The sequence below is a fragment of the Hyalella azteca genome, unplaced genomic scaffold (genome assembly GCF_000764305.2).
Source record: "Hyalella azteca isolate HAZT.00-mixed unplaced genomic scaffold, Hazt_2.0.2 contig14467, whole genome shotgun sequence".
NCBI classification, from domain to species: Eukaryota; Metazoa; Arthropoda; class Malacostraca; order Amphipoda; family Hyalellidae; genus Hyalella; species Hyalella azteca.
The window spans coordinates 65,387-137,475 of NW_025944349.1; the positions used below are offsets into that span (position 1 = coordinate 65,387).

Here is a 72,089-nt window from a genome sequence, read left to right on the forward strand (position 1 = left end):
ATGGTGACATTCATGCCAAATTCGTTACCTGGATTGGGTCGAATGACTAAGCTGGGTTCACACATTATCCTGCGGGCACGTGCTAGTCACGATCCAGTCCAATATTCTTTAATTAATTTCTTTAGAATTACTCACACCAGCCGTGCGAGGCAACCGCCATGCCATGCACGAGTCACCCACGATCAGGGCAAAAGATATTTTGACCGGGACGTGACTGCAGCGTTGCCAGCTGTCTTCAGGCAAATATACCAGATTGCCCGCCAAGCTAACTAAATTTTAGCAAACATACCAGGTCAAAAATATCCATACCAGACATTATCTCTACATACCGGATTTGAGTGATCTGGTATGAAAATACACCAGTTGACAACGCTGCCGGTGACCTGCATGGAGCGTGATACGAAAGGAACTGAAGAGAGGACGGCAAAACTAAAAATGTAAATGTACTTAGCAGGGACCTTGACTGGCACGTGCAGATGGGAGGGTTCAGACATGATTAAATATGTTTGGTGTAAGAAAAAGACGAGAGAATCTAACCATTTTATCAAAACCTGATCTACGTCAGGATCAAAGTAGTGTTAAAAATTAAATGTTCTTGAATGTAGGCATAAATTGAATACTCTGTCGGTCACGAATGCCAGAGCACCGAGAGATAAATTAGTTTTGAGAAAATTTCTACTGTTCAAAATCGTGGGATCACCAGCGTAGCTGTTTAACCTTTTACCATTAAGCCTAATTATGTACTCTTTGATAGTTCGCGCAATGAGGCAGATGCATTAATTATATATACCCCCAATTGACGAGTTTCTCAATAAACTGATTCTCTTCCGTGACAAGTTAGCCCCTATCATCTTGATTACATATCTATGTGTAATCAAGCTCATGTCTTTTGCATTAACTCGGTAGTGACTTGATTACTTTCAAAATCGTCAGGGAGTAATTATATACATTTTTAAAAACCCATTTAAATAAGAAATTATGTAATTGAGAAGATAACCGCAAAATGATCCTCTTCAAAACATATTACATTGAAAGCAATGTAGGAAGTGGAACTTTTTCTCGGTGAAATCATTCTACCAAGAACATCAAGTCGTCCTTGGCATACCGATTTTAGTTATGCGAAAAATTCTCATTAACATTCTTGACTTTCATGGAGCGCTTTGCAATATTTCAAATGACAATTCGTCGCATTCACTCGTTCATTTTAAATGCAATGGACGACAGATATGGTTTCCAAGTAATATAAAAATCGACCCAACGGTAATTTTATTGGAAATACAAAATAAATCGGAAGTTAGGTCATTAATAACCTAATTTTAGTGAAAAGTTATGAAGGTATGAAACAAAAATATTGTTATTACAGAAGTTGTACCTGCATTGTACGTATTATCATAATTACGATGATGTATTCATAATTACGTTGTGCGAATTATCGTTTCGTTTTACGTTCGAGCCTAAAATTTAAGATCGCTTCTGATTATAAGTTACAAATTCTGCCCATACAAAAAAACAGTAGCTAAGAATTCACGTTAAAAAGAATAGCGCAGGACTCTTGACTTCAAAGTAACAACTTCGCCTTAAGGCGTTGACAATCAACGCCGAGGCTGGAAGTAAAACGAGACACTAATGAGTTTCATGTTAATGAAAGTTAAGAGCTCATTACAGGTAGAATTAATTTGCATCACCCCTGCCGTCGCTTTGAAGACGAAAAGATTTACTTCGTAGCTCCACGGTGAGGGAAATTAATAATCGTTGACACTTCGGTGCTGTGCAAGGATCCGCGCCGATGTACAGTTGTATAAAAAATTCTGTGTCGCAGCAATTGTACCCAATCGATCTATAACTTTTTGAGTAAGTGAAGTATAGCCATTAAAGGAATTAATATATGGATAAATGGATAGAAAAAACCTTTCACGTTTATAAAAACAACGATCATGATGCAAGCCACGCGTGCTGTAGCAATCACCATATACACTACAAACAAAATGTTCATGACCTAGACTTGGATTGAACTTGTGCAATTAGGGTACAGTGATGGTTTCTTACCCGACGCTGCAGAGTGTTTGCGTGTTCAGGTTTCTTTGAAAAACAACGAAAAGTCGAAAAAATTATACCTAAACCACTAATTTGCATCTAAATAAATTTATGGAAATAATGTTTCTGGCAGCTTAACGGCCGCCACAACATCAACATCGGCGAAACATTATTACAACGTTCACGTCGTATGTGTCTAACCTATAAGCCCAGTATGTAATCAAATTGTCAGAATCTTCAACAAATTTGAAAACCAATGATAAACATTCTAAGTAAAGTAAATTGCATTAAATCAGTACTCATGTACCAGCAATATTTTTTTCATGGTGGTCGGAGATAGGCATGCGAGCCATGAGCGCTGAGAAAGTGCTGACGCCTCACATAAATTTAAAACCAATGGGCCACATTCTCAAAACTTCTGGCAATGAGAAGCCACAAAAGCTTTTCGCCGGCTCCACTCCGGCGTAAATATTTTACGGGATTAATTTGAAGAAATTACGATGCCAAACTTCATCTAATACGTGTTGGCCAGGATCTCTAGAGAACACGAAAATGGGAGTCAGAGAAAGGAACGTATTGATTCAATGAGTAGTGAGAAAGACAATTAAAGCGATCGATTTTGATGTACAAAGAATTGAGCAGATAGAGACAAAAAAGAAACATATGCCTGAAATATGTGGGATTTTGGTATGAATTAAACCTCGTAGCTTTTTTCGAGATTGTTCGAAAAATACGCCGAATGTTTTTGGTTGTTTATGATTAATTTTTCCATAAGGTTTTCTTATACCGAGCTAACCTGAGCCACCAATAAAACAGCTTGATATGTCATGAAATTACCTAAAAATTACATAGAAAAACTCATACCAAAACGATCCTTCGTGTTTTATTCTTCTCTGTAGTTTTCAGCTCGCTCGCAATCTAGCTAAAATCTCAGATTATAAATTTTGACCTTATTGTCATGCGTGCAGTTCAGTGAATCAATACATTGCCATTAAGCAAGAGGAACGGTTTAAGGAAAATGATTATCACATGCAATTTTCTTCTTCGCTGCCGATGAATAAGCTTTGGAATGCCGAGAGCTTTATTGGCCATTTATCGCTAATAAAAAATCGCATTTGGGCGATAAAATCAATAAATATGGCTAATTGTTCAGGTTGCGAGGCCCATATTGCAAACTGACCTCGTAAAATTGGCAGAGATTAGGGGAAAAGAAATTAATTACAGAATTCATGAAATCATTTTGAGCCCTAAAATTCTAGAACATTCATCCAACTGAAGATAAATTCTTTAATTAACGGTCACGACAATCTTAATCTTATCCTAACTCTTCAGATTTATTCTACAAGGGAAATGAGATAACAATGGCTTAATTTGCCCGTAAGAGACTTACGAATTATCTAATTTTGGGAGCCAATATTACCTGCCTAACAAATAAAACTATAGTGTAAAGCATGATGAATTATAGATTATGAACTAGTGATTCGAACGCGAGAGAGGCGTAAGTCCTTTTTAAATCTAAATAATCCTTTTGATTAACTTTTTTAATCAGGCGATTGTTTTTACGAGTATCTGTCATCCATACCTGATGTCCATTTCCCTGTGACAACAAAATTTAATCCATTATATAAATTAGCGTCGTTACGAGAGTATATTATACATATTGGGTTCAATCTAAATAACATTTTTGTTGTATGCTGTCACGAGGGCTATAAAGTTGCAAGCTTTTAGCGATTAATTTAACCATAAATCAGGGTTTATTGAGCCCGGCTAGTCGGTCAAGTATTGCACGTAATGAGCTGCTGTTTGCGGAACACGCATATCGCATTACGGCTCCCGTGGTGCCGTTTGAGTGCCACGAATTGATCAACTGAAGCGTGCGAGTAAAATGATGCGATAGCGGCTTTGCACTAGCTTTCGATTAGGACTATTCGAAACACGTCGGGTCGTATTAATTATCGTTTAAAACGACTGAATCAGTGATCATGAAATGCCCACTTCTTTATGTATTGAAATGGCCCTTAATATAACATTGGAATTGTCTCATTGATATTGAAATTTTAATTTGTTGATCCGTTGATATTTGTACTTCATTCGTTATTTATTATTATGATATTGACGTGAATGGATCCGAACCAAAGAACTGCTCCTTGTAAAAATAGAAGGAGGTCACCTTCAATGGTCTGTCGCACCATCACAGTTAACTACACGTTTCATTACTTCCAAAGTGCAGTGTTTGCTCTGCACGTGACATTACCCAACAAGTACTGTGCTTTGCTCTGCACGCAACATTACCCCACACGTACCGTGCTTTACTCTGCACGCAACATTACCCCACACGTACCGTGCTTTACTCTGCACGCAACATTACCCCACACGTACCGTGCTTTACTCTGCACGCAACATTACCCCACACGTACCGTGCTTTACTCTGCGCGCAACATTACTCCACGCCGCAGCAAAGTCGCCATGCAGGTTTTATTGAATGGCACAGAATATTTTGTTTCGAAGCCTCAACTTTACTCTTGCTTTGTGACGCAGATCTTGTGTGAAGATTGCTTCGACAACCTACTAAGACTTTTTGAATACTTGAATTCATGTGTATAAATGATCACTATATTAGAAGATTTCCCTCATAGAATTTCAAAAACATATTAAACATTTTGATACTTTGCATCACGATTTTTTAGAAGTTTGAGTTCTAATATAAATGTCTTCCTATTATTCATTTCTAAATATCGTCAGGGATCATTTGTTGGGAATTAAAACAGTACAGTTTGAATGAAAATATATTTATAATTTTCAATGAGCCATTCACACATATAGAAGACAATACGCTCAATTTTTACCATATCTTAATCTACTTAACTCTAAGTGGTGTAGAAGTCACGTAAGACATTGAAAGTTTACACGCAGAGAAGTTAAACTTGTCATCCGAAGACAAAGACCCAAAATCAAAAGCAAACAGAAGTTAGAACGACATAAATGATTTTTCCTGCATTCGTTTCACTCGTGTAACTTTCACATAACTTTTACTAATTTTTTCAGTAGAGTGCATGAATGAAGAACTTTATTCAGGTAAAAAAGTTATCACCATTATGGATGTATGTAATCAATTTCAGTTTAAATATCAATAAAAAATAAACTTAACAGATTTTACATATCTATTCACGATCTGAATATTCGCTATCTTGCTTCGTTGAATCATCAGCGTAGAAATTTGAGAAAATCAAAAATCAAACAAGGGACATCGAATTACATTCACCCTCCAAAACTTCATTATATAGTTTGCAAAATATAAATTTGGAAATTGTAGTATGACATCTTACAAAATTTACCATCCACATCTAAAATATTCACCAAGAATCTCTGCCATCCGAAATATATAAATGCAGTTGGGCAATAGAAGCGTGTTCAATCTAACCAGGCTGAGGTATCAAGCTTGGGATATTTATGAAACGTCTGCGGATAAAAATCTTGAAAAACAAATTTTCAAAAAGTGCGGTTACAAAAACTAGTCCAGCTGAACTCTGGAGGAGCGAGCAGTGATTCACGTCCCTGGGCTGAATCGCAGCAATTTTGTTGCCTGAAAAAAGTAATTAAGTTATAATTTCAACTCGGTATTAAATTTGTTCAGGCGACTTATATTCAATGATTCTTCTTTTCAGTTGAATATAGATGGAAAATTTTTCTTTTCCGTAACTGTAATTCTCTTTTGTGCCTAAATAGGCAAGAAAAATGATTAAAAATAGGCTAGGAAATAGACAAGGAAACTAAATAATTTGAAATAATGACCTCAGGCTGAAATAAGTTTCAATAGCCACCCATTTACGTCTTGTCGTAATTGAATTTTAAGGGAAATGGAATGAGAAATGAATTCTCATTCCATCAAGTACCGCGAACTGCATAACAGTTGAAAAACAACAGGCTTTGTTGGCCGACTACAAAAATTCCCGAGTGACCGACGGCCGTCTGGCTGGCCCATAAGATTTTAACACGTTTTTCTTAACTCTGCTTCGCGTTTGTTTGTTTGTGGATTTGTTTATTGTTAATTAACATTGACAACGAAAATTAGCCCACTTCTGATTGCTCAAGAGATCTGAAATTCGGCATGCAGGCTATTTTCGCCTAACAATTTCAGATACAATCATAAAAACTAGCAATTAGAGACCTAAATTAGCTTAATTGAGTAAAGTATATATATTTAGTATATATATAGTATGACGTGCGGGCACTGACATTAAAAGACGAGCAGGTGCTGACGCTGCGTATCATCGATACGTACGTCCGTGCGTATCCGTCATGTGCGTATCCGTTTTTAGTCCGTTGCGTAGCAACGGACTAAACAGGAGAAAATAAAATACTTAAAAAAACTATTTTAAAAACCACGTTTTTCTTCTGGACTAAAAAGTAAAAAATAAATTATGGCTCGCCCCAAAAAACGTGGGTCGGACTGTACGTTCACCATCAAATTTCCAAAATTCATGTGTTGTGTGCTTTGCGCTTTAAGCATAAATCTGCCTGACACACGTTTTTTGGGGCGAGCCATAATTTATTTTCTACTTTTTAGTCCACAAGAAAAACGTGTTTTTTTAAAAAGTTTTTTTAAGTATTTTAATTTTCCTTGATTCAATAACGATGGAGACGTCGCACTTGACCTTGTCAGCTCGTAGTGTTCGTGCTGAGGTTACGTAAAATGGATACGACTTAATGCCTTCATTGTTCCCTCGCTGACATTTCATAATGCGAGGCCCCTTTGCTTCAATTTAGGTTGGCAAAGTCAAGAACCTGCCACAATTGAAATTTGAGAAACTAAGGCCCGTTATTATTTAAATTTTTTCAAATTTCACAAATAATTTAAAACCAATATAAGGAACGTAAAATATGCACATAATTCACTTTGTCAAATAATAATAATGTACAATTTTTGCCTATCATGGAAACAAAATGACGCAAAATTGATTCTCACATATTGGCCGGAAAACATGACCATATTTCTGACCTTGAGTGATGTATACAGTGATACTGGCAGCTTCTGTGTTTTCTGCGTCGCATGTGTAGTTGCCGGAGTCTGAGGGTCGGGCGTCGGCGATGGTGAGACGCGACATGACGCGAGGCTCCGTTTCCATGTGAACGACCACGCCACCGCGCTCCTGGTCGTAGTTGATCATGCGCGAGTTGTGGTACCAGAAAATGTACTGCGGTGCTACCGTACTCTGCCAGGGCACAAGAGGGTAAAAGAAGAAGAAAACATGTACTGCGGTGCTACCGTACTCTGCCAGGGCACAAGAGGGTAAAAGAAGAAGAAAAAATGTACTGCGGTGCTACCGTACTCTGCCATGGAACGAGAGGGTAAAAGATGAAGGAAACATAGACCGCGGTGAAACTGTACTCTGCCAGTGCACAGTAGGGTAAAAGGTGAAGAAAACATGTACTGTGGTGCCACTGTACTCTGTTAAGGAACAAGAGGGTAAAAGAAGAAGAGAACATGTAATGCGGTGCTATAGTACTCTGCCAAGTAACAAGAAGTAGATTCAGAGAAAATGTCCTGCGGCGCCACTATACTTTGTCAGGACACAAGAGAATGAAAAACGAAGTAAACATATACTGCAGCTGCTTCGGGACTCTAGTAGGGCGCAAGAGGGTAAAAGATGCTGAGAAAATTGAAGATGGTGCTTCCGTACTCTTCCACAGAAAAAGAGTGTGCTGGACATTGAGAAATTTAACTGCGGTGCTACCTTACTCTACCGATGCCCATATGGGTTGAGTATTTACATATCATATTCTTAGATCTTGCCATACTCTACCAAGAGAAATTAATGTATACCGGTAATAGAGAACATCTTTTGATGCATAGCACAAGAATGTAATGACTCCAACATGTACTGAGTAGGTCCTCTACTGTACCAGGGCGCAAGGAAATACATTGTATAAAAGAAGTACACTGTATCGAAGAAGTACACTGCAAGACCAGCCCCAGAGACCTCGGCCGCGAGGACGACTTACTTGCCTATACCGAGGCTGAAGGCAGAAGAATATGGAGGCTTCGCACAGCGTGGCCTGGGTCTGCTTCTTTTCAAACACGTACTAATGCTACCAAGGTTACGTTGAACTCTATACGTTTGGTTGAAATGAAAATGTTCAAAATATTTAATCATCAATTCTTTATTTATCTATATACTGATATAATTAGTATAGGTTGGCAGAATTTCTTCTTTCAAGCAGGTTTCATTGAAGACCAGAGAATTTGTTTTATTCGCAATTTTCTTATTAGTTTTTTCAATATATCGAACAATATTTTTAGTTTGAACTGGCAAATCGAAAATCAGGTTACCGATGGACATTTTATTTCGTTAACGACGTTTCGAATGTTTCTATCATTCATTATCAAGTTAAAAGGCGCATTGAGTGATGAAATTAGCGTCGACATAAGTACAAAATCAAGTATATAAATAGGATACTACTCAAAAATCAAAATTGCTAGGAATAATTACAAAATCACAAAATAATTTAGAATCAAAGCACCGAAAATTACTCCGAAAACAGTCTCAAGGTTCTGACAAATCCAGCAGTTTGAAGGTTGATGGCTGGGGTCCTATCCTTAATGATGAGGGCCTCAGCTATGTAAACTCCAAGACAGAATTCATCTCAAAGGCCAGTCGCAGATTCCTCAGCTGTTCTTCATCTCGAACCACAACGAAGATATCATCGACATACCTGCAGTATAATTCAGGCTTGATCTGTTCATCTGAAAGCACTCGATTTTCGATTTCGCACATATAGTATTCAGCAAAAGTAGGACCAAAGGGACTGCCCATGGCTACGCCGTTGGTTTGTCGGTAAATTTTGTTGTCAGGAGCCCGGAAAGGTGATTCAGAAGTGCAGAGTCGAAGGAGATTGTTGTACGTCGTTAACGAAATAAAAATGTCCATCGGTAACCTGATTTTCGATTTGCCAGTTCAAACTAAAAATATTGTTCGATATATTGAAAAAACTAATAAGAATACTGATATAAATGTATTTGATGTATGCAAAAAATGAATCAGTAATTAAACATGAAATAATTCATACATACATGTTTTAAAATTCGTAAGTTGATCTAATGGATTTTAATCAACGAAGAGCAGCATTAGCAAACCATTTATTCGCTTGAAATATTCAATAGAGATCACGAAAAATTTAAGCTGCGACGGTGAACATTTTAAATTATTTATTTTTGCCATTCGACTACAGAATGGCAAATGGACTACAGAAGGCTGTATAGTCTTTATTTCTTTGCATAACTGTTGTTCTTTTGCCAGGCTACGGATGAGGTAATGCATTAAAAAATACACTATTGAATTTTAGAATCAATGAATTTTGATTTGTGTCACAAATTGACAATTCAGATGCCCACAACATAGTTTTAAACATGTACACAGAGAAGTATTAGACGAATGTTTTTTTGATAGTCGTTTATATTATAAGTTCTAAAATTCCACATTTTGTTCATGCGCGCTGCATTTGATCCTGCATTTGTTTGGATTGCGTTATGTATAATTGATTGTTCCATGTTGCGTTATCATGTTGTGAATTTGATTACTATGATTTAATGAAGAACGATGCTGCAGATGTCCCCGGGTACGCTTTCATATTGTACATATTCAAAAATCACACGAAAAATTTAGCTGAAACAAATTTTTCCCTGAAATCCGGTAGAAGATGTCGGAATAAACTATTTTAGAAATAAATTAAAAGATAGAGATGGCTGATTAAATTACTCACAAGTTGATTCCATTGCTACAGCCGTTCTTATGAATAAAAAAAGTCCCGCACTCGACGCAGTCTTATCCGAATAAAAAATTCTTATGCTTTTGAGCTGAAAGATCTCCAGAGGGTTATATTCTAAAGCACGGAATATTACGCTTGCCTTTTTGCTAACCACATGCCCTCAATTAGGTAAAAGGGATCCAATATGAGATTTAATCTTCTTAAATATTTGAGGCAAAAAAAAAGGAGTATCTTCAGTTTTGGCTAAAGACTGCACTTAACGGTTCAATTGTTTACAGTGTGTTTATTAAGTTATAATGATTAAGCCACATCCGTTATGAAATATTGAATGATGTGAGTATATCAAAATCTATAATAAACTGATTAAAAAATAATGAACCAATGAAGAAGGTTACCTTCTCGATGAAGCAAGTGAGGGAGATGGTAGAACCAGTGTCAACGTGGTACTCGCCATTTCCTGGTATCACAGCCTGTGGTACCACCACAGTCAGTATAGACAACTGCGATACCATGCCTGCACCTCCTGATATCTGGAAGGAATGGCAATGCACTTGTTAGTCATATGGGGATAAATTTTGAACGAGAATAAATTATTGTAAAATGTTCGTAGAAAAAACTTGATTTATTTTTTATTTTTAATTTTTTACTACTGGACAATAATAAGAAGAGCCGAGCAAAAAAAGTCGCAGAATATTTGTGCTTGATAGTATTTGAGGTTATATAGCTAAAGAACTATGAATTATATGTGCGTAGAATTCATTTGCAGCATAATAATTCTGACAACGATCATAGAAGAACTGATCGGTTGCCTGCACAACTCCACGAGACCGCTGTGGCTCGCACAACCTAGATTGGATGACCAAGAAAATTTTAAAGCCATTGCCTTCAATCCAATGTAACTCGAGTTGAAATCTGATAACGTAACAATTATTGCTAGCTTTAATCATAGATGATAGTAGTACCTACCTACCATTATATTGTCCTGATTTTCAGTAACGTAAATTTAGTATTATAGCTGCGACTATATATATAACTGATACTGGTACTTTTTATATATACATTTGATAACTTGACACTGCGTCAAGCTGCTGGAACCTGAAAATGCCTGATCGCGAGCGTGGTCACTCCGAGCTTTAGATGCTTTATGGTCTCAATTCTAGATCATATATATTGAATAATTGCAAAGATGTATGCGTCATTAAGCTCAATGAACACTGAAGGCGCTCTGGCCAATTAAAGTAATGTCAATTGTTATGATAGCTATAATTAAGGGAGGTACCTATGGTGCCTAGTTTCGAATTGCCCATTTATGAGAAGGGGAATAAGTGAAGGGAGCCGGCAGAAGTGCAGCCGGTTCGGGAGTAATTCGTTGTGACAAAAAAATTAAATAATTCCCATCCTTTTTTGGAAAAATGTCAGTTTTCGTCTTACCTTGTGTGTAAGATTTCGAATATTTCCCGTTCAAAGACTTTCTTGGAAGCCATTTGTCCGCTATATGTCTACTGAAAGTAAACTCGATGTTCTCATACAGCTTGGCTTATTTTCAAATCGATTTAAGCTTGCAAGGACATCAATACGAACGTAGGTTATAAGATTTAGGCAAATGGTGTGGCTGATGTAGTACTATATGTAGACTTATATCAAGACAATAAAATGTATTAGGTAACAAAATGTTCATTAAAATTATTTGAACGAGAATTACTACTCTCGCCACTCTTGATTTCTGCTCTCTGCAATTAACTCTGACCTATGAACAAATAAATATTTTACATATCATTTAGGCTAGCGCAACGTAAAGACTGTGTATTCGGTCACCAGGAAAATCAGGTAAAGAAGAATATACACAAAAAGTTTAACATTACCAGAGAAACAGTACTCGGTAATGTTAAGTACTCTTCAAGATTAATATTCTAACAGCCGTTGCTTTTCGGTGTTGTTAAGAATGATAAACATGGAACGATCCCGATTCGAAACAGTAATGTTTTCTGATGGTACGAAATGCTTTACCAGGGGATTTCATCGCGTTTTCATTCCAGTTACATCTATTCACGAGTTAATTTAGAACTACAAATTTGCGAGAGTGGGAGAAGAAGCTTCAGCGGTCGAAAATAGGGGAATATTGTTGCAGGATTATTTAATTGTGATAATGCGTGGTATCAATCAACCTGAACAAAAAGGACGTAATCAAATTAACAATAATACAAAATCATTCGAGCCACAGTGCCTTTTTAGATTTTAATATAACGATTATGATATTTAAAAATCACTTGTACACCTCACTGAGAGGGCTGTAAGCTCCATACGAACTTTACTTCAAAACTTGAAGTAATTATGCGTTGTCATATATGATCTCCATAGTAAATAATTAAAGGAAAATTTTCAGTCTATAGAACCGACTCCAGTCAAAACTTTTGAGAAACCAGTTGCAGAAATGTTTCGCGCTATTCGTCTGAATCTGATCTCTTTTCAAATAATGAAAATCCGAAGCCATCGCCGACGAAGGACCCATAACTGCAGGTCCAATCACGGCTGATGACGCTTATGTCATGGAACGTAGCATGACATATGCTACCCTAACACGCCACCAAGAAATCTTTTTAGCCTTTGGGGAGATATTACCAGAAATTGATTATGAGGGAGTGTTCATTTGGTTGATGGCTATGATATGAAGAGGTCCTATAAGAGAGTTAGAGAATCCCGGAGTTAAATTCCATTGCACCAACCCCTCTATGTGTCTACTGTACAATTGCGTTCCCATCTTTTATTATGAATATGGTTGTGTTCTGTAAACTAATTCAAGCAAAAATTTTGACATCGTCTAAATGCTCTCGTATCAAGCAATTGGTTATGATCGACCAACACTTCAGACGGCTGGTCAATCAGGTACTTCAAAAGTCTTCAGGCAATGCCGAAAATTAGAAACTTCGAGTGCTTATCTGTCGATATTTTCAAATCGACATTTTTTATCAGCATGAAGATTTACCAGGAGAGACTTTATTCTCATTTTCCTTAGAGTGGTTTGCTATCCGAGGCATTATTAAATATTTATTGTCAAAAATACAAAACTTTGGCCATCTATAGATCGGAACATAAAGTGTGCACCTCTTATGTTCATCTTTTTGTACCTCGATCGCACCAAGAAGACATTCGTAGGCACCACCCTAACTGCCACTCATATATACCGGTAGCATTCTGTGCCCCTGATCAAAGTTGATGCTTCAAATTGCCTCGCATTATCATCATGGGCAATAACTGAGTTCCGGCTATGTTCTTTGTTGGTATCGGTGCGATTTTTCTGTCAACATCTTAAGAATAGATGTCCGTTGTGCAAGTCTTTTGTTCAGCAGTTCATGCAGTGCATTAATGTTTAAATAGTGAAATCCACCTTACCTGCCACTCATATAGGTACCGGCGCGAATCTCCGATCAACATCCATTGAAAAAATAAGTTCAGCAGTTCCTGCAACCACTCATGTATCTATAGTGAAATCCACCTTACCTGGCACTCGTAGGTACCGGCATCATCCAGCGTGAGGTACTTGACGGCCAGCGTCCACTCGGTGCTACCCTCGGGATGGTGCACACTGAACCGACGCTCCTTCGTGTAGGACGTGAGTCCTGACGTGAGAATGTGCCAGTCACGCCTCCTTACCCATGACACCTGCAAATTAACACGCGTAAATAAGTTAGTAAGTTGATGGCAGTTAAGAAATAGTTAGTGGTATATCGTAATTAAGTAATGAATAACCTTTGTAAAATTTACGTGTGGACGGAATTATGCGAACATGATACTATCAACATTTACAATCCCTCAACTAATGACTTCTGTTTTGAATTTGAGCTGGCAATTGTATCTAGATAAATTTCACATTCATTAATTATCGTGATTGAAAATAATTAATTACTCTTCGGCATTAACGAAAATGATTTAAAATACCGAGCAATGTCAATGTTAATATATTAAGAGGCTGATATTTGATGCCAAAAATACCTGACCATTTTTCGTTTCCTAATAGTGACCAACCTAGTCCCGTTTCGATATGTTTTCGACAACCGCACATCAGATGCATCTTTGAAAACTGTGAAACTTTCCTCTGAATTGCATTTGCTACTCATGGTACGAGTAGTATTTACGTTCTTTCTCCTTGCAACGCACTTGAATTATTTTGTTTGAAGCACACGCTTCTCTCGAGGCCCGATTTGGTTAATGCTTTGGAAGGTGCGTCTCTTAAAAAAGTCGGGTTGTTTGCTCCGTCGTTATATGTTCGTTTTATTCCTGAGCCATTGTATGGTACGACTTCGTCATTAATTTAGAATCTGGCTATCTACTGAGCAACTGCAAATACGTATAATTTTAGAATATATTAGTATAATTCGAGCTATTTTAATACATAATAAATATTTACCAGCAATACGCGCGCCTTTCCACTGATTTCAACACAATTTTGCAAATATCTCCATATTCGTTCAGACATCCTGACGTACTAATATTATTCGAGACATATGAGGCATAGCCGGCGTATAGCTCGAACGCCGACTCAGACAAATCACCAGAGATGCTCGGAAGTGCGCACGCATTTCGACGTTGCATCAACCTCATCAGTCCCTCGAGGGGATATGACGATCCTTTGAAGCCACAGCGCGCGATAAAGCGGACTAAAATAAATTTGTTGCAACTGGGAATTCGATCACATTCTCACATATCATTAATATACATATATTATTACTCACTTACCGTGTGAGTATTGTCTGAATCCCGTTTGCATCTTCAGTGTGTTTTTGTCTCGAATATTCACACGGTTCTCCAATGTTGCTCTTAACCCACAAGCATATACGGTAAGTGTAGTACAATACTAACCTGTCTCTCCAGTGAATGCTGTGTGCGGCAAGGCAGGAAGACGGACGAGCCGATCTGGCCGGTAATGTTGCTTACAGAATTATTCACAACTTTTGGATAGTGGTTGAGTGGGTACAGGTCCACTATTTCAAACGCTGGCTCTTCCTTCACGCCAGCAGACTTTGCGGCTTTCAAAGTAAGGTATTGCTGGGAACTGCCTACAAAAATTGTAAAGTGGTACAGCATTTGTGCAGAAAATTTCCTATTCAAACGTCAAACCTCATTAAATTCTTCTTAGGTCAATTTACAAGCCACAAACATGAAAAAATATAAATAAATTTGCGATTGGAGATTTATCGCAAAGTCTAATTATTTTGTACTGAAAGCTGTCTATAACAACCAATCACATCATTTTCAGCGATACCACTCTGAATTCTACTATGAAAATTTTTTTATACTCTAGTAACAATATAATACAAAATTGTTCATGAAGATAGCTGGTACACAAATCGAATTACCGGAAGCATCACTTCTTTATAATAACTATAGCAATTAATTTGTTTGTTACTGGTTCTGCTGTTATTGTAGACTTGGGTCACTATTTGCTTATGTACATCAAATGAGAGATGTTGTGTCAACATCGTGTTGTGTTATATTGCTAAGAGATTGAACTCGTGACATAGAAAAGTAATATAATGCTTGATATTCTGGATGGTGTTTTTCACGAACGTGCTGGCGAGGTAGAAAAGTAATACAAACTCCAGGATAAAAGATGTCTGTGCGATAAGCATGGGATTTTTTTTAAATCCTTGCTTCATAGTCTAAAGTGAGAATTAAAGGAAATTGTAGTAACAGTGGATATAAAATTAGTAAAAGTGGCAATTAAATTATTAACAGCGACAGTTAAATTTTCAAGTGAATGTAAGTTAAAAATATCCAAATAAAACAGTAGCTTGCAAGCATGAATCCAGCTGGTTGAAATTATTCAATTAAATGACTGATGAGTGGTAGAAAAAATAATCTCTAGTGCCTCTGCACTCAACGCATGAAAAATATTGCTTCGATATTAATATCTTTGTCTCCGGATATTACTTCGAACTGATGCTTAATGCACTTCATTTGAGTGCCAGAGAGCACTGTAAAATAATCACCAAGAAAACACGCGATTCAATATTTGTATATGTTTGTTTTTATCCGTTAGTTTGTGTTCGAGTGTATGTTGAATAAATGTTTCTAGCCGAGTAATGTATTTATTGGAGCATTAGTATGACAAGCGAGCTAAACTAACAACGCCATTTCGTCCGAAGTGAACATTCAATAAATAAAATACTTAAAAAAAAACTTTTTAAAAAAACACGTTTTTCTTGTGGACTAAAAAGTAGAAAATAAATTATGGTTCGCCCCAAAAAAACGTGTGTCGGGCAGATTTATGATTAAAGCGAAAAGCACACAACACTTAAATTTTGGAAATTTGATGGTTTTACTTTTTAGTCCACAAGAAAAACGTGTTTTTTTTAAAAAGTTTTTTTTTAAGTATTTTATTTTCTACTTTTTAGTCCACAAGAAAAACGATTACGACTTGATTAAGTATGACTTGACGTACGTATCGATGATACGCAGCGTTAGCGCCTGCTCGTCTAAAACGTCAGCGCCCGCACGTCATACTATATATATGTATATATATACTATATACAGTATATACTTTACTCAATTAAACTAATTTCGGTCTCTAATTACTAGTTTTTATGATTGTATCTGAAATTGTTAGGCGAAAATAGCCTGCATGCCGAATTTCAGATCTCTAGAACAATCAAAAGTGGGCTAATTTTCGTTGTCAATGTTAACAACAAACAAACAAACAAATAAACAAACAAACGCGGAGCTAAGCTAAGAAAAACGTGTTAAAAACACATCAAATATGTCGCACTACTATAGTCACTTGTATCATAAGCTCAGCCACTGCATGAATAATTGAAAAAAATACAAAATGCACTCGGAAATGGCTTATGTTTCTGGAACAGCTTGGTCCATGAAGGCTGTAATTACGTACCAAACCCAGACTTCCAACCCAATCTGCACACACTCTTCACACAGACTGTGTACCCACTCTCCACACAATACACCGACACTATGGGCTTAATTTACCCACATTACTATCAGTCTTCATATACTCTACACGCAATTCATAGATGTGAAATGATGAAACTTACTTCTGGACGCACCGTCGCCGGATGCTGTAGAGATCACGAATAACAAAAGCAACGGCGACATCGCCTCGTCTGTAGAGAAACAAGCAAAGGAAATTATTCAAATAATTTTTAATATCCCGAAATATACTCTCCTCCTTTAATGTTCTTTATTTATGAAACATTAGCAATCTATTGAGCGCACATACCACTAAAACGTTGCTTTCACTTTCGTTACAGGTAGATACTTAAATGCTGTGAAATATATTAGTACAAAAAATAATAGTATACTATACCGAGATCTAAATTTTTTGCACATAAATTTTATTGAAAATTTGTTTATCAGATATGTTGCATGCACCTCTTCTTGCTCCATAAAAATAAGAAGAATTATCTGCTTAATGAAACCATGGTGAAATGGAACCCTGTGATTCTATAGCTTATGCCTTATTTGCTGGAGCACTTCAATGAGCGCATCGACATCGTGGCACAATGGATCATAATTCTGAATGTTTTATTTCGGTGCGCATAAACTAAATGTAGTTCTAATATGATCGGAGAATTCTGAGCCTTGCTTCCATAAGCCTCTATTGCTTGCACCAGGAATGTGGTCGTTATGTTAACGGATATCTTATGAAGATTGGGGAACAATTTTGATTAACATGGTAACACCTGACAGACTGGAAACTCGTTGAATAATTGCTTTATGTAATAGAGGAATAATTCATGAGAAAAAATTATTATATGAGAATAACTTCTGTCTGAAATAGTTACCGAATTGTTTTTGGAATCTCCCAAGCGACACGATGAAAAATGTCAGAAAAAGGTTTGTTAACAGTGAGTGGGAAATTATTACAGTTTTCCAGTGCTAGCTCGATCCCCGATCGAATAATGCTCTCGTTTACGGCAAAAGGTCCGCAAAATAAGACAAGGTTTCAGTGACACCGCACAAGTTTTTTTTTTTTTGATAGAAAAACGATATTTCTATCCTATAAACTTTATTTGTGCGACTTTTGAAGAGGCATTAAAGTAAGGTCCACTCTTAAAAAGCTGTCATTGATTGCAGTAAAGCAGTAATATTACCTTACATTTTTATGATTTATCAGTGGCAAGTGCGAGCGATAGCAACACGTCACGCAACCGATATTGATTCCTGCTCTCTTGAAGGTGGGCTACGTACCGCCTTAATTAGAACTATATAAGAAACCTGGATGTCATTAAGAAAATAATGTCAAGATATCTGCATGACCAGGAGCGTTAACAATCTGGAATGATTTAGATCGCACTGAACGCAAAATCGGTTGTTATTACTAAAAAATGTCAATGCGGGACATTGGAAAGCCAAAATTTCAAACTTAATATCATCACAATTTATTACTAGTAATAATTGTAAGAATCCCTATAAAAATTGAAACTTAATAATCGAAACAAGCAACATCATCTGTCAATATGAAACCAACAACAGTGTCGGTCGTTAAACAAAACCATATATTGTGTCGGTCCAGACGAGTCAAGCAGCAGAGTATGTTCGAATTGAACAGCAGTCATTCTAAATGAAACATGTAACAGTGTCTGTTGATGAATGAAATAGGCAACCGAGTCTTTTCAATTTTTATGAAGTTTTAATTGATACGAGGTGGTTCTTTGTTTGTTTAAAGGTACAACTAATGAGGAATGTATGATGTGAATTAGACGCCTATAGAGTTATTCAATTTTTAATGAAACACTATTTTGTAAAAAGTACCAAGTATTTTGTAAAAGTGGGCTTGGGGCAAGGCGCCCATCCTTTGTCCTCTACCACAATTGCATATTTTTCGTTTAAAAATGATAAAACAACACTTTACAGTTAAAAATAAGAAAAATGTAATAAAAAATATGACATTCATTAATATATTAACAACTCAAGAAATCATATCATTAGCTTGAAAAAAATATACTCTTGGCTTATAAAATCTATCAATGACGTGAAGAAAAATATTTCATTGACATAAAAATATATATCCTTGACTTGAAAAATATATCCTTGCGATAAAAAATTTGTCCTTGACATGAAAAAATGTATCCTTGACTAGAAAAAATATATTTAGTTGATCAGAAAAAAACTTCGTTCCAGTTTCGTCCATTATCCAGATATTATATGCAGATAATTCGTACCGAATCGTGATTTCAGCCAACACCATAGAAAATCATCAACTTTTGGCTCATTGGTGTTTACTGAAATCAACTTTTGGCAAGGCAAGAGTCAATAACTCGATAATGGGTCATAAATACGCACAACCAGAAACTAAACCTGCTGCCTTGAGGCGGCAAATAAAAAAATCATGCAATATGAAGTGTAATTTGAAATTCAAAAAGCAAGTCATAGTTTTGAAAATGTCATTGAGACAAATCTAATGATGTATAACACAAGACTTCCCCATGGGCGCTTTGCCCCGTGACACGAGTGGGCCTGTTGCTCCACTAGGAATCATTTCAATTTATAGCGAGTCAACATTTTATTTTAAAAGCGAATAGTCTAAACTTGATCTCAAAACTATACCTATAAATATCACTTTCAAAATATAATTGACAATAATTTAAAAAGCTTCATCTACAGTAATCGAAAACAGTTTTATTTAGCAGCAAAAAATATTTTATCTGGGCTAAAACAGTTATTCACTAATAACTTAATAACGCAAACACTTAGCAAATCGTAAATCCGTACATTTCATCCCAGTGAAACTGTCGACCGGCGGTAGAGAACACGGACCAATATCTGCCATACTTAGCGAGAAACCCGCTATGGTCCCATGACCCGCAGTGAGCTCGCTGCCCCATGTTACCCTACCTGTACAAATAAAATTGCCTTGAAAAATCTTGTTTCGTCTGGGAAAATTTATTTTGAATCATATTAAATCTAATAAATATCATTCAATTCAATCGAATGAAAACACATTCATCATGATTACTCCTCTATAATATCCACCTTGCGGCCACCACCAATATCTATCGCGTTGTCACCGCCAATATCTATCATTCTGTCACCACACGTATCTATCACGTTGTCATCACTACTAGAAGCTTCTGATATAATCCATCACAAAAATGTCGGAGCTCAACTCCCACTCAGATCAAGATTATTATAGAAGATTTTATTGAAAAGCGATTCTACATCGAGTTTTTTCTGACTTTCACTGCGGTGAATTGAATGTTTGAGATATTAATGAGAATCTGAGCTGATGCGTTCTATGGCGTCATATTGGCAATAGAATTTTACATGTTATAGCAAGGGAAATCGTTGCATTCATAACGTTCCATCGGATGACCCAATGTAACAGCATTCCAAGCAGAATTTGAAATTTAATGCCCAATTTTATCGTCATGTGTGACAGTCAAAATGCAACTCGAATATTGGAGGTGCTGGAAGTCCCTGTAAGATTAAAACTGCAACCATTGGAGTGACTTATCGAGCAATCTGGTGTCTGGCATCCAAGTCAGGAATATCTATTCTCAGATATAGTAGATTTAAAATATATAAAAAATACAGCATAAGTAAAATTTAAAAGCCTAAAAATCATCGTTGCGAATAAAAAGCAAGTGTAGCACGTATCTGCAGCCCTCAAAACCCACTCTCATAATTTGTAAATGATGTACAGCGATGCTGCGTGGGGCATGATTGATGTTAAGCATGGCCACCATCATAGCGGGAAAAACAGTCACGCAGGAATCGGCACAAAACTCTGCGCATGTCAATCACACGACGAGCTACAGCATTCAATGCCTGCTATAGCAGGAAGTACACAACTGTTCTGCATGCATTCCATCCAGACAGGCATCCGAAAATATCTGGTAAGGAAACTCGTATATGCGTCCCTTCAAGTCAGTTTGTCCACAAACTTCTAAATTGTCTCATATTAAATTTAAATTATATTAAAGTGTTGAGCAATTTGAATAATAATGGATTCAATGTTTGTTTGAATTTTAAATAATGTATGACACGTGCAAAATGTATGAATGAAACACGTTCAAGAAAAAATGTTACTTTTTAGCATCGATCATATCAATTTTTTTTTCTCGGATGAGCATTCAAGTATGAAGATTCAGTTTTACTTTGGATTTAGGAAAATAGGGCATGAGTCCTTTTAACAAGTGGCTATCGCTAATTATTTCCAATACAGACGAAAAAATTAGAATACATATAAGGCGCAAACGTTTCATATTGTCAGTAAAGAATTGTATGCTGTATAATGTCACTTACCTTGCGTAACAAAAATCAATGAAGTTTAATTTCACCAACTTCAGGCTCTTGGCTCTGAATAATAATCACATAACACATGCCATTATACACTATCAATAAAAAGATAAAATTTTCTGCAAAAAAGTTTTCCTGTTAGATCTGTCTGGGAAAAACACTGTAAAATAAATATTTGATCATTGTATTTTTTGCTTCTGCCAGTATGCCAATAAACCAATAGTTTTCCACTGAGCTAAGAATAAACTGGGATTTAGCTATATTCATCATATTGAATGCTAAATATAGGTTAATTAAGTATATTCGGTACAGGAAAAAGTATTTTTTAAATGATACATGTGAACATCACTTCATTTATAATCTTAAACATAAATCATTCCTTAATTTCAGTCAAAGAACTTAAATAAATGAATTATATTGAAACTTGAAAAGCCATTCCAGTCCTCTCACTGATTGCAGAAAGCTGCGCAATAACGAGAAGTGACATCTGACAGCGCCTGCAATTCCTCACTGCGGTTGAATTGCGTAAAATGGGTCTGAATAATTGAGATTTGTCGGGATTTGCCAGAAAAAACTTCTCAATGAGTCCAGGTAGATGTCCGGAACAAGTTTCCAATATCGGTTGCCAATACTTCTTGTCTGTTTGTTACCAAGACAACTCTGGATCGTGGTATTTGCCAGCTACGCATAATGAAGGAAGTTTTGCCAGCCAAATTAACTTTTGGACTGCAGAAAACGAGGGAGGACATTCGGTGGTGAATGTGATAAAACTTAACTGATATATTTATCTGAATCACGCACAGTTAAATCTGTAGTTGATGAATACGTTTCTGAATTATCAAATAAATGAACTTTGACTTGCATAAATCATGTTCATAAGTAGCTTAGGAGTTTGCATCCATATTACAGTACAATTATCTTATGCGCGATGTTACAGTTTCAAGGGGCGTCAGTAAGGCAATTTAGTATTGCCAGTGATATCCAATGATAAAAATTCATTGGAAAATTAGGATGATACATGCATTAACTATTACTTACAGTTACATGACTTTCCTGTATCATCAACTGAAGATAAACACAGACCAATTGACAAATGTCTAGTCCTGAATAAAATTTCTCACGTAGAAAAACATAAAAATTAAATTAAAACGGAATGATAACATTCTATAAGCTATTGAACCAATTTTTCAATGTCATGTCGAGAATAGTTCAGAAGAAAACCAAACTTGAGGTAAAGCCTACAGCTCGGCAGCTGTCGCAGAAAGCCTAGAGGAAGTAGCTGAGTGGGAAATATTTTTTACCGAATGAATAAAAATAGCGTGAGGCTGTGGCAGGACAGACGATGCAAGACGCACGCTATATGAGGATTTGTTGCCGCATAGATTGTGGTCGGCTGGTGGATCTGTTGCTGCAGTGACGTGGCTCGAATTATGCTACACGAGGATCTGTTGCCGCAGATACGCTGGTCGGATCGCACTTCACGAGGATCTGTTGCTGCAGTGACGGTGGTCGGCTTACGCTACATGAGGATCTGTTGCAGAGATGATGGTTGGTTATCACTGTGTGAGGATTTTTTGCCGCGGAGACGGTGTTCGTCTCGCACTGTACGTTGATCTTGAACTGCAGAGAGAAAGTCTGGGTCACGCCATTGTACGTGTAGGTTAGCCGAGTGAGTCGAATTACAAATAAATTATCGAATTTATCCCTCGCCTGAATGGGATTATCGCAGCACAGTAAAATAATATTTACAGTAGTTTCAAAAAGCAACTAAGAATTTTATTAGATCAAAAACAATGATAATAAACACAATAATCTGTCGTAAGTTCAGTTACTTTATAAATTTTATTCACTATTCAGTGAAATTATCTAAAATCCGTTAACATTTGCTGTATTAGCTGATTTGTTCTGACAATGAATGAGAAATTTTGCATGACGATTGGGATACTCGTAATTTTAGTCGCAATATGTGAGCTTCACTTTCGAATTGGCAATTAAGATTTCTAAACAGGTTTTAAATAAAAACACTCAATAAACAGATAATATTTCTGAAGTGATTTGCCGTGAGTTCGCTAATATTTAATAAAATATTATAGTTTTAGGCTGTCTATGTTCAAGTTTATGCATAATAATTTAAAGCGGGTGAAGAAGTACTGAAATTACAAATTCCGGTTATTTGATCGCTAATAAACATCGTGATCTGTTCAAATTTGCCTTTTCAAATATTATGCGAAATGAAATGCGAGCGGAATATTCACGTCCAAATTTCAAGAGGCAATCAACGTCAGAGTTTAGTTTTAGTTCATGAAGGAAACCAAGCCCACGGTAGCACTCGACGGAGCTCAAATATGCTTTTTATCTCATTATAAACACGCCAGAAACTTCTTCACAAGGTTCGTTGCATCTTCAGCCTTATTAAGCGTCTGGGATTCATTTAATTGAAGTTATTGTCAATGGCACTCAAGGGGCCACCTCGACCTCACGACGATGGCACTCAGACTGCTAATATTCCCAAATATCATCTTATGATGAATAAATTTCTCAACATTCTATTATCATATTAAAATTTTAAGGAAATCATATCGTAAGTTGTCGGCAAAAATTTAATCCCTGAAGCTACGGTAAAATTTTTATGTTTCAGTCGATTGCCAGAAATTCCTTGTATAACTCAAAAAACATTTCGACTTCATGCATATTCAGCAAACTGCTGGCCTCTAAATTTATTTTCAAAGTAACACTGCATATTGAATCAGTTGGCAATGCAACGAATGCACAACATTAACCGCACACCGGATGATACAGTGGAAATCATGTAGCTGTGATTCACAGCTAGAAATTCAGAAACTTTAGAGTTTTTTGGTTTACATAAAAAATATGGAATTGCTCGATATGTTGCGATGCGTAGTAATTGGATGAATAATTCTAACGATCTAAACACCCTCTTTATGAATAAGTTTGGGAAAGCGTAACTTTCTTTGATGTTCAGAGGCTAAAAAAGAAAGAGTTCAGTAAAAATGTCATCACTCATATTATTCACCGTTTTCATCTCCTATCGAAATTGTCATGAAAATTATTCCTAGAGCATTTAGAAACTTCAAAAGATCGCTTAAACTTTCGCTGAAATTCTATTATTAATTTTTCTTATATTATCCTAATTTATGTTAAAAAATACACAGAAAAACGAAGCTCCAAGTACACGACACTGAAGGCGGTCGATGTCACGGAGCAGCACACGTGCTTGCGGCACAGCTGCGCCTTGCACACTGAGGGTCGAGCTGATGAGAAAGCTTCGTGATGTCCACGGGGCCAAATGATATAACAATAAAATGAACTGAATTATCACGCTGGTATATATCAGTATTGAATATTTCTTCCTTATCGTATGCTATGTCGGCAGAAGGAATTAAAAATACTTGTAACATTTAATTTATTAATTTTAATTTTTAACGTAATTTTTAGTTACAATTATAAAGATTACAATGATTCTTGCCTTACAAACCAAACATGAAAAAAAATAAAAAAATAAAACAAAGCTAATTATTGCGCATGTCGAGACCTCGATATTTAGGCGCCAAAATTGGAATTCAAATTTATTGTGTGACTGGGAGAACGCTGTATTTTCCAGCAAATGAGGTTGTATATCATAGTGGGGATCAGCTCAGCGAATTTAGAGGCATTTGCAAATGTAATTAAATACCAGGTGTAAAATCCTTAGAGTTTTAAAGCAGCGATACACACAAGGTTTGTACCTGTATATCATATTCTTTATGTCATTCCAGTCAATGTCTCCAGCTGACGGCTGAAGTAGGTTGAAAAAACTAGCATATATTATTTATCGCAAAATTTCGATATTTTCTACTGTTTTGCTTACAATAATATTACTTACTAGTGAACCGTCGAATCGAAGATCCCACTCACTTTTGCTGAATTTTCAACAACAAGAAAAACAACCAGAAGCACGGATAACTGAGCAAAGAAATTGAAGAAGTTACACATATCCTCTGCGTTCAACATGCGGGTTCATTGTGGTCTCACTAAAATGAGAAGAGGTGTAACCGAAAGAAGGTATTGAGGTTCATTAGAGTGATTGTGATCACAATAGGTCACTCAAGTCATGGAGGGTCATAAAGAAACGAAGAAGAAGCCACTTTATTTGCCGTCAATGTTTGCCCAATGAAGGCAAGTCCACTGTGCCGAGCTCGAGGCAACATGAAAAACAGCAATGGAGAACCTCCCAACAGGCCGCCCTTGGTACAACGCAGCATGAAATAATGACTTTAAAATACAATCTGTCTGTTATGATTGATGAAAAAAATTCATTTCAATTGAATGAAACGAAATATATACTTAAACAACAAATAGAATCATTCCTACAATATTTTTTGCATGTTTTCTGAAGTAATTTAATGTAATATAATTATATGATACGTGTTCTATTATACATATTAAATAATGATATAATACAATACAATATAATATGATCTAATATAATATAATATAATATATTGTAATATAATATAATATTATATTATACAATATAATATGTTAAATATAATACAATACAATATAATATAATATAAAATAATATAATATATTTTAATGTAATATAATTTTATATTATACAATATAATATGATATAATACAATGTGTGTTAAATAAGATGAGAAGTATGCAGATGCTCGATACATTAATGTCAGGCCAAGCCTTCATCAAATTCATGAGTGTCATGAATATTAAACCCCACAACCCTTTGAGACACCTTCTTGGCTACGGCTCGATACCCATCACAGTAAACTGAAGCAGTTCTTCGACAGATGCTTTGACGTAAAATTACTCTTAATGACACTTAAAAATTGTTATCATTTATTCTCTTTTCGTGTAATCATGTTCCTTGTGGGGCTAATGAGATCCCTAATAGCCTCAACAATTCAATATTCATGCTAAAAACTCGCAATAGAAGGTCTTAACCTACGTAACAGTTTTTCTCCCCCTTTTTTCAGTGACCTTGTTTGATATTTACAATACAAACTAATGCGTAAACAGATTTTTTATACCCCAAGAGAATCGCAAGGAATAATTCTGAAATTCCCAGAACAATTCTGTAATACACATATGAATGATTCGTTGTAATAGTGACGACTGTCTATTTACCACGTTTTTCTTAGCTTCGCTTCGTGTCCGTCTGTCATCGCTTCGTGTCCGTCTGTCATCGCTTCGTGTCCGTCTGTCATCGCTTCGTGTCCGGCTGTCATCGCTTCGTGTCCGTCTGTCATCAAAAATTCAAACCTTAACTTAGAGCACTTCTACATGGATTTCTTCATGCTTAACTATTCAACCTACCCTCGAAAGCTCGAAAATCTATGACTTCCATACTCTCTGCTACGGTAAAATACTCTCATAGAACACGACGATATTACATGAGCTCCTTTATAAATCCGTTTTCAAAGCTCCCGCAGACGCATCGGAACAGAATTTATACGAAATTTAATGGGAGTTTCTCTAACTTTGACTTCATCGAGGGACGATAATTTACGGGATTGTATAACCCGGACATTGTTCGTAGTATTTGAGGAGTCTGGACACCGCAAGTGCCCACAAAAACTTAACACAAACTCACAAGAAGCGTTTGCGGAGGACTGGAATTTTGCATGGAAACCTCTAATGCTACGCAAATCGGCTTCAAATGATATCTTAGGAAAAACCTTCGTGTAGCAGAGGTGTTTGAAGTAATTTAAATAACTATTTTTTGAATTCAAAAGGCCCTGGGAATTAATTATTCATGAAAAACGAGTTATTTTACATGTGAAAACAAAAATTGTCAGTACATCATTGATTTTAAATTCTGATACGCACAGAATTGCTGTTTAGATTGCTTATGATCTCTTGTTCGAAAACTTATTTACTATATCTCTTGAGAAATGCCTCTCCATTGTAGGAAGGTTCTTAAACTACAGCAGTACAGCCGAATGCTTCATCACAAAAAGTGCTAACAAAAGTCGTTGTCTATAGAAGTGCGTGTTTGTAGAGCAAATAAAATGCTTGCAAGGCCTCGGTAATGAGCCCTTTTGCATCACAATCATCCAGTAATTCCAGATAATCACAGGTTGAATGTGCCATCAAAAAAGGATCGAGCTAGATTGTGTCCCTTTTCTCAACATTTCCTCAACCTTTCCCGAGTCTCCAACCTCAGCAAGACGGCATGAAGCAATGTTGTGGGTTTAGTGGCAAGCAAAGGATGAATGAAAATGATAAACGAAAACTATAAAAAATAAATAAACTTCAAATGCAATAATACAAGAATATAAAACAATAAATCGTGTGTTTCCTGTGCTCATATCTATTACACAGTGATCGTGTCTTAGTTTCGGATTCAAGATTCGAGAACTAGCAACAATTTGGAACTAGCAACAACAAAAGCAGAAAATAATGAAAAACAGACCAATAAATATTAGAGTGCTAAGATAAAAATCATGAACACCTCTAAATGCCACCACTGAATTGAACGAGAAAATTATCACAAAATGAACAAACCAAATTAATGATGAAGTAGCGCGTACCTCCGTGGCAGATCACACAGCAATGAATAGGTGCAGAAAATACACAGCGAGGTCACGTTCGAGGTAACTTAAAACCAAAAATCAGAATACCTTAATGGGATAAAACACTATTGCAGTGCATCCTCTAACAGCGTATTCAACATCTCTAAAATATTTTTCATTCTTAGAATACATATTGTCAAAAATAATTTGAAATTGATGAATATGTTAAATAATTAATTTATGCTGTTGAGCATGAATTGAATCCTCTAAATAATGCACTCGACCTCTCCAGAAAAGTTCAATATATTCAACCCTGCAGTGGTGATGGATGCGTGTGAACTTGTTAACAAATCTAGCGTCTAATTTAAAGATATTATTTCTATCCACAAAAATCACTGCTATAAGCAACCCATACATTTTCCTATTGATAGTATGCAAGAGTTCAAAATTATTGTTTGATCCAATCAAATATTTCAGACTATCAGATTAAGAGATCGAAATCAAAACTCTAACGACTGAACAATTCTTATAAAATTTTCGGCTCCTTATTAAATTAATGCAAAAGTCATCACATCGCAGAAGGTCTCACTGTTAAAAAAATGTTTCTCTAATTAAAAAAACGTGAACATTGCTAGCTCGTAATCTAAAACTTATTAAACAAACAAAATTTTTAGAGTTCTGTGAGTTTTTAGCTCCTCATCAAGACACGAACGCTCACACTTTTTTATCAGCTAGAAGATATCTGCTCAATTTTGTTCTCATATTACATCCTTTACGTATTTTAAAAGAATCTACTTTATGGGTTCATCACCAATCTATGTTAATAATTCTTAATAACTCTCATCATTCAAGTTTATTTTCTATTTATCTAAAAATAGCTTACCATTATTGCTTATCGTATATAATTAATGATAATTGTAATAAATGGTTAGAATTAATTATTAATTTTTAATTTTGTGCGCAATAACTCTGGAACTATGACAGTGGAAAGAGCATTAACGGGAGCATTACACTTCAGATTTGATTTAATTAATTATATTCACTCCTTAATCGTTAAGGTTACAGATAAATATGTAAAAGAAATTTTGAATAATAGCTAAATAGCTAAGAAAAAAGAAGTTGCAACATTATCTTTATTTGAATAAAAATAAAACTTTACAATTTTCGAGAGGAAGTTGGGCAGAAACTTTTCTCCCTGCCATTGCCATTTTTGCTCGAAAAACCTTTGCATAAAAATTCACCAAATCCGGAGCTCGAGAAGCTGCAGTAGTGTGCGATACATAAATACTTTCGAAGTAGCACGTGCTATTCTCTTTAAGTTCCTTAGAATCTTGTGAAAATCTTCCACAACGTAGGAGTCGCTAGATTTATTTGCAAATTCCCAGGCTGCCGTTTGATGCAAGTTTCAAAGATTTCTACTCTATTCAAAATGTTTATTAATTGAGGAGTATGTATAAAATATTTACCTCGGCATGCCATTTTTAACGCATTTTCTCATTTATGAAAAAATGCACTATTGTGCTCGACATGTCCGTCTGTCCGCCTATCTGTCCGTATGTCTGTCCGTCCGTGATTTCACGTTTTCGTAGACGAGAAAATGCGCTCTCTGTCACTCACTGCAGTGAGCACTGAGTTATATTTATTTTCTATTTGATGCGTTCAAATATTGAAAACTACAAATAGATATCACTCAAAAGATTTATGTACGTATCGTTTATGATACAATTAAACACCATTTGCATCAATGTATGATTATAAGCTGCGATATCTTAAATATAGCCAAAGTTTATAACCACAATAATTTTATTATAGCAGTTTAATGCTCATACAACTTGTTATCCAAGATAAACAATTTTATTTTTTTAGCGGCTGCGTACCAGTTCAGTCCTGCGCAGTCGCTGTGACCTTACTTTACCTTATGACCTTATGATGAATTCGGGACTTCCTAGTCCCTGGTAACGCTGATGCGCCGCCTTCGTCGTCCTCCGTCTCCGAGTCGTCGCTAGACAGGTCACCCCACCCTCGGGCCCCGGATGTAATGTTGGACGTGTTCCGTCTATTTGCCCTCCTTTGGGCCAGCTGATGCAACATGCTGTTGCTTGTCACTTGCTGATGGTAGTTTCTCATTACTGGACAATCCGGGATCTTTCACAGTCACTTGTCCAGTCGTCTCTTGAATGTTGCAAGGGTGAACTCCCCTCCTCTCAGCGTTTTTGGCAAGGCATTAAAGAGCCTCGGTCCTACCACGGACAGTGACCCCTCACGAAGAGTCTGTACTCTGGCTATGGCACGGTTATTAAATGGGGGAACCTCGCACCGTCTCCCTCTCCTTTCATTGTAAAGTGTCACTATTCTGGAGGTCTCACTCTCAAAGTTGGGAGCCAGTCCGGTTATCATCTTCCAAGTGTACAGTATGATATACCTTTTACTTCTCCTCTCTAGTGAGTACTGCCCCAGGTGTTTCAGCCTTCCCCAGCTAGTAGATCAGGTTCAGCTCCCTCATGCCGCTGATCCTGTACGTGAAGGTCCGCTGCACTGCCTCCAGTTTCCGCACCGCACCCGCCTTGAGTGGCGACCAAAGTTAGCAGCAATACTCAAGATTGGGGAGCACGAGGGCTCTGAAGAGTGTAATCATTGGCGCTGCTTCGCTCGTTCGAAATGTCCGCCATATCCACCCCATCCGTTGCCAGCTGCGCGCAACTATTTCCTCGATATGGGCATCGAACGTGGCTTCAGTACTCATCAACACTCCGAGATCTCGAACTAGTTGCTTGTCCTCAATTTCTGTGCCATCTGATGATAAGTAGCGCTGTGGAATCCCGATCTCTGTGTGGACTCTGTATCTCATCACTTCGAACTTGGTGCCGTTCGAACTTGGTGTGCGTCATTTCAGTCTTGCACAGTCGCTGTGTACCATTTCATGCAGTAGCACTCAGTCGCTGTTTACCATTTCAGTGTCTCTCAGTCGCTGTTTGCCATTTCAGTGTCTCTCAGTCGCTGTTTACCATTTCAGTGTTACTCAGTCGCTGTTCCATTTCAGTGTCTCTCAGTCGCTGTATAATGCTCATCGAAGAGAAACAACTTTTTCGTGATACAGTTCGAAATGGAAGAGAAACAACTTGTTCGTGATCTAGGAGTGTTGATGAATACTCAGGTCAATTTTGGTGATCACGTAACGGCAATAACCGCAAGAGGTAGGCGACAGATGGGGTGGATCTGGTGGACGTTCAGAACAAGAGAAGCGGAACCGATGATCACACTCTTTAGAGCCCTTGTAATACCAATTCTCGAATACTGCTGCCAGCTCTGGACCCCGTTCACACTCGGCGCAGTGCGGCAACTGGAAGGTGTCCAGCGAACCTTCACTTCAAGGATTAGAGGGATGGAAGAGTTGAACTACTGGGAGAGGTTGAGGCGCCTGGGTCTGGACCTACTCACTGCAGAGGAGACGGGAGAGGTATTTCATTCTGTACACATGGAAAATGATAACCGGAATGGTGCCAAACTTCGAGAACGAGACCTTCAGGATTGAGACATATCATAACGAGAGAAAGGGGAGACTGTGCAAGATCCCCCCATTACGTAACAGATCCGCAGTCAGATTTCAATCCCTGCGGGAAAGATCACTTTCCGTGGCAGGGCCAAGGCTGTTCAACGTCCTGCCAAAGGATCTAAGAGAAGGGGAGTTCACCCTGGAGACCTTCAAGAGACAACTGGACGTTTTCCGGGGCACAATCCCAGATCGACCTCCCCTGCAACACTACCAGCGGCGAGAAGCGAGCAACAGCATCGTGCATCAGGTGGCCCAAATGAGGGCGGATGGAGGATAATCAGAGGCGGCGATCCATCGTGGCCTAGGACTGCTATGTCCCAAACAAGTACCAAGATTACCAAGATTACCAAGATTACAATTTCAGTGTCTCTCAGTCGCTGTGTACAATTTCAGTGTCTCTCAGTCGCTGTGAACCATTTCAGTGTCTCTCAGTCGCTGTGTACAATTTCAGTGTCTCTCAGTCGCTGTGAACCATGTCAGTGTCTCTCAGTCGATGTTTATCATTTCAGTCCCGCACAGCGTCAGCTATCCACTGTACCCATCGCTCTATATACAAGGTAACCACAGAACTTTGTCTGTGAAAACCACTGGCATCTCAAGCAAACGATGTCTGGCGTCGCCGATGCTGCTCAGAATCAGAATTGAGATTGCGACCTCGGAAAGGAAAACGCGAGAGCAATCTCCTTTGGAAAAAAGGTAATTTGGTCACATCGGGTTTGCTGCTTCACGTAATCTCGATAATACGAAATTGTTCCGGCGGAAAAGAAATTAAGTTAGGTTTTGGTTGTGTGACGCATGATATTTACACCGAATGATGTTACAACACCTTGGATATATCTTGGTGAACGTCCACAGGATCACACAGCTTTTGGTGTATATTGAAATGGTGGCGGGAATGATGACCTATTTCAACTCAAGTATCCTGCCGTTATCATGGGAATCGATATTTCAACATATGATATGTTTAATACATGAATCAGATGGAGAAACTTCAGCCAAACCTATATACAGTATAGTGACTTGAGAAGCAAAATACGTTATTATACCGAGCTCAGCTCAATGAGACGTATAATATTTGTTGTTCTTCATCTCAGTGCGATATATTAAAAAAAATGTTAGTAAAAAATATATAAAAACTACTTTACAATTCATTTGAGATTTGGCATAATATAAATTTTCAATAAAAAATACAGAAAGAGAAGAAATGCAGGAAGACGTTATTAAAGCATATCGTCTATTCATTTAAGATAAATAGATGACTGGGCTCATTAAGCATGATGATACTAATTTTGAGATCATTATTCCACATCAGGATTTCTAAACTCATGTCATTGAAAAATCAAAATTGCTATCGACGTTATTTTCTCTATTCAAAACCCACAGGAATATAATGATTTACATAAGATGCAGCAAAATCACATTTAACTTCGTACATAACAATAAAACATTTCAATATAAGACGGTGATCCAACTCAAGTGAAAGATCTGTTTTAAAAAGAATAAGAAAATATCATACAGCTACTTTTACAGGCACAAACTGGGTTGGCCTTAGTCGGGGTTTCAGCTGTCACGATGGGCAGATTTATTGCGTCAGTCTCGACCAATTGTTGGCCGGACAAGCAAAGAAATGCGCGCTCTGCCTTTAGGGTCCCAACTGCAACAGGCGGCGGTAGGGATTACATGTGAGTGCCTGGTTTGGAGACAACTTGAATTTCTCTGGAGACCAGCCGCAGCGAAGTTTTCCCATCTAAGAAGAATACAAGTAATTTTTAATGTGCAAGTCAGTGTTGATGATGTGTAAGAAAATATTTATATTGTCTTTCCGATTTTATATGTGTTATATTTTTTGTGTTGCATATGTATGTATTTTATATGTATTTGTATTTTTATTTATTTATATTTATATTAATATTAAATGGCAGGATTTACTTGTTTACACACGTGCGATCGATGACCAGAGAATTCGTTGATTTCTATTATCAGTGAATGGAACTTTTCTTCGGATGGACGGTAGATCAAAAGGCAAGTTTTAGGAAGTAATTCTTATTTATTAACGACATTCATTTTCAAGTTAAAGAAGCATTAAACATTGAAATTTTGGTGGAAATAAGTACATAATATAAGTAACTAGGATACAACAGTAAAATTTTGGACCAAAAATTACTCGGAAAATTCAGAGTTCAGACAAATCCGGTAGTCAGAAAATAGATAGCTGGGATCCAATCTGTAGAGATGAGGAGTTCAGCTATCGCCGGTCGTTTGTTGTCGGGCCACTGCTTGATCACGATGCTGGTGAATACGTTCAGCACAATGCGAGTGACGGTCTGGTTGTAAGCTTGTCTCGCGTGGTACACCTGCCCTCCAGTCTGAAGGTAGCTAACGAGACAGCGGCTCGGTGTCTTGATTGTTAGTCCAATCTGTCCGATGTTGTCTAAAACATGAAGAAGTCTACAACCTTCTTTGAAGCAAAATTTATAGACTACACCGGCCTCTCGGAAAACTCGCGCGTTTTTGCAAGGGTCTTTCTTGCGTTTAGTTTGGAATTTGACATTGTTGTTAAGAGTGTCACATAGCCTGTTGAATTCATCGACGATTTTGAGATGAACTTGCTTGCTTTGAGACCTGCTATGGCAGAGAGCTTGTCTCTGGTGGTAGGAGAAACGGCAGTTCAATGTCGCAGTTGTCACTCCAATACCTCCAATGTAATCCACAACGTGAAGAAGTCTACAACCTTCTTTGAAGTAAAATTTATAGAATACACCGGCCTCTTGGAGAACTCTCGCTTTTTTGCTGGAGCCGTTTTTCGGTATAGTCCGGGGTTTGACTTTGTTGCCAAGGGTGTCACGGAGCCAGTCGAATTCATCGACGATCTTGAGATGATGCTGCTCGATTGTAATACTTTGAGACCTTGTCTGGTTTAGAGCTTGTCTCTGGTGGTAGGAGAAACGGCTGTCCAATGTCGTAGTTGTTACTGCAATCACCCGAATGCAATCCAAATAATGAAGAAGTCTACAACCTTCTTTGGGGCAAAATTTACAGATTACACCAGTCTCTCGCAGAACTCCCACTTCTTTGCAATGGCCATTGCTCAGTATAGTCCGGGGTTTGACGTTGTGGTCATGGGTGTCACGGAGCCAGTTCAATTCATCGATGTTCTTGAGATGAAGCTGCTCGATTGGAATATTTTGAGGTCGGTTCAGATACTTTTTACTAAACGTCGTTAATAAATAAGAATTACTTCCTAAAACTTGCCTTTTGATTTACCGTCCATCCGAAGAAAAGTTCCATTCACTGATTATATTTATATGTGTATGTATTTCTTTTTTATTTTATTAGTACTTAGGTATATCAGGTAACAGTTTCATTTAAACTCGGCCTCATAAATTTGGTTACTTCTTCGCAAAGTTGATTTCGTGGAAATAGTGTATAGCTAAATTTCAAACCTTTCCAATTTTGCGTATTTGAATAGAAAAAGTGAATCACTAATGAGCCTTCCAGTTTTGGAGCGTTTTATGTACGTACATATTTTTTTAGTTGTTAATGAATCATTGACAGTTCCATGTAAATTAAACAAGCGATCTTTTCTCGATAAATGTTTGCTTATATTAATTATGCTTATTCTTTATCGGTTAACAATAAAAACTTGATTTCACGCAAAATTATCAGCATTTCTTGTGAGTATCCCAGTAAGTTCAACAGAGTATTTAATTTGTGATGCTATATTCTACATTTAAAAATTCCTTGTCTGATGACTCGCCATAAATTACTACTTCTTGAGGTCCAAGCAAGATTCCTATCACGGAATCTGCAAGTTAAAAATAGAGTAAACCGCGCAATTATGTTTATTATCTTGACAGAAATTTCTGTGTTCCAGAACTGATTTGCAGTGGTCACCACTTATGGTGTCATAATATTCGCCTGAAAGAATTGCCTAGAAAGTTTCATCAAAGAGAGTCTTGCAAGCAGGGTTGGTAATGATTAAATCAAAATGATTAAATCATGTGATTAAATCACTTGATTTTTTCATAAAAAAAATCACTTAATCATAAAATCACTTGATTTTTTTTTTATTTTTTTATTTATTCGTTTTTTCATATATTTAAATATATTGAGTGGCAGTCTTTAATTTATATTGAGGTATTATTATTCATGGTTTAGTATAAATGTACTATGAATGACAAATTTGTATATAAACTTGTTGCCTTTATAGTGTATTAGGTTCCAATAAATTAAATTAAATAATTGAATTGAATTTTTGGTACAGAGGCATCAAGTTTGCAATACATTGTACGCAGCTAGCAGCTTAGCTAATTCTTATAAGGCTATAAGTAGTCTTTAACTATTTGACTATTTGTTATATATTGATTACAATACACAATTTGGATGTGTTAGCTAGCTTATACAGGGTGGGGCATAACTGATTGAACAGTTTTGAGGCAAAATAAAAGAGTAACGGAGGTACATAGAGAAGAAAGTTTATTTTCCTCAAGATTAGCATAACATACCATTTAAAATACTTATGTTTTGAGAACGATATCAGGAAGATGGTGTTTGTTAGCTGCATCACACTGTTGGAGACTTGGAGTCGTCCTCAGAAGGTTCCTACAGCAGGTTCAAACATATGGCAAGGTATGGCCATAACCTCTGCTACAATAATCCGTTCCCTTAGCTGTGGTAGGGTGTGAGGGTGACTTCTGAATACCTTCTCTTTTAGATGTCCCCAAAGAAAGAAATCGCAATTGCTCATATCAGGTGACCTCTCAGGCCACTGTAAATCACCCCTCAGAGTCTGGGAACATGCGTTTCAAAACATTGAGTGACATTCGGGCTGTGTGAGCTGTAGCCCCATTCTGCTGGAACCATACGTCTCCCAATGCTTCAGTTTCAACAATGTTTCCCATCATGGGCTGCAAGAAATTTTGCAACATTGCAGCATAGCGATTGGAATTCACTGTTACGGTTACTCCCTCCTCTGAGAACGACTCCAAACGTGTGTTGCTGCTAACGGCCCCCATCTTCCAGATATTTTTTCAAAACATAAGTATTCTAAATGGTATGTTATGCTAACCTCTAGGAAAATAAACTTTCTTCTTTATGCACCTCCATTACTGTTTTATTTTACCTCAAAACTGCTCAATCGGTTCTCCCCACCCTGTATATTAAGAGGTTGAGATTGTATTGACCTTTTAGGCAATTATAGAGATTTTCCACCCTAATACGAGTATTCTAATTAAAATATTTAATATCAATCTTTAAATATGTGAACTTAAAACTAGAAACAAAACAATTACAATTAAAACACTATATATAAAATATTTAAATGCAATGAATGGATATAAAATATTTGAATTGTGCACATGTTTATTTCAAACAGTATTAGATTTTTTCATTACTTAAGTCTCGTTTCAAGTCGTATGAGGTTTGTTTGGTTATCGTTCAGTTTATGTTTAGTATTGATTTATTGGTCTGAATTAAATGGGAACAGTGCAGTCAGTCACTCAGTCACTACTAGTTGGTGTGTATAGAGGGTAGAGTCTGGTAGATTTATAGGACATAAAACTAGTAGATCTATTGATAGTGCTGTGCACTGTGCTATCAGCTACAGTCACTACTAGTCGGTGTGTATAGAGGGTAGAGTCTGGTAGATTTATAGGACATAAAACTAGTAGATCTATTGATAGTGCTGTGCACTGTGCTATCAGCTACCTATCTGTTATGTGACTCTTCAATGTTTAGAAGATCTGCATTCCTGAAGTGTTTTTGTATATTGAAGCCAGTTAAATGGTCAATATTTAGCTCATTACCTTGCTCCATACAAACTTCACATAGCTAATGAATAGGCTTACAAATAATTGTTTACCCAAAAATCCCTAAGTGTTAAACACCACCTTGGCCTGCTGGCCATTATTGAAGGCAATAAGTGCCTTTTTTAGCCATCCATTATGATCCATATACTGTTATTGTTAGTAGGCTAATTGCAACATAAAAAATAACACTTCAAAAAGACAAAGAAGATGATAAAATAAAAAATCTAATAAATAAAAAAAATCATAAAAAATAAAAAAAATCACTGATTTTTGATTATTTTTTATTTTCTTAAAAAAATCAAAAAAATCACCAACCCTGCTTGCAAGCCACAATTCTTTGGTGATTTTTGTATATTATTAATCTAATCTCCATTCTAACTTCAACCTTTCAACTTATCAAAATTTTTATTGTTGTACGTACCCACGACTAACGACCGAGTCTTTTATCGTCACTAAGGACACCCCTTAAAACTGTTCGGGTATGATTTACGGCATGGCTATAAATATGTGATATCTGCAAGTATGTATCCTATATTATGTATTGTGTTTCAATATAATGATACAAGCGTCATTTGCAAATGGGTAAGAAATATTAAATAAAATAATAAACTGTGCCTGTGGGACGCTTAATTTCCACGGAGTTGACGTCACTTAAGAATGATGATAAAGATATTTCCGAGTCATAATGCGGGAGCAGCCAGCGTCTCTACTGTAAAGTTGTAGATGCTACTGAAAGTTTCCTCGTAGCTGCGACATGTGTGCGTAGATCTTGTCTAATATCTACATGACGAACTACAGGAAACAATTATTTTTTTTTTTAAATTTAACGTAACAGAAGCTATTTAGGCAGATTTATGGTAATTTCATGAACTGCGCTTCAAATCTAAACTTAAGTGACGACGAGCCAGTCAAATCGGATAAAGCTGCTTTTTTAGTAAATTTTAATATTTAATAATAACAAGATTCATCCATGTATCAGCTTTCAGGTATACAATTTTCAATGTGGACTTTGCCGTTACAGCCGTAATTAGCTAGAGTGCATTTTAATAAATTCCTCGATAATAACAAATACCAACCATCGTTTCTCATTTTACCGTGAAAAATGTTCACATGGTTTAAAGAGGTCCCTAATTTAATAAATACAAAGATAACAGAAATATCAGCAATACAATAGATGGAATTTCACTACTCAGCATTCAATTCCCTCATAATCAGTTATACTCCAGCCCATTGAACCTTCTCGCTCATGCAGAAGCGTAAACTATAAGAAGCTTCCATGCTAAGAGTTCAATGTCTCAGTGACATCCATGAGAGGTTCGCTAATTAGGCGATGTGAAGCTTCTAGAAGCTGTCATAGACGAGTCTCCAAGTGCAAAATTCTAGATATTTACGTCTTAAACTCATTTCTAATTAAATGACTCAGCTATAGCAGCTTAGAATTAATATTATTCTCAAGACTTACTCCTCCTGCAATTAGCCTGCTACTCCAACAGACTCCGGTTATCCGCTTGGTATCATTGCTACCGTGAATTCATCACCAGAATTGCAAAGGTTGCGCGCTCTGTTCTGAAATTACAAGCAATGCAGAGCTACTTATCTACTCCGCAAATTGTATATCGTGGACGGCATACGATGCGGCTGATTCTGATATTCTGCAATTTTTAAAGCGGCATATTTTTTGGATAATAAAATGACCATTGTATGTTTTCAAATTGAAAATTGCTTAAAATATATTATAAACAAAATGTTGACCCATTTTTCTTTTTAAAATGAATATTTAATATTATACCTTCTATCTAAATTAAAATTTAAATGTCACACAGAACATTCTTTTAAACCAAATTGAAGAACTTCATTTCGCATCATAATAAAAATTAAAAATCGGATTTTAAATCGTATTTTCCATGGCGTAGAACTCTAAGAAACTATTGAAATATGTGGCATACGGAGAAAAATAAACCATAACAGCAAATCAAGTAGCAGCGAGCGTAAGGCTAAACTTTACAAAAAAGTAAGAATAAATGGTTGAGCTAATATCTGAAGGCTTTTGTTACAGTGATATGAGAGCGCAAAAATTTCACAAGCCTTCATACACATTAACACGTACCGAAAAATTCGCTTCTACAATTAATTGTTGGTACAAATCAGTGTCGCTACATCGCGGATATTCGAACAACACAGTGGGGATATAAACGTGGCTATCGCCATCTGTGATCGAACAATTTATTAAATGCACGGCAAATAGAATGATTTGGGTTGCACTTTGTGTTCAAGCAACACGCACGAAATTAATGTATCGTCATTATAGAGAAGCCTATTCGGAATTGGATAAATAAAACGAATTTTATAGAGCAAACTACCCATATAAAGGTTCCATAACAATATATGCAAGCTGATAAAAATTAAACAATGACTATAAACGTTAATTAATCTTAAATATCGATCTCAGGCAAGCTAAATAAGTTGGCTTGTCACCTTCAGCCGATATCCTTCAATTTTGCTAAATTAAAAAATTCACTGAATAATTTTTATATTAAGTTCTAATGCAATATTAATTTGTATACCTTTTCTCAGTGGTATTTGTATATATGTTATCTTCAAAATTATCACTTCATGAAATTAATGATGTGATTCTTCAAGAAAATTATAATTTTTCATAATAAAATTGAACAACGTAATCTTGAAACCCGGGGTTATGAGAGCAGCGTCCTGAAGTCAAAATCAAATTAATGAAATGTTGAGTCGGTGTTGGCTTATGCATTAGCAGCCTCGAAGCAATTAAACAATGCTATTATCAAATCTATATTCTTTCCAAACGAGTCAAGTGAAAGCTAATAGAATTAAGAGTGGCTAAGATTCAATAATAAAATATTCTAGCCGTGATGCGATTGAACTACTTTAAATTAAACCATTAATTTATGAAGCGAAGAGACTGAGTGGAAAATAAATACAACAGGAATTATTAATTTCATTAGAATTTAGGCATCCGAATGAATTAATTATTAGTATTTTCTGTCCTATTTTTTCAATTTTTTTAGAATAGCAATTTCCGGTAAAGTTATTGTTAAATTCCTCTTTTTCATATGCACTTTTCTTGTTTATTTTGTTAGCCTGATGCGTGCGTGTCACCGACATTTTACTTTAGTTCAGTTTTATAAGCATCTAGAGTTTCAGTTTCGGTGTTGGCTCTAGAGTGAAAAGAAGGATATGTTTGGTACGTGGAGTTAAATTCTGAAGATCCATGTGGCCATGTATACCTTGACTTATATCGTGTTCCATGTTCAAAATAAATGATATTTTATTTCTCGGTAATACCTTATGTGCAATACTAATTTTATGTAACCATTTTTTACCTTTGTATATTGTTTTGTTCACAGAAACCAATTTTGCAGAGAAAACGGAACGAAAAATCGTGTATTAAAATCCTTCGCAAAACGAATATACGTAACAGTTATCCTACAATCGTTCAATTAAACTCAGGTGTTGACGAAATTTTAAATATGATGCTCTTTGTTTTAACAGATTAAAGGTATTTTCTTTTCGAAAATTTTTTACTCTAATACTTCGATTACAAAATACTGTTACAAATTAATTTTCCGTTGAAAAAACGCCTCCAGTAATATTATTCACGTTATTACTTAAATGAAATTGTTGATATTCCTTCTCGGGACACAGTGTTGGCGATGAACTCCAAGGTCGCGTACCTGGAGTTCGTGCGTGACCAAATACCGCCCTGGAAACGCATCAATAACTGTTCCGTTGCTCTTGCTTTCGAAAAAAATTCTTCTTACATTCATAATGTTTGAAAAATGCAGCAATGGTAAGGAAAAATGCTCACTTAAAGTCATTCGTGCAGAAGATCACCTTCTTTTACGGTGGTCGTAATCCATTGATTTTCATTTATGATGTGCGACACAACAGCTCTTTGGACGGCATGGTCATACATGCATGCAGCTCTCATGTTCATGGCAGGCTAAGGGTCTCGTTTGCTGTCACTGCAAAGCTCCGCTTGTTGACATCGCACATAAAACTCTTGCCGGACGCCATACAAAACAAATGAGGCGTATCAACGCTACATCAAGTATCGTCTGATTGCCTCACTTTGCTAATGACACCGCAGTGCCAATATGCAATTTTCTACGTGATTAAAATCATAAATATTCTTCAGACAATCTTGAATTTGGGGTTGAGATCATTTCATGAAGGTCAAGTTAGGATGAAGCATTTTCATGTCGTGAGTCGTGAGTTCCAATGGAAATATGGTCCCGGTTTCTTCTCGGTATTATTCAATAGAAATAAAAATACTACAGGGAAATTTGATTCGTTGAAGTGTGGGGGTTCTTAGAAACATGTAGTTGTTCTTCGTTAGCAGGAAATGATAATGCGAAATTATATTCTTTTGAGCCTAAATCCATTAAAAGAACAATTGCTTAAATGGCGACGTCATGGAATTATGACATTTTTTAACTCTTGCATAGTTGTCTCCATTACAGGAATTCTCGTGCGTCTATAGAACGTTCCGGTACATCAGGCATTTTAATTCATTAAGTGACACGACGAGATAATTTTCTCGTTGATCTTGTGTTCATTTGTCGTTGACAACAAACATGCCCGTCTACCGTGGACGGCGCTGGAGGAGAGACCAGAAAAATGATCCCTGCTCGTTTTTGCGACTCACGCGCAAGAAACTAATGTCAAGCAGAGGAAAAATGAGCTAACTTCTGAGCTGCCATAAAGATTATATACTTCATCTGCTCTGCCTTTGTGGACAATGAAAGTATGCATAATATGACAGCAAAAATATGCATGCATTTTCCTCGTATACAGAAGATATTGCATGGTGAGCATGCACTTATATTTCCAACAACTAGGAACAGTTTTCAAGAGAGTATATATTATTGCAATACTATTTGAAAGGCTTCTAATTATTATTACTATCATTATGACGTTTTACAGGAATCGTTTAGCGCACATTTGACAATTTTAGGCAATTTATTAACCAGTAAATTAAATAGTTTGACTTTTTCGATAATATTGGCGGCCAACAATTTCCTATTCGTTATAAAGAATTTTTTATTTTTTATTATTCGTCATTCATCCATTTATGTTAACAATAACATGCACACTAGCTTTTGAATTCGAATTCTGAATTTATTTCCGCAACGCAGTTTTGAATTTCCTGCAGTCAGCCTGAGTTTTGGTGCTTTCAGCCCAGTTGTAGTGCTGTCAGTCGCAGCAGAAGAGCCGTCAGATAAAACCCTGCTTACTGACGTTTTCTCAAGCCATGCTCAATAAGATCCTTGCTTACTGTTCATTGTAACCGCACACAAGTCTTTGCATTTTTAAATTCCAGTGTATTTTCTGCTGACTGCTTATTCCAAGAAGTACTGGCCAATTTTGTTTTTATAGTTAATAACATACAAGCTTAGTATGTTATTAATATCAGTATCAGATTGAAAAAGTATCATATGAACATCAGATTAATCTGGCAACGACAGCCGAGAAAATTCACAGCTGACTCCTTCCGCAATTACATATCTGAAACAATATCATAATAGAATTAATTCAAAGTTTAACTTGTGCTAAAATTTTGAGGCGTCGTTTTCCTTAGTTCTGAAATACCAAACATGTTGGTTCGAAACTGTTCATTGACATTGTGCAATCACCCCCATTATGACGTGGCGGTAGGTTGCAGTTATTATTTTCGATTTCTTTCTATAGGAGTACTGAACAAGGGTCCATGGATTTAGCCTAAATAGGATTTAGTTTGTGTCTATTAGTTATATAACACCTGAAATGCAGGTTGAGATTGAGCCATTTTCTGTCAGCCACCTTAATTCTGTCAACATTTGCAGGTGCGGATAATACAAATAACCAAATGCAATCTTGGAGAGGGTTTCATTTATCACCCGTAATTGCACAAAAAACATAACTCAGTACTCACTGCAATGAGTGACAGAGAGCGCATTTTCTCGTCGACGAAAACGTAAAGTCACGGACTGACAGACAGACGGACTGACATGGCGTGCACAATAGTGCATTTTTTCCATAAATGAGAAAATGCGCTAAAAATATATTTCAGTACTCACTGCAATGAGTGACTGAGAGCGCATTTTCTCGTCGACGAAAACGTAAAGTCACGGACGGACAGACGGACGGACGGACATGGCGAGCACAATAGTGCATTTTTTCCATAAATGAGAAAATGCGCTAAGAATGAGTCCTTGATATTTTATGGTACTGATAAAAAGTATATTGCTTCATGGTTGATCTCACGTGCCGACGACACTCAGACGAACCTTGTCTATGTGATGAAATTGAATTTCAGCTCATGACTTCATTTAACATCAAGTTCAGGACTTGCCTACAAACTCTTCAAATAAACTCATTTAGAGTTTTGAAAACTTTTCGAAAGGCCTGCAAACTAAAAAATTCCACAAGAAATTAGGTTACGGCAACGAGCTACGAACCGAAAAAGTTGGCTACTCAGGGTTTTTCTATTGCAAACACGCTTTTTGTTCCTTTGAAGAACAAAATGAATTCATTTTTTATTACTCGCCATAATTAACTGCCGAAGGAATGCTCATCAAGAAAAAACTCAAATTAACATAGACTAATAACGTACAACCCTTGAAATAAAGTCGCTGAGCCAAGGAATTGTCTCCATTTTTTCCCAGCACCCGCTTCATTATTCAAACACGTGAAGAGTCAAACGACGGCGTCGATAGAACGTCCAATAAAAATTCATATCGAAAAATCCCGTGCTTTAGGTTAAGCATTGTGTAATGGAGAAGTGCATTCCTCACACGGTAAAATCTAATATGTATGGGAAGTTTTACCAAAAATTTAAAAGCAAAGAAAATAGCCAGAAAATTCACCATTTCTTAAAAAGGAAAACGTTTCGGAGACCAGCTCCATCATCAGTTCATAACCTAAAACACAGGTACAAACAATTAGCAATACATCCACATTGATGCATAAATCGTCAAATGAGAAACAAACAAGAATGAAGCAAACACGGGCACAAATCTATCTATTTACAATTTCGAGGGGATATGAACTATTAGCGGCATTTAAAATAGGCTTTTGTTTAAAAATATAAAGGGACTCTAGAATTCGCAAGTCGGAAACACCGGTCGTGGAGGCTAAAATTCGAAAATCACTATCGGACACTGGCACGTTGCACTGCTCGGCATGGACGCGTACTGCTGAATGAGGGGGATGGGCAAGCAGGTTTCCTGTTCTGCTCTGCCAGCCTAGTATAAAATGCCCTATGCTCTGCCAGCCTAGTATAAAAGTTGCGAGATGTCATACCGACATACGCAGACGCGCATAGCGCACAACTATATTGATAAACTAGGGACGATCGCATAGGAACAGGAAGTGTGTCTTTATACTTGAAAAAAGAACTGATTTTAAAATTATTCACCAGCAATACATGAAGATTTACATTTGGGAGGTATTTAGAGAACAAATCTTTCAATTCTTTAGCCATAGACTCAGAAGCGGGACCAAAGTAAGGAAATGAGCAATAAACAGCATTCCTATGGTCACGTTCGGGAACAACCTGAGAATATTGCTTAGACAAAAATTTCTTAATTTGAGTATATACCAATTGCGACGGAAACCCATTAAGTGAAAACGTACTGCGTAAAAATTCGAATTCAGAGTGCATAGTATGGAAAGTTGAGCAGATACGAAAGCCTCGGTGTATTAACGTTCGAATACCATTTAATTTGAAACGAAATGAACAAATGCTGAAGAAGCTGGTGCATAAACCGGTAAACGTTGATTTTCGGTAAACAGAGGTCTGAAAACGGCCATTTGATTTTGTGACATTGCAATCAAGAAAAGATAGACTATTGTTTGATTCTAGCTCCATGGTAAACTTGATGGACTTGTGCTGGAGATTAAGATAATCAAAATAGAGGCCCACATGTGAGGGATGCTCGAAAATCAAAAAAGTGTCATCGACATACCGGTTACAGAATAGAGGCTTAAAATCAAGAGGACAATTATTGGCCAGCCATGTAGCCTCGTGAAATTGCAAAGTGAAAGTTTTATTATTATTTACAAAGAATTAAGTGCAAGAAATAATATAATCCTAGTCAGGATTCATCGTTTTGTGACGAATATGTGTAATTTCAGTTTTAGTTTTCAGCATTTCAACTATGGAATGAATTGATGAATATTTTCCTTTTTTTTTGTTGGTACTTTCTTCTGAAGAATTATCAATATACCGTCATCCCATAAATAAATTGATTAAAATCTTTGCACATTAAAATTGTTATAAATGTTCATCAACTTTACTCACACTCTACACATACTCTACACTCACTTCATTGATATGAAATGATGTAACTTACTTCTAGGCGTTCCATCGCCGGACGCTGTAGAGACCACGAATAATAAAAGCAACAGCGACATCGCCTCGTCTGCGCAGAAACAGACAAAAGAAATTATTCAAATTATTTTCATGTATCCTAAAATTTTCTCTCCTCCTTTAAAGTTCTTTACAAATGAAACAGTATTATTGAGCAAACATATCACTAAAACGTAGACTTCAGTTTCGTTACAGGTAGATGCATAAATACTGGACAATATATTACATATATAAATATATGAGTACAAAATATACTAGTATGCTATCCCGAAGCAAAAATTTCTTGCACATAAATTTTAATGAATATCTGTTTGCCAGATATTTTGGATGCAATCCTTCTTGCTCCATAAAAATAAGAAGAGTTATGTGCATAACGTAGGAAGGTAAAATGGAACGCGTGGCACAATGGATCATAATTCTGAATGTTTTATTTGGGTGCGCATAAAATAAATGTACTTCTAATATGATCGGAAAAATTCTGAGCCTTGCTTCCATTAACTTCTATTGCCTTTACCTGGAATATCGTCGTTATGTTAACGGATATGTCATGACGATGGGGAACAATTTTTATTACTATGGTAACACATGAGGATAGACTGGAAACTCATTGAATAATATCTTTATTTAATAGAGGAATAATTTTTTGCAAAAACTAAATTATTTAAGAATAACTTCCCTCTGAAATAGTTTCCGAATTGTTTCGGTATTTTCCCAAGCGACACGATGAAAAATAACAGAAAATTTTTTGTTATCAGGAAGTGGAAAATTATTACAGTCTCCCAGTGCTAAGTCAATCACCAAATAAAGCTCTCGTTTACGAAGAACGTTTCACACAACAAGAAAAGGTTTCATTGAAATTGCACGGTTTCTTTGATAGTAAAACGGTATATTTAAACTTAAACTTTCCTTGTGTGACTTTTGAACATGCTTTCAATGGAAGGTTCACTTCAAAAAATGTGTCATTGATAGCGGTATAGCAGCAATATTACCTAATATTTTTATGATTTATCAGTGGCAAGTGCGAGCGATAGCGACGCGTCACGCAACCGATATTGATTCCTGCTCTCTTGAAGGTGGGCTACGTACCACCTTAATTAGAACTATGAGAAACCTGGATGCCATTAAGAAAATAAGGTCAAGATATCTACAGGACCAGGTCGGAGGCTTAACAATCTGGAATGATTCAGATCGCACTGAACGAAAGCCTGGGTACTATTAAGAAAAAATTTTAAATCCGTACTCACTGCAGTGAGTGACAGAGAGCGCATTTTCTGGTCGACGAAATGTGAACTCACGGACGGACGGACAGACAGGCAGACGGACGTGACAGACGGACATGGCGAGCACAATAGCGCCTTTTTTTCCATAAATGAGAAAATGTGCTAAAAATGCCAATGCAGGTCATTGAAAAGCCAAAATTTCAAACTTAATATCATCAGAATCAATAGCTAGTCATATTGCAAGAATTACCATAATAATTGCAACTTTATAATCAAAACAAGCAACATAGTCAGCCCCTTTAAAACAAGCAACATCATCTGTGAATGTGAAACAAACAACGTACAGTGTCGGTCGCTAAATAAAACCATTAATGAGTAAGTCCAGTCGAGTCAAACATCAGCGTCTGTTCAAATAAAACAAAAAAAAACAATCTTTCTAATGAAACAAACAACAGTGTCTGTCGATAAATAAAATAAGCAACAGAGTCTTTTCAAATTAGCCTTACTACGTTATCTGTCAATGGATGAAACATAAAACACTTTGTGTTAAAATGAAACAAACGACAGCTAGTGCCTGTACAAATCTTGAATGTCCAAATGAAATTTCTTTTGAAAATTATGTTCCGTCTGCGAATATTTATTTTGAACCATATAAGATCATAAAAACATAATATAATTCAATCGAATGAAAACAAATTCATTATGATTATTCCACTAATATCATATATCGTCACCACCAATATCTATCACATTGTCACAGCCAATGTCTATCATGCTACTAACACTCGTATCTACCACGTTGTCGTCACCAATAGAAACTCCTGATATGATCCATCACAAGAATTTCGCAGCTCAACTCCCACTCAGCTTAAGTTTATTATAGAAGATTTTATTCAAATCGAATCTACATCAAATTTTTTCTGACTATCACTATGGTAAATTGGAAGTTTGAGATATTAATGAGAATCTGAGCTAGTGCGTCATTTGGCGTCATATTGGCAACTGAATTTTACATGTTTTAGCAGGAGCGGTCGTGGGAGTCATAAGGTTCTTTGGATCAGCCAAAGTAACTGCATCCCAAGCAACAGAATTGAAATTTTATGCTTCGTTTTTTCGACATATGTGACAATTAAAGTGTAACTTGAACATTGGAGCTGGCCAATTAAAGTCTTTACAAGATTGCAACTGCAACCGATAATCGATGCGCAAACTTGCAAATAAGGGCTAAAATATATACTATAAAAAATTTAATGCGTTCGAGTGATTTATCGACCAATCTAGCATCTGGGCGTCAAGTCAGGTATATTAATTCTTCGATATAATAGATTAAAAAATATAAAAAATACGGAATAGGTTAAATTTTAACTGGTAAAATAATATTATTCGTCGTTGCGCCTAAAAAGCATATGCAGCGCGTTTCTGCAGTCCTCACAATCCACACTCGATCATAATTTGCATATGTTGAGCAGCGATGCTGCGTGGGGCATGATTGATGTTAAGCATGGCCACCATCATAGCGGGAAAAACAGTCACGCAGGAATCGGCACAAAACTTAGCGTATGTCAGTCACTCGTCGACGAGCTACATCATTCAATCTCTGCTTATAACAGGAATTGCCCGACTGTACTGCATGCATTCCATCTAGACAGACATACGAAAATAGCTGGTAAGGAAACCCGTGTATGCGTTCTTTCAAGTCCATTTGACCAAACACTTCTAGATATTCTCTTTATTAATTTAAATGCCTCTAAACTATTCAGATAAAATGCCCAGATTTTAATGTTAATGAATCCAAATATCGTCAGAATTTTGAAATCATGCATGGCACGTGTCATATGAATGATTAAAACACGTTCAGGCAAAAATGTTAGTTTAGTATCGATCATATTAACTTTTTTCTCGGTTGATTCATTCAATACTTGAATTAATCACGAGCTTTCTTACATGAAGACTCGGTTTTGCTTTGGAAATAGAAAAATTAGGGCATGAGTCTTTTTAATAAGTGTCTTGCGCTAATTATCTCAAATGAGGACGAAAAAATTAGAATTAATATAAGTCGTCAACGTTTCATATTGTCAAATAAGAATTGTATGCTGAATCAAGCCATGTCAAGCACTTACCTTGGGTAATAAAAAGCAATGAAGCTTAATTTTGTGCCGTCACTGACTTAAGGCTCTTGTCTCTATTTTATATTCGCATCATACATTCAATTGTACACTATTCGTTAAAAATTAAATTTTCTGCCAAAAAGTTTTCCTGTTCGATGTGTTTTGGGAAAACGCAGTATAATATATTTTTTACCATTGAACTAAATTTTTGCTTATGCCAGTTTGCCAATAAACCAATGTTTTTCAACTGGGCTAGGAAGAAACATGCATTTAGCTACATTAGTTATATTACTGTAAATGCTGAATATAGGTTAATCATATATATGGAGTAAAAAGTATCGTATAAGTATAAAAAGTATATATTCAGGAAAAAGTATCTTTTAATGATGCTTTTGAAAAATACTTTATTTATAACCTAAACCCATAAATCATTCCTTAATTTCACTCGGAGATCATCTATTAATAAATTGAATTGAAACTTCTAGTGCCATTCCTCTCATTGATTGCAGAAAGTTGCGCAATAACGAGAAGTGACATCTGACAGCGCCTGCAATTCCTCACTGCGGTTGAGTTGCGTAAAATGGGTCTGAATAATTGAGATCTGAAGGGCTTTGCCAGAAAAAACTTCTCAATGAGTCCAGGTAGATGTCCGGAACAAGTTTCCAATATCGGTTGCCAATACTTCTTGTCTGTTTGTTACCAAGACAACTCTGGATCGCGGTATTTGCCAGCTACGCATAATGAAGGAAGTTTTACCTGCTAAATTAACTTTTGAACTGTAGAAAACTAGTGGGGACTTTCGCTGCTAAATGTGATAAAACCAGCTTGGTATATTTATCTGTATCATGCACTATTAAAACTGATGTTAATGAATACGTTTCTGAATTTCCAATTAATAAACTTTGACTTAAATAAATCATGTTCATAAGTAGCTTAGAAGTATGGAACTAAGTTGAAATTAAATAATCTTATGTGCGATGTTACAGCTACAATCGACATCAGTAAGGCAATAAGTATTACCGGTGAAATCGAGAGATGTATATTCATTAGAAAATTAGGACGATACATTCATCAGCTCCTACTAACAGCTACATGTCTTTCCTGCATCATCAACTGAACATAAGAACAGACCAGTTGACAGATGTCAAGTCCTGAAATAAATTTCTCACACAGGTAAACATAAAAATTAGGTTAAAAGGGAATGATAACATTCTATATCCTATTGAATCAATTTCCTAATGTGTTGTCGATAATGGTTCAGAAAATAAACAAACTTGAAGCAAAGCACAGCTCCGCAGCTGTTGCAGAAAGCCTAGAGAAAATAGCTGGGAAGGAAATTTTATTTCCTGACCGAATGAATATAAATGGTGCGAGGCTGTGGCAGGATAGACGATGCGAGACGCACGCCATATGAGGAGCTGTTGCCGCATAGATGCTGGTCGGCCCGCTCTTCGCAAGGATGAGTTGCCGCAGTGGCGTGGCTCGGCTCATGCTACACGAGGATCTGTAGCCGCAGTGGCGTGGCTCGGATCATGCTACACGAGGATCTGTAGCCGCAGTGAAATATAATATGATATAATATAATGTAATATAATACAATATGTGTTCAATAATATGAGAAAGATATAGATGCTAGATACAACAATTTCTGGTCAAGCTCTCACAAAGCTCGTGAGTGGCATGCGTACTTAATGTGTTATGATTTTATTCGTCAGAATATTAAACCTTACAACCCTTTGAGCCACCTTCTTGGCTACGGCTCAATACCCATCACAGTAAACTGAAGCAGTTCTTCGACCGAGGCTTTGACATAAAATCATTCTCAGTGACACTGAAAAATTGTTATAATTTTTTTCTCTCTTCATGTAACCATGTCCCTTATTGGGCTTATCAGTTTCCATATAGCGCTTAAAATTCAATATCTATGCTATAAAACTCACAATAGAAGGCCGTAGACATCGCAAAACTTTTTCTTTCCATTTCCCCAGTAACATTGTTTGATATTTATTAGTGCGTAAACCGATTTTTTTACCCCAAGAAAATCGTTAAGGAATATTTCTGGAAATTTCAGAATAATTCTGTAATACACATATGTTTGATTCGTTGTAATTGTGACAATAGTCTTCTTTTTAGTTTTTCTGATGTATTGATAGCCAAACAAAACTTACGCTAAATTACGCATTTTCCGGAGCTACGTACAAGACTTGCCCATCTCGAGCGAGGCAAAAAATTATGGAAAGCCCGAAGGTAAATGAGCTACACTTCAGCACCCGAGGCACCAATGGTCAGTTTAGCGTGTTCTCTGTATGCCCCAAGTCTAGTAATTCAGGCTCCTCTATCTTCATGCAAACATTTGCGGGGCACTGGGAGTTTATTAGATCTGTTGAAGGGCGCAATCGATGACGTGTTGATTTATTAATTAAAGGCTTCATGAGACGCCTGCTCGACGCGTTGAAAAACATACATGTAAGTATAGTTAAGGTAAGAGGCTATGGGCAAAAATATTGCGCCTAAATGGCGAAATGAACAATTTGAGTAAGCAAATACAAAATATTATTTTCTTTAATACGATAGACGGATAGAGAGATGCTAATGCAGTTAAGCTCAGTCATGTAAATTAGTATACACATAATCATATTGATGTAACATTTCGTACGACTTCAATTCTTTATCTACATTTATTTTGTCCACAATATTTAGATTATTGCGCAATAAAACGTATTCTTCGAATGAATATTATAACTCAAGCGTAAATGCTTTCAGTTGATCGTTATATAGCATTGGATTAAGCATTCAGTTTTAGTAAATGGTTAACCATTAGTAAAATCAGGGAACAATGATAATTTCTCAGTTATTAGCATTTATTGCAGATGCAAGATATACAGATGAAGTGTTTTCTTCCATAAATGCTTACCATTAACAATTTTTAAAATTCACTGTTTTGAAAATTAATCAATAACATTATATTCTATATTGATCCTCACAGTATTAAAACTCACTGTTTAAAAAAAACACACACAAAAATAACAATTCAATGCATTTGCTCGATCACGGCAAGTGTTGGCGACTAAAAATTGTGTTTGCACATCATAATAAAAATGTCATGCTCTTTACAAGAGATAAAATTTAAAATATTATAAATAATTTCTCGGACGAAGTTTCGATGCCGTCCACCAACGGATTTTCCAAAGACTTTGTTGACTCGTAGTTTCAGATATCAGCTAAGAGTGTGAAAACATTGGGCCCATCCTTCCGGACAAAACTGTAACTTTCGTCTCCATCGAGTAAAGAGGAAACTGTGCCGAGAACCAACAGAAAAAATCTGATAAAAGCTCCTGACTCTTCTCTGAGATATTGAATTCTAGGCAATCACAACTCTGCGTCTATATATGTCCTTCGAATCATAAATATTTGAGAAATAAACATATTTCGTCGTAGGAACGAATCTTAGCAAGGGAACTCAATCATGATTTCCTTCTATCGTTCGCTATATCAAATGAAAAGTTGAAATTTGTATTTAGATTATTTATAACTAATAAAAATTTTTGAGTAAAAATAATCAACGATAAAAATTTAATGTCCCGGCTATACAACATCGAAATGATACTTTAAAATTATTTGTTGTCAAATTGAAATTTAGTCTGGTACTGTACACGGAAGGAGGAACTAGATGACAAAAGTTCATTATATATAACAAATCTGCAAATACAAACCGAATTTAAACACAACAAACACAACTGATGTACTACATTGGCGTTGGGACTGTAGAGAAATGCAGCACAGCTTAAAATTGGCGTCGGAGCCATGAACCCGAGATTGAACAAAACCCGCGGTTTGCTCTCCTCCCACGTCCAGGGGTGCCGTAACCATAGGAATTTCCACCATTCACTGCGTAGCAGAAGAGAGACTGAGTCTATCTTTTGATGAAAAGATCAAGTCTTTTAGACGAGTCTTTTCTGAGGTCGTTATCTCAATGGAAGTTGAAGAATAAAATCTACCCTTTTTGCGGTCGTTGTGAGAGTCAGGCGTGAAGGGAGGCAGCGGAGAATCCGAAGCGAGAGACCAGAGTTGCGTGAAATAGCCAATAAAGAAGATAGAAAGAGCGTCTATTAGATGTATTTTTTATGAATTTTATGGTATCTGTAAAAAATCGCATACAAGAAGAAAGTAAATTTGATTCCTTTCTATTTGAAAATTACAAGTTTAGTGAAAACTTGCAAAATTATTATCTTGCCATAATATCCAAGTTTCCAAGTGATTCAAATGTGCAAATGAATAACAGTTTTGCTCAATTTACGGGTATTAGCAACGCTTCATGGCACTCAAAAAAATTCATGAATGAGGTGCCGTTTTAACTATTATTACCATTGTACAATCTTTGCGTAAATTATTGTCAATAATGATTAAAAAATGATGCACCTTTAAATAAATCAGTATCCAAAACCAAGTTGACGTCCTGACAAATTGTCTGAAATTGCAAATATCACATACGATAATAATTCATAAGAGCAAATCTTCCGAAACTTCCACTAATATGGAGTATATTTTGTAAGACAACTTAGATCTAAAGAGCTAGATATTCTTCGGAAAATTATTGGCGGATCGAATGGAATCGTGAAAGATGAGTCATTCATAAAGATACATCGTTGAAATGCATTGTCAGGTGCTCGCCTGGAGCCTTTATCGAGGCTCAGAAAACTTTCCACGCGAAGACGTCCCTCAACAGACGCTAGGTAACAGGACTTGTCGCTAGGACATGTCGGGTCAGCAACACTGACCCAAGTTTTTACACTCGCGCTTGCAGGGACAGTGAGCTTTTTTTAAAAACAGACCATTTTTTATTTGGAATTGAGATCGCTTGAACATTAGGCTTGCACAGGTCAAGTAAAGGATCTTAGCTTAGTAGAATTTCTGGTTGCAGTAGGATACATGGCTTGGACACGTTGGGCCAGTAATACTGACCAAAGATACTGGACTTGATGTCGCTGTGACTTAGTTCCATTAGGACTGTGGTATTAATGCAGAAACACCGTTTCGTTTTGAGGTAATGCGCATTCTTTTTAAATAAGTTCGTTACGGCACTAAGAAGCAAGGTTTTCAGGACCCACAGACACTTGATAACTGAGAAATCGGACGCTGGGTCGAAACTTCGTGCTAGACTTCAAGGCTCGGATAGTAAAGATGACATATATAGCACTTCGGGTTGAGCATAAACTTAATAATCAAATGTTCGCATATTTAATTGCATAATTATCTGAACTTGTTTAAAAGTGTTGTGTTGATTTGAAGAAATTGAATTACCCTGTATAATTAGAAATTGATATATTAAATAATTTAATCAAGTTTGACGAGTTAGCATGCAGGCGTTGTAATATGTTTCTAACGCGTGCTGTGAGTCAGGTCATTCCTGCAAGGCACGTTACTTACTAGGAAGATAGCGTGAAGCTCTCGTCGTGAAATTTTGCTCCATGTGTTCTTCATGAGGTATAATTTTATCTGCTTCGTTCTTCCAAACAAATGTTCTACATAATTATGTTGATAAATGTCTATTTTAGCATGCTTTTCGTGTTCATAACGCTGTTGATCGACCACATCCGTTTTAGAGTTCAAAATTAACTGTTATTAGGAGGATAAGAATTGCAAATATTTTTAGCATGGGATGATAAAGTGCTTCGGGTCTTAGATAAACATAATGCCATTGCGTGTGGAGGATCATCATGTCAGTAATGGGCAGGCTAGAGATTAACGAAGGGTTAAGCCTGGAGCTCGGCCTGTCATTATGCATTATGAACTCGGTGACCAAAGGCTTACTGCATTGCTAGGCTGCACGCCATACATTCCTGGTCTGATGCTCCACTTAATTGCTCCTTATCTCCAGCAAACGAGTCTTCATTTAGCCGATAAGGATACTTGAATTTCTCTTGTTTAAATTTGTAACATAGAATGTAGGGAACTATGTTTTTCTCAATTTAATTAATTTTTTATTTGCTGTTGTTGTTCGGCTTTTCCAGTATATCTCAAAGTATTCATGTTCGAATCAAATTCTCCTGCTTAATATATAGTCATGAGTCGTTGTTTCCATGGATGTGAAGAAGAGAAGCGCCAACGAAGATTATTTGTGTCTAAACTCCTACAAAAATACAACAGTCTCCTCCACAACATCATTATGGACTCTGAAATATATTAATAATGCTAATACCGACTATTCGGATTAATCAAAATGAAACCATTTTATGTAGAGGAAAATATTAGTATCATCCTCGATTTATGGGGAAATGAATTCGTTTTTAATCCTTTTTACATATAATTGTGTCTGAAAACTCCAATTATTTCTTAGAATATTTTGGACAACTCTAACTTATGAAATTTTTCCTAACGTACTCTGATTTTTTATGCTGATCAAATCTAGCAACACATAATAATTGCCATCAATTTTTTACGTAAATCTTTCATAAACATTAGAGTGACGTTGCGTAAGTTCAGTTCTAATCAGTGCCATAATTAATTGAAGTTCATGTTCTCATAGCAAAGCGGTTCGTCAAAGAGGTTGATCGTAAACCTTGCTGCCTGATGAAATTACAATTTAGCTGAAGAGGCCCTCGAGCGTGTGCATTCCATCACAGAAATAGCCTCCGCTAATCAGTATGCATAGTGAGCTGTTAAAAAGCTACAGTAGCTCGTTCAAGATATCATTCAACCTTTTCTCGGACATTAAAACGGAGAAAGCGAGTATTTACGAAGAGTCATTTGGAGCAGTGTGATATGAGAAGGTTTCAATGACGGATTATAATGCCGAGTTAATAAACGGTCTACAAAAATGTCAAGATTTCCATACATGCGAGTGTATGGAAATGAAATGAATTCTAGGTAATGCATATCTAAAGTGTTGTCTGCAAAGGTTCTGTTAGAGCATTGCAGTGATACATAATTCAGAGAAATATTTAGCCATGGTATTCATACTCTACAGACTTGCATGCTGTTGCGAGAGAGCTTCAGCATACATTGGCTATCCGTCCATTATGTTCGCGGTAGTGAAAATGAATCAAAACCTGATCCCACCAGAGCTGCAATTTGCAAGATTATAATGTGTAGCTAAAAAACAAGTCCATTATGTAGCCCACCAACAAAAAATAACCATACTACAAGTGATTTCACAAGCCAAACAACACAAATAACCCATTGCTAAACAAATAAATTGCTCATGCTTGTCCGTTCTGGTGTCTCCCGTGTATCCTCTTACAGTTTATTAAGGTTCGCAACATGCCCGTCGAGACCGGTGTGTCGACGACTGACGAAGTCAACATCAGCGCATCCGCTGGTCATCACAGTCGAAGCTTGATGAGGTTTGGGCTGCCGGCGTCCAATTTAAAAATACAGTGTTAGTTACTGTTGCATTCGACCAATGGTCGGGGTAAACTAGACACCTTTCCTTCGTATTCAAATGAGGACCAGGTACGCAGTTAGACACAAAATACTAACCCCACTTCCACCTGAAATAACCAACAAAAGCACAGGAAAATAAATTGAAAGTTCACCCTAAAATCACAGTAACAACAGAGCAAATCAATCGGACAATATGCCAGCATTAATCCAAGGATCACGAATTATATAAACTGAAAGAATTAGTATCCCAGCCATTGGTGATAAGCTAGTTCAAGCCTAATAATATCACAGCAATTTTTATAACAGCATCAATAAAAAGACGACATTCTAAACTATCAGACAATACGCTTACCCGCCACTCAGAAAGAAATCGTGAGAGGTACGACGGTTGTAACTACTTAATCGACATGAAAAATAGGCAGTTGAGGTAATAAAATTAATGACATTTCAACTAAATTCACGATACGGATTCTTGGCCGACGCAACAGCTGATCAATTAAAAACGGGAGTCAACGAAGCTCACTCTACACGTTGCCAGCGTGAACCTGGTAATCAAATGACGAACAAATAGCGCAGCTACAATACGGCTTTAATTTCATTCAAGAATATTTATTTGCAGACGCAAATTTATTGTGAATATATTGACATTATGGTGCTGCAAAAGACAATTATTAATTTAGATCATCTTTCGTCATTCACTTTGCACTAAAAATTACTTGAAATCATTCATTAACTAAATGCGGTCATTTAACGAGCAAGCCCCGGTAGTAACAACATTCTTGCTTTTCAGTTGTGGTCATGACTTCTTTTTATCGTATTTTTGTGCGTGTCCTTGTATGATAGCACATGTCGAGCTACAAGGAACTAATAAATCTTATGGGTGCCGTAGATCACGATTGATTTGTGGTTCCGTGGGGGGATTGAAACACGGTAGCTTTGTGGCTTCTTTAGCAGCATTGATACGTATTCCATCCTTGTGTGTAGCACAATAGTCTAGCTCCATTGAGAATATCCAGGAAAAACTTTAATATTTACCTATCTATTATGAGAATATATTTTAATAATATAGAATATCGAATAGCTAGCACCTATGAATTAAAATTTTCATTGTATCTCGAACGAAATAGGACACAACTGCAGTTAAGCATTCTACGCGGATTTCTTTCAGTTCAACTGTTCCACCTACCCTCGAAAGCTCGATAATCTATGACTTCCATGCGCTTTGCTACTGTAAAATATCCTTATTGAACACGACGATATTACAAGAACTCCTTCACAAGTCCGTTTCCTAGAGCTCCCGCAGGCACATCGGAGCGGAATTTATACGGAATTTAATGGGAGTTTCTCTAACTTTGACGTCATCGAGGGACGATAATTTACAGCGGCTGTATAACCCGGACGTTATTCGTAGTATATGAGACGACTGGACACCGCAAGCGCGGGTATTAAGTTAACAAAAGCTCATAAAAGCGTTTGCGGAAGACTGAAAATTTGTATGGAGACTCTAAATCAATAAAAATCGGCATCAAATAATAACTTTGGGAAGGCCTTCGTATATCTGTGGTGTTTGAAGCAAATTCAATAACTCTTTTTAGCGCATTTTCTCATTTGTGAAAAAATGGCGCTATTGTGCTCGTTATGTCCGTCCGTGACGTCCGTGTGTGACTTCACGTCACGGCCGGACGAGAAAATGCGCTCTCTGTCGCTTACTGCAGTGAATACTGAGTTTATTTTTTTTTTAAAGACAGTGGAAATTATTCATAACGAACGAGTTAATTTGAATGTGAAAATAAAAATTTTCAGAACATCAGTGGTTTTCAAATTCCGGTACACACAAAATTGCAGTTTAGATTGCTTAATATCTCCTGTTCTAACACCTACTTAAGAAGTCTTTCGAGAAATGCCTCACTTTTGTATGAAAGTTCTCAAACTACAGCAGAACAGCCGAATGCTTCATCACAAAAAGTGCTAACAAAAGTCGGTGTCTATAGAAGTGCGTGTTTGCAGGGCAAATAAAATGCTTGCAAGGCCTCGGTAATGAGCCCATTTGCATCACAATCGTCCAGTAATTCCAGATAATCACAGGTTGAATGCACCATCAAAAGTGGATCGAGCCAGATTGTGTCCCTTTGTACGACGATGTCCTCAACCTTTTTCTGGAAGCCGCAACGGTAGCAAGACGGCATGAAGCATTCGGCGCACTTCAGTGCTTTCCGCTCCAGCACGCTTCACTACAAATATTCTTCAAAAAGAAACGTTCATGCAAAATATTTCAAAGAAACTTTACATTCAGTGCTTCAACCCCACTACGAAATACTCTCATTGAAAGTTATAGTACAAAAATATTAAATATTCAACATCTGTCATATATATTTTTTTCTTAGAGTACATATGAGGCTAAAATGGTTTGAAAATGGAAAATATGTTGCATAATTGCTCTAAGGTGTTGAGCACGAATTGAATCAGCAAATAATGCAGTAAAAAAATAATAACAAAAATTTCGATGTAATCAATCATGTGCATGCAGATGGATGCGTGTGAGAGTGTACGCAAATTTAGTGTCTAATTTATAGGCTTTATCTCTATCCACAAAAATCACTCATATATGCAATCTATATAATTTTCTATCCATAGTATGCAACAAAATTATTGCTGGATTCTAGCCAGTATTTAAGACTGCCTGAATAAGAGACGGAAATTAAGACTCCAACCACAGAACAATTCTTGGCAAATTTTCTGCTCTTCATTAAAAAAATGCACAAGTCATCATATCACAGGAGGGCTGTTTTTTAAAAATCGATTACTCTAATTAAAAAAAACGTGTACATTGTGAGCTGGTAATATGAAACTTATTAAACTGACAAAGGATTAAAGTTTTGTGGGTCAGTAGCTCCTCACCAATACATCTACGCTCATACCTTTTTATCAGTTAGAAAAATCTGCTCAATTTCGTTCTCATATTACCTATAAAACAATCTACATTGTGAGTTCATAACCAATCTATGTTAATAATTCTTAATAACTGCTATCATTCGAATTTGATTCTTAAACCATCAAGAGCTCCAAAAATGAAAGTGAATAACTTACTATTATTACTTACCGTATATAATTAATGATAATTGTAATAGATAATATTTATAATTAATAATAATTAAAATAATAATTAATTATTAATTTCCTACGAATTTATTCTGAAATATTGACTGCAGAGAGAAAATTACCGGGAGCGTTAAACCTCAAATTTAATTTAACAAACTATATTCACCCCTTAATCATTGAGGTTAGAGATGAATATGTAAAAGAAACTGTAGATGATTGGTAAATATCTCCTAAAATAAGTGAAAACGTTATTTCTATCAGAATAAAAGCAAAATTCCCGAGTTTCGAGCGGAAGTTAGGCAAAGATTCCTCTCCCTGCCATGGCATTTTTACTAGAAAAACCTTGGCATAAAGATTCACCAAGTCCGGAGCTCGAGAAGCTGCAGGAGTGTACGATACATAAATACCTTCGAAGTAGCACGTGCTACTCCCTTTAAAAATTCCTTAGTATCTTGGAAAAATCGTCTACAGCGTAGGAGTCACTAAATTTAACTGCAAATTTCCAGGCTGCGGTTCGATGCAAGTTTAATATATTTCTACTCTATTCGAAATGTTTATTAATTGTGGTGTATGTCTTGCAATAACATATGTACCTCTACATGCTTTTTTTTCTATGTGATGATGGAAAATATTTAAAAACACAAATAGATATCACTTAAAAGATTCAAATATGTGTTATTTCTTATGCAAATAGCGTTTGTATCAATGTATAATTATAACCTATGATATCTCAAATAAAACCAAAGTTTGTAACCACAATAATTTTTTCTATCTAGCACTTGACCAATTATTTTCTTTTAATACCCCTTCCTACACACTTATAATTAAGTCGCCAGTCAGAACGTCACCTCAGACCTCTAGCCTGTTGCCTAGTATAAAGTACGATAGCCTCACGTCTTCGCAAGTGACCCATTGTCAGCCATCGCAGTCTCAAGCTAATATAACTTTTTATCCAACATGAACCATTATAGTTTTTAGCGGCTGCATACCAGCTCACTCAGGCATAGTCGCTGCGTACCACTTCAGTCTTACACAGTCTCTGCGCACCAGTTCAGTCTTGTACAGTTGCTGTGTACCAGTTCGGTCTTGTACAGTCGCTGCGTGCCAGTTCAGTTTTACATAGCCGCTGTTAACCACTTCAGTTCTTTACAGCCGCTGTGAACCACTTCAGTCCTGCAAAGCCGCTGTGAACCAGCTCAGTCTTGCATAGTCGCTGTGTACCAGTTCATTCTTCCACAGTCGCCGCGTACCAGTTCAGTCTTACACAGTCGCTGCGTAACAGTTCAGAGTCAAGTGGTACACACATGACTCAGTCGCTGTGTAGAATTTCACTCTTGCACAGCGTCAGCTACCCACTGTACCCATACAAGGAAACCGCAAAAATTTGACCTGGAGAACCACTGGCATCTCCAGCAAACGATGTCTGGCAGAGCCGATGCTGTTCAGATTCAGAATTGAGATTGCGACCTCGAGAGGGAAAACACGAAAGCAATCTCCTTTGGAAAAATGGAAATTTGGTAACATCAGGTTTGCTGCTTCAGGTAATCACGACAATATGAAATTGTTCCGGCGGAACAGAAAGTAAGTTAGATTTTAGCGGTATTTACACCGAATGATGCTACAACATCCTGGATATACCTTGGCGAACCTACACAGCACTACAGTCTTTGGTGTAGATTGAAATGGTAGCGGGATGATGGCCTATTTCAACCAAAGAACATTACCGTTATCGTGGAATTCGTTATTTATTTTTAATCAGAGCGAGAAAATTCCATCAAACCTATGTATAAAAACTTGAGAAGCGAAGTACATTATAAAACCGAACTCAGCTCAATGAGTCGTATAATATTTGTTGTTCTTCACTTTAATGCGATAAGTTAAAAAAAATGTTTTATAAAATTATAAAAAAGTAAATACAATTCATTTGAGATTTGGCACAATTTAAATTTTCGATGAAAAATACAGAAAGAGAATAAATGGAGATCAAATTTATTTCAGCATGTCGTCTATTTATATAAGATAAATATTTGACTGCGCTCCTTCACAAGCTGATACTATTTTGAGTTCGTTATTTTGCAGCAATATTTCTAAGCTCATGCTAATGTAAAATTAGAAATGCTATTGTCGTTACTTTCTCCATTTCAAACCCACGCGAATGTAATTATGTATAGAAGATACAGCTCTCATTTCTGCAAGCAGTGCGCTGAAGTCGCTCATAACTTCGTACATAACAATAAAGTATTTCAAGTTAAGACGGTGAGCCAACTCAAATTAAAGCTCTGTTTTAAAATGAAGAAAAAAGAATCATACAGCTGCAAGTAACACAAACTGGGTTGCTCTTAGTCGGGGTTTCAGCTGTCACGATGGGCAGATTTATTGCGTCAGTCTCGACCAATTGCTGGCCGGACAAGCCAAGAAATGCGCGCTCTGCCTTTAAGGTCCCAACTGCAACAGGCGGCGGTAGGGATTACATGTGAGTGCCTGGTTTGGACACAACTTGGATTTCTCTGGAGACCAGCCGCAGCGAAGTTTTCCCATCTAAGAAGACGTGCAGGTCATTTTTAATGTGCAAGTCAGTGTATATAGTTGCCTCCATTCCAGGAATTCTCAGGCGCCCATAGAACGTTCCGGTACATCAGGCATTTTAATTCATTAAGTGACACGACGAGATAATTTTCTCGTTGATCTTGTGTTCATTTGTCGTTGACAACAAACATGCCCGTCTACCGTGGACGGCGCTGGAGGAGAAACCAGAAAAATGATCCCTGCTCGTTTTTGTGACTCACGCGCAAGAAACTAATGTCAAGCAGAGGAAAAATGAGCTAAATTCTGAGCTGCCATAAAGATTACTTCATCTGCTCTGCCTTTGTGGACAATGAAAGTATGCATGATGTGACAGCAAAAACATGCATGCATTTTCCTCGTATACAGAAGATATTGCATGGTGAGCATGCACTTATATTTCCAACAACTAGGAACAGTTTTCAAGAGAGTATATATTATTGCAATACTATTTGAAAGGCTTCTAATTATTATTACTATCATTATGACGTTTTACAGGAACCGTTTAGTGCACATTTGGCAATTTTAGGCAATTTATAACCAGTAAATTAAATTGTTTGACCTTTTCGATAATATTGGCGGCCAGCGATTTCCTATTCGTTATAAAGAATTTTTTATTTTTTATTATTCGTCATTCATCCATTTATGTTAACAATAACATGCACACTAGCTTTTGAATTCGAATTCTGAATGTATTTCCGCAACGCAGTTTTGAATTTCCTGCAGTCAGCCTGAGTTTTGGTGCTTTCAGCCCAGTTGTAGTGCTGTCAGTCGCAGCAGAAGAGCCGTCAGATAAAACCCTGCTTACTGACGTTTTCTCAAGCCATGCTCAATAAGATCCTTGCTTACTGTTCATTGTAACCGCACACAAGTCTTTGCATTTTTATATTTCAGTACTTTTTTCTGCAGACTGCATGTTCCATGGAGTACTAGCCAATTTTATTTATATAATTAATAACATACAAACTCAGTTGATTAAAAAAAATGTATCATTGGAACAACATATTCATTTGGGAACGACAGCCGAGAAAATCGAAAGCTGACTCCTTCCGCAATTGCACATCTGAAACAATATCATAATAGAATTAATTCAAAGTTAAATTTGTGTTGGTTGCCAAATTTGCTAAAATTATGAAGCGTCGTTTTCCTAAGTTCTGAAATACCAAACATGTTGATTCGAAACCATTCAATCACCTTCATGAAGATGTGGCCGCAGGTTGCAGTTATTATTATCTATTTCTTCTCATAGATGCACTGGATACTGGTCCATGCAGCCCCTTGCCTTAATAGGGTCTAGTTTGTGTCCACTAGTTTTGTAACATCTGAAATGCAGGTTGCGGTTCAGATGTTACATTCAGATGTTGCAGGTTGATTTTCTGTCTGCCACCTTAATCTGTCAACTTCTGCAGGTGCGGACAATAAATAACCAAGTGCAATCTTGAAGAAGGTTTCATTAATCACCCGTAATTGCCCAAAAAAAGAGTCCTTGATATTTTATGGTACTGATAAAAAGTATATTTCTTCGTGGTTGATCTCACGTGCCGACTACACTCAGACGAAGCTTGTCTATGTGATGAAATTGAATTTCAGCTCATGACTTCATTTAACATCAAGTTCAGAATTGCCTACAAACTCTTCAAAAACAAACTCATTTAGAGTCCTGGAAACTTTTCGAAAGGCCTGCAAACTAAAAAATTCTACAAGAAATTAGGTTACGGCAACGAGCTAAGAACCGAAAAAGTTGGCTACTCGAGATTTTTGCTATTGCAAACACACTTTTTGTTCCTTTGACGAACAAAATGGATTCATTCCCAATTCTTCTCCATAATTAACTGCCGAAGGAATGCTTATCAAGGAAAAACTCAAATTAACATAGACTAATAAAGTACAACCCTTGGAATAAAGTCACTGAGCCAAGAAAATGTCTCCATTTTTTCCCATCGCCCGCTTCGTTATTCAAATATGTTTAAGAGTCAAATGACAGCGTCGATGGAAAATCCAATAGAAATACCTTTCAAAAAATCCCGTGCTTAAAGTTATGCATTGTTTATTAATGGAGAAGTGCATTCCTCACACGGTAAAATCTAATTTGTTTTGAAAGTTTTGTTATTATTTTCAAAGAATAAAGCGCCAGAAATAATATAATACTAGTCAGGATTTCATCGCTTTCGTGACGTAAATGTGTAATTTCAGTTTAATATTTTATCGTTGCAGCCACAGAATGGAATGGTTAATTTTTTTCTTTTTTTCATTTTGTTGGTACTTTCTCCTGAAGAAGTATCAATATACCGCCATCCCATAAACAAATTGATTAAAATCGTTGCACATTAAAATTCTTTGATAAATTTTTTGATGTGAAAACTGTTGTAGACCAAAATTAATTCGTGAATACACAACTTTGTCATTAAGTTGCAATGGCTGGATGTTCACTTCCAAGATTTACATGCGATCAGCTCAGGTTACATCATCATACAAATAGCCTAAATTCAGACAGGAAATTAATGTATGAATTAGTAATTGGGTTATTTATGCTGCATTCAAACAGTACTATTAATCTGCGCATTACAGCCTTAAAGTATCAATGATGTTAGACTTTATTAAAATCATTATTACTAAGCTTAATACGAGATAATAGCGAGTCACGGTTAATCGTTTTCTTAATAAATCACCCTGGAAGCGATTTTGTTTTGAATACAAGTCTACGACACGAGTAGAATGTGAAAGAAAATCATCCGTCCAAATGAACTTCGTGTGTTAATTAGTACGGTGAACACAGTCGAATGCCGTAGTATGGAAGAGGAATATAATTATTAAATAAGAAATTTGGCCCAAGGCTTAGCTAATAGACGCCTTAGCTTATAGGCTTAGCTAATATGCTTAGCTAATAGACGCCCTTAGCTAATAGACGCCAAGGCTTAGCTAATCAACGCCTTCAAAAACAGACTAGACGAAGCTATGCAGGAGCATATGTTCAGTCTTAAAATGCCTAGCAAATTACGGACCAGGCAATAAGTCCAGCAGCTATCTCAAACAATCGTCAGTTATGGAAAGATCGGGTTCCAAAGGCCGGATCCCTTGCGGAATCAAGTCACGGAAAATTCAAGAATCGGCAACAGGCCATGGGCCTATTTCTTCAGAGCCGACACTTCTATTCTATTCTATGTGGAAAACGTTTCCGATAAATTGCAGCACTCTATCGACTAAAACAAGGGTTGAGTCACTCCAGTGAAACATCAAATAAGGGAAATATTCAATATAGAAGAAATCATTTTCATAAATGCTAACTGCAAATCAGAGCTATATTTTTTGTCATTTCAGATAATTGCGATATGAGTAAATCAGAGAACTAAAATAGTAGTTGAGAAATCCAGCACTTGTTGAGAGTTAAGAATGATATGGTTACCCACCATACCATTTTCTGGAATCAATACTGAGAAAATTAAGTCTTCAGGTATGACCTCATCAATCTAGGGGACGAAAAAACTACTCCACTCAAAGAAATTCGTGTAATTCAAATTTGAATGTTTTCCACCCATTTGTAAATAATACATTAGCGTGAGCGATAAAATATCCGTCAGAATTGATATTGTATTCTCACTGTTTTACGATTGAAGCTACCGATAAAATAAAAAAAATGTTATAAAATAAAAATTGCCTGTACAGTAGAGATTTTTTTGGATGAATAATTTACTGGGGACAAGAAGTTTCAGCTCCGGCGTCACTATTCACTTACAGAGAAAATGTCTAAACATTTACATTGACAATAAAATGTTATTCCAGATGTTTGTTTGATACGCACCGAGGTCCGTTTATTTTCTTCAGTTGTGATGAAGAACGATTTGGATAGTAAAATGTCAAAGTTCAGATTATGTAACGTACAAATAGTAAAATTGAGAAATGACAATACAGAAGGCTGACGAATGTCACATTCTACGTGTATAGTGATTACGGTACCACTTCCTGAACAGCGTTTTGTTGAATAACAACTTAGTGCAAAAACCTAGGTTATACGGAAAAGAACCACTCGTATTAAAGCATCTTAGATTCTTGAAGATATTATAAACTGACTGTAGTCAACGATGTACAAACTGTAAAATTGTTTATAACGACTTTAAAACCTAAACGCACCGTTGAATACTTAAAACAGTGGGGGAATTCATTTACTCTCCGGCTACACTTACTGTGAATGATGAATTATTACGAAACGTTATACATTCGAGACCTGATATTCGTCCAAAATGTGTTGTACCGCTGCACCACAGTGGCTCTGAAATGAAATACAATGAATAGCGTGCTTTTATACTAGATATACACTCAAAAAAAATGTAACTCAGATACCCACTGCAGTGAGTGACAGAGAGCGCATTTTCTCGTCGACGAAAACTTGAGGTCACGGACAGACGGACAGACAGACAGGCAGACGGACGGACGGACATGGCGAGCACAATAGTGCATTTTTTCCATAACTGAGAAAATGCCCTAAAAACGAACAGGTCGTATTGTGACAAACATTTGCTCGTAGCTCTGATATGACATTTTTAAATAAATTTATGTCAATATGGCCCACACCAAGAATGGCTATTTGAATTAAAATGAATCACTATTTGCACAAAAATGCATCGTTAATTGTACAAAGTCTCACTCATTTCTTTGAGTGTGGAATTTATTACTTTATTTATTAGCGAATTAATTTATTAGCGAGATGACAGGAAAAGTTAAACCAAATAATTTGAATTTGTTCAGAATATTCCAGGCACTCGAGTTAAAGGCGAATCAGGCTATAATTAAAAATAATTATATTATTGATGGTTACGTCAAGCTCTGGTATTTTATACGACTCACTGAAATATCACAGCCCCGCGATGCTGAAGAGGGACCCACGTCATCGAAACTTGACGCTTATCCTCGGGACTTTTGTGCGACACTGAATTCTGCACGAACAAAAATTACCCTGAATTTTTTCTGTATGCGTACTTGAAATATGTAATTGAAGAGGAAACTGATAATTCTAATGAACAATTAGAACACCTAGCGAAAAGTCATTACGAAATGTGCAACGAATATCTTATTTGAATAAACTTTAACAAGTAATATGATAGAGGCTATCGGAAGTGCATAACCCGTATTTAATCCGTATACTTACACCCTCTTCGTCACAGCGCAGAATTTGTCCATCGCCTTGCACGCTCAAGAACTTGCCGACCCTCTGGTCGTCTTTGTCGCGGGCCTGCAGGAAGAAGCCGCGAAAGGTTTCCGCCTCGGAAGTAAGCGTCACTACCGAACAAGAGGCGCGTTTAAGAATTGTGGTGGAAAATTTATTGTCAGGCCTGCGAAATTGAAAGTATTGAAAATATATACCGTCTATATATACCGATATGCCGTCTTATTTGAAACATGTAATCATGAATAAAAAAACTAAATTTTAATGGGCCGCAGCGCTACGTGTGACGCTGCAGTAATCCTTCCTGTGTGCTGTCAAGTATGAAGTAAGTTCACTCACATAATCAAGGGTTATTGTAGCGGTTCAGGAGTAATTCTAATTATCAAGTATTTGTAGCAAGGCAGGGTGACCCAATGGTCAAATTTCAGAGTAACGCAACTGGTACAGCGAGTTGCGGGTTCAATCCCAACTTCCTGTGACAGCTGTGGTCAAATTGGACGAGGTGACTGGGTGGTCAAGAACCGGCGACAGACCTCTATGGCTGTCGCCGGTTCTTACAACGCTGACACTGTAGTATAATAAATAATATAAGTTCTGGGTTTGGTTACCTCTGATGGTGTTATTATCTTCCTTGCTGGCGTGGATGACGAACGGAGATCGGCTGCGCTGCGGTCCGAGGGTTAGGTGAAGAGGATACATGCTGTCGCATGCAAGACTTACGCTACCGCTGCTGAACCCTAAGCTTTCGCCCACAAAAAGAGTGACAGCTAGAAACACGCACGCAAGCAACGCGGCGTGTACACGGGGCATTTTTTCAATTATTAAGTATCCTTTAATTATCTACCCAAATTTAATCAAAGTCCCAGCCAATACAAATTTAATAGGTCAAAGAAAGCTTCCCAGGATCCACATTGACAACCTGACGTAAGTAATAGCTATTACCTGGAAATCATGCTATTTTATTTCAAGTCTTTTATATATTTCATTGTAACGTGTGTTCCTATGTGAATAAATAAATAAGTCAAAAATCAAAATAAATATTGCAGATCAGCAAATGTGCGCACAGAAAAGAGTTACTTCAGACAGCGCTACTGTTGAGTGCACCGTCTGCATCCACACTGAAGGCTGGAACCCGGCTGTCAGCTCTCCATCCAGTTTGTTCGTTAAACAATAGAGTAAAAAATACCCTAATATATACGCAGTGCTTGGGAAACAAACCTGGCCAGATACACAACTAGAATGGAACTGTAAATCAAGTGACTTTCTACCCCGGATAAGGTTAGAGGCAGAAAGAGAAATCGTTCTAATGTCTTAAGACGAGGTGTAGAAAGTAAGAGTATCGAAGTGATGTGAATACAAATTATTGGACAATATTCTGCTTGAAGCATCCTAATGAGCCTTAACGAGATTATTCAGTTTATCGACTCGTTAACTGGCTTGTGTCGGGAAACAGACAAAAAAAAAATTATATAAAAATAATAATTGTAACAATTATTTCTTGCAGCAACATATGAATGTACTTGAGTGTTCAGGTATCAAATAATAAAAATTTATATTTTTAATATTGATTGTTCGTCATTCTCGGCTTGCATTTATAATCGAATAAATCTGCCTCTTAGGTATAGAAGTAAATAGAATATCCGACATTTATTTATCAGGTTGAGTGCGGCACGCCCAACGGCCAAAAACGGCCAAATCTGCGGACAAAAAAGGCATATAATTCAATATTTACGAATAAATTTGTAGGTTCCGGTGCAAAAATAAATTCTCATTTTTTTCGCACTCCTTGAGATTTAATAAAAAAGTACCGACATCATAAATTTTTGTGAGACAACGCAATTAAAAAAACACTGAATCGTGGACTTAATCCGGAAAAAAAAGACCCTACAACCCACCGGCGAGTCTTGCCGAACTCGAGGTGTTAATAAAAGTGAAATGAAACGCTAAAAATTTTAAAACCCCTCTTAGTCCAGGTTTTAATTTTTCTCATCCATTTAAAAACTTTGAATATTAAATCAACCATCAGTGTAACCATTGGAATGTTTAAGTAATCGGTACCAAATCTCCACGTCGCTTGTCAAAGGTTAAACGCTTACCCCGCCGCCTCGTGCAGATCTCACCACTGCACTGCAATGAGGCCGCGGACTTGAAAGAAAACTCGTTGACCTGATGACATCCTGCGCAGTTCAAAGTGAAAGCAGGGACAATTTCCTGTGAATTTCTTCGGTCAGTTTGCCTTAATTGCTTGGCAGCGTTTACTGGAATTGGTTTGCTGGCGTCCTACTAGACGAGTCAGTCGAAGAATTTACTTTTCTTCGGGATCTCTGTCGGCTACGGTCAACGATTTTTCATTTAAGTAAACATTTCATCAAAATTTGGTTTAGTGAATTCTAAATTTTCCGTAGAATTATTTCTACCCAACAGAGTATGTATGACAATTGTCTGACTTTTGCCATAATACAGATTTTATTTTAGAAATCATGCGACGTTGTACAGTTATGATCAATTTATCATTATAGGTGCAATTTTCATTGTACATATATATACATTTCATTTTATAAAAAAATTTGAAAAAATCCCTGAAATTTGTAGAATTTTCTAAAAACTCTAGCTATTAGAAGAAAAGGTTTCAGGAACTCGTACTGCTAAACCTTAAATAAGTGGAGGAATACCTCATCACATTCGAGGATTCATAAACAACACACAGAAAACTTCATGCCACATCTCTATTTGTCACGTGGTTCACTCACCTAATTGGGAGGCAGGTAGGAGCAAGCCATGCAGCTTTCTCACTGCTAATGTTGCACCTAAATTGCATGGGCTCTTTCATATTTAATCCCGGCTCACTTAGAGAGCCCGACCTTGTCTGACTCTTTATTTATCACCAGTCCAGTTCTATAACGACTTACCTGTGTACAGCAAATAGGAAATAATAGCATGTTAACTACACTAGTACAGATAACGACACTCCCGTCCCAAGTCATTGAGTGCTTACTACTGGAAATATAAACATGATATGATATTTTATTACCCATTTTATTCTGCAAGAAGTAAATCTTTGGTTGCAGAAAATCAATATGCAAAGCAGTGTTAACAAGAATATTGGCATCAAAGAAGTTGATTTGCAATTACTTGATTTAAAAAAATTACTTTTTATTTCACGCTAATTTAATGTAAGAAGTTTTTCTGGTATGAACCAACTGCGTACCGCCTTATTTTCATTCCATCTCTATAAACAAATTTATTTGCGGAAGTGACGACAACTTATTTCTCCAGAATTTGTTTCCCTGCGACGGTCATTAATAAATAAATTACAACTTGTCGCGACGGAGATTGCACGAGGTTATTATGATTAAAAAATGAAGGAAAATAACTAATTTAACCACTAACAAAGTAATTGTTATCCTGAGGTTTAATGTAGCGATTATATAATATGGATACATGTATAGCTAGCTACACAGCTAATATAATGCATTTAAATGAGATGCAACGGTATCAACATGGTACAATGAGGTAGATTTTGCAACTTCATCGTCATAACATTGATTACGAAACATGAAAGAAATAAACGTGTGAAATATTTTGGAACACTACTTCACATTGTGAATAAGCTTAGGTAATTTAAGATATGTGACTTGATGTCGTTAATGTTGCAAAGCAGACTTCACTTGATACAGAAGCTTCATTTAATAGTTTTTTCTTTAAAAACCATTTGAATTAGGTCTTCACTGGAAGTATCTGCACGGAGCCTCATTTCATGGAAATTTTACTTGGTATGTCGAAGAGATGCAGTCCACATAAAATGATGTAGCAAATAGAGCCGGGCTGTATCTGGAGGAGGTTCAGATAGAATAATCGATGCAAGTCTCAGCGTTGACGGGAGATTGATGACCTCGAAAGGTATATGTTGAAACGTGGATGCTGCATTGAAGCACTCGAAAATTTGGAACTCTCCTTTCGACATCGCGTCACCTGTATTTTGCAAAGTTAACTTCTGATCAGTCGCTCTATTCTCTTCTTAATAGGTCATCATTATATAATTGTCAGAGAATTGGTGGATTAAAATTTATTTTAAAAAATGAATGCATATGCCTTCGCACGCTTACAACGAAGGACGAAGTGAATCGATTAATTTCAATGCTCGGTGTCAATGCAATATATATGTGTCTATACCCATTCTTCCAAATAAGTCATGACAATTATAGTTCCAATTTTGAATCACTATGTGCCGTTAGTTGCGTGAAAACTAATCCAAATTAATCTATTAAAATCATTGGGTGACTTTTTACAACGAGATGCACATATTTCCCTGCAGCCTTAATTTTCGTTTTTTTAATCAGCAAACGACTCGAATCAGCAATTTGCGCTCTCGAATAATATTTTTGACGCACGTCTTCTTCTAAAATATCCCAACCTCATTATTCTTACATGTGAGAAGAACCTAAAATGCTTCCTCAGGCCTTGGCTTGTGATAAACAAACTGTGATATCTGTAGTCATTTTCGGCAGCTGCCCAAGACAGCGAGCAAAAATTCTAGGAGCCAACCTTTAACATCAAAAGAGCAGAATCGCTTTTCTTGGACAAGAAGAATACAAGGCTGGCGATTTAGTGAACAACAGTGCCAAAATTGTTTGATCTGCCTCTTTTAAAATCTGTTACGACGAACATCGATACATTCCAACCACTGTAGTCCTAAATTATAGGTAAATTATAGGAGCCACCACGAAGCTGAGTTACAGTAACATGCCATCATCATAGCCCCCACAAATCAAGCAGTAGCGCACTTAATGCAGGTTAATATAACTAATTGCACAACATTAAATATGAACAGCGTCATAAATTCAGCAAAAGGGTGGAAGTCAGCACCTCGTTGAGACTTGACGAAGCTGTGGTGCAGGGAAGATTATTGTGATCACTCTGTCTGAGTGGCTGACCGATTAAATATTGTAAAACCACAATCTAAGGAACAATTTCAAACGTAAAAAAAATGAGAAACTTTAACAAAATTTCTTCCGAAGCATCAATTGCGAATGATGCTTATTTACTTGGAAGGCTAGTTCAATACACATTTATGTCGAATTAAAAATAATAAAAACTGCTAAATAAGTAAATGAACAGCATTTTAATGTAGTGATTCTGTGTGTTGAAGCCTCTCAAAGGAAAAGTCCTAGAAGCGAAAACAAACTTCGAAACAAATCTCTAAAATGTAAATTAGATTTTCCA

General features: G+C 36.6%; 2 protein-coding genes across 4 annotated transcripts; both read right to left on the bottom strand.

Annotated features, from left to right (window-relative positions):
- Nucleotides 1-4,852: 4,852 nt before the first annotated feature.
- On the bottom strand, nucleotides 4,853-48,898 carry LOC108680184 (hemicentin-2). 3 transcript variants are annotated; one of them, XM_018168957.2, is made up of 8 exons: nucleotides 48,674-48,898; nucleotides 45,317-45,385; nucleotides 16,848-16,916; nucleotides 14,659-14,855; nucleotides 13,300-13,461; nucleotides 10,197-10,331; nucleotides 7,034-7,247; nucleotides 4,853-5,617 (listed from the first exon to the last, which is right to left on the bottom strand). In XM_018168957.2, exons 2-8 carry the CDS (start codon nucleotides 45,375-45,377, stop codon nucleotides 5,451-5,453), a joined length of 1,005 nt encoding a protein of 334 aa, XP_018024446.1. In that variant the 5' UTR covers nucleotides 45,378-45,385; nucleotides 48,674-48,898; the 3' UTR covers nucleotides 4,853-5,450. The 3 variants fall into 3 exon arrangements, with proteins under 3 accessions (XP_018024446.1, XP_047740021.1, XP_018024447.1); XM_047884065.1 differs by lacking the exon at nucleotides 45,317-45,385; XM_018168958.2 differs by lacking the exons at nucleotides 45,317-45,385; nucleotides 48,674-48,898 and adding an exon at nucleotides 21,061-21,183.
- A 16,070-nt stretch (nucleotides 48,899-64,968) lies between these two features.
- Nucleotides 64,969-67,865, bottom strand: LOC108680187 (putative defense protein). The gene is made up of 4 exons (XM_018168960.2): nucleotides 67,475-67,865; nucleotides 66,849-66,979; nucleotides 66,548-66,636; nucleotides 64,969-65,972 (listed from the first exon to the last, which is right to left on the bottom strand). Exons 1-4 carry the CDS (start codon nucleotides 67,674-67,676, stop codon nucleotides 65,903-65,905), a joined length of 492 nt encoding a protein of 163 aa, XP_018024449.1. The 5' UTR covers nucleotides 67,677-67,865; the 3' UTR covers nucleotides 64,969-65,902.
- Nucleotides 67,866-72,089: the final 4,224 nt, after the last annotated feature.

What these genes read in the sequence shown, in the direction of transcription:
- LOC108680184 (XM_018168957.2), bottom strand. Translation starts at nt 45,377, where the DNA reads ATGTCGCTGTTGCTTTTATTATTCGTGGTCTCTACAGCGTCCGGCGAT. An exon ending in CCGGTACCTACGAGTGCCAG is followed by an intron (nt 10,332 to 13,299) that starts GTAAGGTGGATT and finishes CATTCCTTCCAG; the next exon opens with ATATCAGGAGGTGCAGGCAT. An exon ending in TCACTTGCTTCATCGAGAAG is followed by an intron (nt 7,248 to 10,196) that starts GTAACCTTCTTC and finishes GTGCCCTGGCAG; the next exon opens with AGTACGGTAGCACCGCAGTA.
- LOC108680187 (XM_018168960.2), bottom strand. Translation starts at nt 67,676, where the DNA reads ATGCCCCGTGTACACGCCGCGTTGCTTGCGTGCGTGTTTCTAGCTGTC. An exon ending in AGATAATAACACCATCAGAG is followed by an intron (nt 66,980 to 67,474) that starts GTAACCAAACCC and finishes CTTGTTCGGTAG; the next exon opens with TGACGCTTACTTCCGAGGCG. An exon ending in TGCGCTGTGACGAAGAGGGT is followed by an intron (nt 66,637 to 66,848) that starts GTAAGTATACGG and finishes TTGTTCGTGCAG; the next exon opens with AATTCAGTGTCGCACAAAAG.